The following is a 72089-nucleotide window of genomic DNA, read 5'->3' on the forward strand; positions in this document are numbered from 1 at the left end:
GTGGGTATTGATGCTCCCTTGGAGAGGGTAACTGTAAAGGCAGAGGTGAGTAATAGTACCCAGGCTGATGGTGAGGCACCACTGTCAGAGGATGCCAGACTTCCTGTGGAAGGGGAGCTGGTAAGGGTTACAAGGAGACACTTGAAGCAGGCTCATCTCTCAGACCCTACACTGCAAGGCCTGAGGCAGGTAGCTAGGAAGGCACCTGCTTCTCAAGGGAAGGGGGAATCTGTATACAGGAACAAGGGTTACTATACAGAGAGTGGACCCCTGAGGGAGGGCTAGAAGGTGAGAGAGTACAGCAGGTGGTAGTGCCTAGAGCTTACTGTCTGATGCTTTTAGCCGTAGCCCATGATATTCCCTTTGCAGGTCATGTAGGCATAAAACGTACAAAGAGGCATATTATGCAAAACTTCTATTGGCCTGGAATTTCCAGAGATGTAACAGGGTACTGCAGGACCTGCGAGCAGTGCCAAAAGGTAGGCTAGGCAGGAGACAAGGTGAGAACTCCTTTGATGCCTTTTCTTGTGATTGAGGAGCCATTTCAGAGGGTAGCTATGGATATTGTGGGTCCTCTGAGTACCCCAAGTTCCACAGAGAAAAAGTATATCCTAGTGATTGTAGATTATGCTACACGATACCCTGAGGCAGTGGCTTTGTCCTCCATTGAGGCCGAGAAGGTGTCAAATGCTTTGCTAGAGATTTTCAGCAGGATAGGTTTCCCAAAGGAAATACTGTCTGACAGAGGTGCCAATTTTATGCCAGACCTGCTGGCTTGTCTGTGGAAGTCCTGTGGGGTGAAGCACATGAAGACCACCCCCTAACCACCATAGACTAATGGTCTTGTTGACAGGTTAAACTCTACAATCAAGTCCATGTTACGGGCATTTGCAGATAAGTTTAAGAGGAAGTGGGACAAATATTTGCCCCATCTGTTGATTGCTTACAGAGAGGTTCCCCAGGAATACACAGGTTTTTCACCCTTTGAGTTGCTGTATGGGCATAGGGTGAGGGGACCTCTAGATTTAATTTGTGATGAGTGGGAAGGTGAGTGTGAGTCTCACAAGGAGTCTGTTGTGGCATATGTCCTGAACCTCTGGACAAGGCTCAGGGAATTAATGAGCTTGGCCCAATAGAACCTGGCAGAAGCCCAACAACAGAAAAAGGTGTGGTATGACATGAATGCTCAAACTAGAGAGTATGTTGTAGGGCAGCAGGTGATGGTTCTCATTTCTGTCAGACACAACAAGTTGCAAGCAGCTTGGGAGGGACCCTACAAGGTGGTAAGAAAGGTAAGTGATGTTAACTACATGGTGGAACTGCTAGGCAGATGGCAGAGGCACAAATTGTACCATGTTAACATGATGAAACCTTACCATGATAGGGAGGCCCTTGTGCTGAGCATTTGCAGTGGATTGCAGGAGGAGTCTGAGAGAGATCTTGTGACTGATCTCCTCAGTGAGGCTCAGGCTGACACCTCAGTGAAAGAGGTAGCAATGTCCCAGCAGCTATCTCCTACCCAGGTTCGAGATATCAGAGCAGTGTTGCAGGAGTTTGGGGGCATGTTCACCAGGAAACCAGGGAGCACCCACCTGGTGCAGCACCAGGTGGATACAGGACCCCAAAGGCCTATCAGGCAGTCCCCTTATAAGGGTGCCTGAGAGAGTCATACAGACTCTGAGAGAAGAGGTACAGCTGTTGGATCTAGGGGTGATTCAGGAGTCCAACAGTCCCTGGGCCTCCCCAGTGGTACTGGTGTCAAAGAAGGATGGCAGCACCAGGTTCTGTGTGGACTACAGGAAATTAAATAGTCACACAGAGTCAGATGCTTACCCCATGCCTAGGACAGATGAGGTCCGAGAGCAGCTGGGTGGGGCTAAGTATCTTACAACCATTGATCTTACCAAGGGTTACTGGCAGGTGCCCTTGACTCCCAGTGCTAGAGAGAAGTCAGCCTTTGTGACTCCTTTTGGCTTGTACGAGTTCACAAAGATGCCCTTTGGGATGAAGAATGCCCCAGTGACTTTCCAGAGGTTGGTAGATCATATCTTAGCAGGAGCAGGAGGGTTTGCCCTTGCTTACATGGATCATATTGCTATCTACAGCCTATCCTGGCAAGAGCACCTTCAGCATGTCAGGGAGGTGCTGAGTAGACTACAGAGGGCAGGGTTGACCATTAAGCTGAGCAAATGTCAGGTGGGTATGGCAGAGGTCTCCTACTTAGGACATAGAGTGGGGAGTGTTACGATAAGGACAGAACCTGCCAAAGTGGAAGCCATTCAGGCATGGCCTGCACTTCTTACCAAAAAGCAAGTGAGGGCATTCTTGGGGAGAGCAAGGTACTACAGAAAGTTTGTTCCTAATTATAGTACCATAGCTGCTCCCCTTACAGACCTGTCAAGGAAGAACAGGATAGATAAGGTACTGTGGACCCTAGCATGTGAGCAGGCATTTCAGAAGCTTAAGGAAGCTTTGGCAGGACCCCCTGTGTTAGCCAGTCCAGACTACAGCAAAGACTTTGTTGTGCAGGTGGATGCTTCAAACTATGGGGTGGGGGCTGTACTTAGCCAGATTTCTTCAGAGGGAGAAGAGCACCCAGTGGTTTATCTCAGTCATAGGCTTCAACCCAGGGAGGAATGCTATGCAGCGGTAGAAAAGGAATGTCTAGCCATAGTGTAGGTACTACAAAAACTTCAGCCTTATGTGTATGGAAGAAAATTCACTGTGATGACAGATTACAACCCTCTAACATGGTTAAACAGAGCCAGTCAGCAAAATGCCAAGTTGCTAAGATGGAGTCTGGGGTTGGAAGCATATGATATGTCAGTGCAGCACCGCAGTGGGAGTAGCAATGCCAATGCAGATGGGCTCTCAAAACAGGAAATGGGGTGAGGTACACCCAAATAAACCTGACACTCTCAAGTGATGCTTCTCAAGGGGCACTTGAAAAACTTGCTTGAGTTCCCGTGGGGGGGGGGGGGAGATGGACGAAGGCTGCCAGCCTAGTCAAATAGAATTTGATATATAATTCTGGCATTTATAAATAAATGTAAAATACAGGCATGCTTTCTTGAGTGTAAAAGAATACGATGAAATGTGGAACTGCAAAATATGTGACAACATTGCACTCTACTGGCCCAGTGAAGCATTTTGTGACCCTTTAGAATTCGGCTCCAGTGAGTCTGGATGAATGTTTCATGCCCATTGTTTTAAGGCTAAAGTTTATGACCACAATTTAGATGTGGAACGTGCTTTATTGCTCTGATTTCTGTTAGAGTATACATGTTAAATGACGTATATTGTAAGTTTCTGAGCAGGTGTTAGATTTCTAAATAATGCATTTTGTGGCCTGAGAACTCAGACCAGGTGTCAAGATGATGCAATAAGAATACTGGGAAAACCCAAGTGTCAAAATGATGTAATTTGGGAGGGCCTCAGCAGAGCTGTTGGTTAGTGTTTAAAAACTATTGTTCAGTGAGAGACAGGGAGCATTTTGATCTTGGATATCTAACTCAGCACTCTGCCTAAGCTCACATGTAAGTTTCTAGCACTGTGATTTCTTGTAGGAATAAAGCTAGTAAAGATTAATTAGGTATTTGGCTTTGAAATTAGACCTGTCCTACTGTATTATTTTAAGTTTATGTGTGATCTCTGAACTCTTAGATATCTCTGTGGTGTAGTAGTTTTGTCTTGTGTTTTATTTATTTATTATTAATTATTTTTAAAACCTTCTACCTGTGGCTGGTTTATTTAGAGATAAATTATGCTTTAGAGTACATTATATATTTATAGAGTTTACTATCTAAGCCCTTCCAGTACGCCTAGACTGATTAGTCACATTACTAATTGGATAATAGTATTGCACAGTAATAATTGGACACCTTTTTAAAGGCCTTTTAGCAGCTGATATTATTAGCTTAATGGTGGCAGGGATTACTACCGTATGGTCTGTGTAAAGGGGCACAGATGGAGAATCTGTGTCAGCCTTTCCCAGGAGTGTCTGTGAAGTTGTATAAATATTTATCTCAAAGTTTGTGTGAGTTGTATCAGCTACTTGGGCAGGGACACAAAGCACTGGTTGGACAGACAGGGTACTGGAGGTTTTAGCTTGCCCAGCTAGGCTGAGACCTGGACCCTATAGGTGTGCCAGTGGGGAGTCTTATTGAAGACCTGGTGAGCAAAGGAGCAACCAGGCCCAGACTGACTGTGATCTCTGTGTGCTCTTAAGGGAAATTGTACTTTACTGTGTGTATTAGTTATCCTTTCCTGTCTTCTAGGAGATGACCTCCCTGATGTTAGTGGTGAGGATTGAGGCTCCTTGATTGCTGGGCCAGGGCACGGTTGTTACATTGCCATCTACAGCCATTCCTGGTAAGAGCATCTTCAGCATGTTGGGCAGGTGCTGGGCAGACTGCAAAGGGCAGAGTTGACCATTAAGCCTAGTAAGTGTCAGGTGGGTATGGCAGAGGTCTCCTACCTGGGACATAGAGTGGGGAGTGGTAAGATCAGGCCAGAACCTGCCAAAGTGGAAGCCATTCAGGCATGGCCTGCTCGTGCTACCAAAAAGCAGGTGAGGGCATTCTTAAGGACAGTAGGGTACTATAGAAAGTTTGTTCCCAATTATAGTACAATAGCTGCTCCCCTCACAGGCCTGGCAAGGAAAAACAGGTCAGATAAGGTATTGTGGACCCCAGCTTGTGAGCAGGCATTCCAGAAGCTTAAAGGAGCTTTGGGAGGACCCCCTATGTTAGCCAGTCAAGATTATAGCAAAGAATTTGTTGTGCAGGTGGATGCTTCAATCCATGTGGTGGGGGCTGTACTTAACCAGGTTTCTTCAGAGGGAGAAGAGCACCCAGTGGTTTATCTCTGCTGTAGACTCCAATACAGGGAGGAATGTTATACAGCTGTAGAAAAGGAATATCTAGCCGTAGTATGGACACTGCATTGACTTCCCCTTATCTGTATGGAAGGAAATTCTCTGTAATTGCAGACCACAATCCCTCAACATGGCTACATAGAGCCAGCAAGCAAAATGACAAGTTATTAAGGTAGAGCTTATGATTGCAGGCATGTGCAGAACTGTAATGGGGTCAGCAATGCCAAGTCTGATAGAATCTCAAGACAGTGGATGGGGTAACGTATTCCTAGATAGGCTTATTTCTCTCAAGCCACATTTCTCAAGGGTCACGTGAAAAACTAGCTTGAGTCTTCAAAGGGGTAGAGGTGTGTCGATAACAGGTACTGCCAGCCATGTTAGGAGAAGTGGATGTATGACTTCTGCCAGCACAGCTAGCTAGAATTTTATAATTAGTTATATGTCATTTGTATACCAAACTGATTAGTACAGATACTTGTGCTGAACTGTATTTGTGAGGTTTGCTTGTGTTTATCAACAGTGCACCATGCTGGTATGAAAAGAAAATTATTGTAACTGAATAAATGTTTGCGTTTTAATAGAGGACACTGGGAGAGCAAAGGTTAACCAGCTAGCTTACTTTAAGAAAAATAAGGGAAATGTAAATGAGTTGTTAAATAATTAACACTTTACCCCACACTGCTAAATGGGATTGGAGACAGTAGGTCTTGGGGCAGCCATTATCTGTTAGCTTTTGTAAAGAATGAGGGAAGTGTTGTACATGTTTCTGGCTTGTAGGCACTACTATAAAAGCTCTAAATGTTTATTGCAGCAGTCTGCTAAATTCCTGTCTCAAACTTCAAAAGGGGATATTGTGAGAACCTAGGGTCAGGTGACCAGATGAAGTCATTCTGCAAGCTATCTTGGATATTATATTTTACAGGGAGTAATCTCTGAGAATGGAGTATTCTGTTTGAGAGCCTGACCAGAAATCATGCTCACATATTTCACCTTGCCTTACTCTATCAAGTAAGTTATTAGGGAATAGTAATTCTCCTAGATTCAGTCAGGAATATAGTGACGTTTAGTTTACATATTGGTTTTCGTTATTTGTCTGAGTCTGTCCATCAATGTTCTTTTTAGTATTTCCTATTATTTGAACTCTATGGTTTACTGTGAATATATATTCAGTATTTTCATACTCTTTTATTATTTATTATTAAATATATTTAAAACTTTTATTTTGGCTAGTCCTTGTAGAAAGTACTAACATTTGAGAGTTTGTTTTGTGAAAGGTAGATCATGCCTGCTCAACCCGGTTGTCTTTTTTGAGTCAGTCAACAGAGCTGTGGATGAGGTCAAAGCAGTTCATACAGCCTACATCGATCTGGCCAAGGCCTTTGATACCATTCCCCACTCAGGAATTACTGATAAACTCACCAAACTAGGCAGCGACCCCTATATCACTTGGTGGGTTACAAATTGTCTCACAGATAGAACCCATAATGTGAAAGTAGCGGACTCCAAGTCAGACTGCCGACCAGTCACAAGTGAAGTCCCACAGGGATCAGTCCTGGGTCCTCTCCTGTTTGGCATCTACTTCTCACAAGTCCAAGTCAACACGGAAGGACTCTGACTGACCAAGTTCACAGATGACTGCAAGTTGGGAGCCATTATTAACTCCCCAAGTGATGTAGACATCCTGCAGAATGGCCTCACTGACTCCAATGACTGGTGTCGAAACCATGGCCTTAAGCTTAATACCAAAAAATGCGTCATCATCTCCTTTGGGAAACACTCAGTTCCCACTAATTACCACATCGATGAGAGCCCACTGAACACAGAAGGCATTATAAGAGATCTGGAGACACAGGTTGACAGCAACCTTTCCTTCGACCACCACATTGCCACTGTGGTCAGAAAGTCCTATGTGGCACATCTCATTACCAAGGGTTTTGCATCCAGATAGAAGTTGGTCATCATCTCTCTCTACTCTTCCCTCATTAGGGCAATCGAGTATAATGCCCCATTTGGCATGTACCTCACTAGACACATGCAACAGCTGGAAAGGCCACAAAAGTACCTCACGAAGAGGATCCTAGGCCTTAAACATATGTCCTACACAGACAGACTCAAACAACTCCAGCTATTCTCTGTCTCATATCATCTACTAAGAGATGATCTCTGCTTGACTTACAAAGCCATGTCTGACTCAGCTCTGTTAGAAATGCTACATATAAAGAAATCCAAATCCCTCCACACCACACACTCCAGTGACTTCAACCTCATTACCACAATCAACAGAACGTGCTGGAGGGACAGGTTCATAACCCAGAGACTGTCCATGCTCTGGAATAGACTTCCCTTACATGTCAAGCAGAGCACCTCACTGGCCCTCTTCAAGAGAAATCCAGATGAGTGGATGGAAAATAGAAATTTCACCCTGGGGATCACTGCAGTGGCTCTGCTTGATAGAGGCACTGGGAACCAATTTCAGGCAGCATGATGCCAGGGCACTTCTATGGGCTAGGCTTGTAAAGGCTCCACAGCCATTAGCCTAGTACAGAAATATGAATCTATGGTGACACTGTGTGGGCCACTCCTGAAGACCTAGCTGTCTTGGCCAGCTATTACCAGCCTCACAGTAAGACGTTATCCTGTTCGATTCTCAGCTAGAGCATCTTCTGTGTGGAGACATGCGTGAATGGGAGTACCTTCATTGAAGGTTGTGCATCAGGGCTGGTAACTTGGCACGTAAAAGTCTACTGCCAATCATTAGCGGACCGGAGTTCCGCTGTGGCAGCCCCTAATCGGGAAAAGCCGAAAGACACAACATTAATATTAATATTACACAGTAAAATTGGACACCCTTTGTTAAGGGCCTTAGAGTAGCTAATTGTGGTGTGTCTGGTGGCAGTAGTAACTACCTTATGCTCTGGGTAGAAGGGGGCACATCAGATAAATCTGTGCCAGTCTTTCCCAGTTGTGTGTGTGAAGAATCAAATGTTGCATATCAAGTGTGTTTGTGTCAGCTACTTGGGGCTGGGACACGAAGCACTGGGTTACAGAGAGGGTGCTGGAGGAGTTAACTTGGACACTCAGCTGAGGACCTAACCCTACAGCTGTACCAGTGGGGAGTCTTATTGGGGACCTGGAGGGAGACTGATTTAGAGAAATCCAGACCCCAGCTGAGTGTGTTCCCTGTGTCCTATTAAGGGAAATTGTGCTTGATGCAGAGAGGTCTACATCTGGAAATACTGAATGTATCTGTTTCTACTCCAAATGCATGTCCCTCTCCAGTGTCAGTGGTCAGGATTCAGGCTCTGTGATTACTGGCTCACTGTGGGGATGTCACATATTGGTTGGCAGTGGTAGGACCATCACCCACCACATATTTGTTGGCAGTGGTGGGACCATTACACCTCACACCCACCACTGCCAAACTCCATACCCCTTGTTTTTATTGTTTTTTTTTTTCATGCCAGTGTCTGGAAATTTGTTTTTTTATATTCCTAGTAATGTCCTCTAGGGGCTCAGCCTCCATCTCTCAGTTGATATGAAAGCTCTGAAGGGCTTGGCACCCAAACCAGTCAAGCTGACTAATGGTTTTGGCAAGTGGAAGGTGCCCTGTAAGTTTGGAAGCTGGCCAGCTGTTATATAACTTATATATCTTAGGATACTATAGCAGTGATCATTTGAATATCTACTGTTGTTTACTTACACAACTGTACTTTCTCAGGGTTGCTGGCATTATTAAACATGCAGTAGTATCACATATTAAATTCGTCTTATCATTTGTTACAATTTTTCCATTTGAATTATCCAGATCTGCAACACTTTAGTTACTATGAAAAATACTCATCAGCACAAAATTATATGCCTAACCCGTACCCCACATACACAGCACTATGAGGAATGCAGAAGTGAAGTCAGATGCAGGGTGTCTTCTCATCTTCTTAAAAATGTAGTGTTGCTTCAATGTATAAGGGATATAGTAGTACAATGTATCCTCCACCAAAAGCTCAATGAAGGGGAGATTACCACAATTGTGTCTGTTGCTGTAGGAGTTTGTCTCTAGCTTCATATTCCGGAGCGGTTTGTTTTTCTATGTGCCTTTAAGAGACAAAAGGACACTGAACTGGTCAAAACCATTAAATAAATTAACAAAAAGACTGTCACAACAAAAGTTTGTTGCAAGAACATATGACAGAGGACAATAGAAGAGCACATTACTGTACTGGCACAGTCAGTCCCAAAGCACATTACTGTACTGGCACAGTCTGCCCTATCCCTACCCTGATGCTGAAACTGATGTACATATTACAACAGTCATATCAATGTTTTCTTATGCATTTATTACTGGGATGGCCATTAGGTTCATAGGTTCATACTAGGCTATCTGCCCTAGGGCATTTATAAGCCTAGCCAGAGTGTGTTTGGCTTTCGCCACCCATTTTAAATTAATTTTGCTGTGCCTTTTTTTGAGGTTAGTATACTGTGCCTCTGTCTAACAGTGACACAGAAGTGATACCCAGGGTAAACCTACGATCCCCCATCCACTCATCAAGATTCCTCTTGAAGAGAGTCAATGAGGGACTCTGCCTAACCTGGACTGGGATTTTATTCCAGAGTGAAGGGAGCCTCTGGGTTATGAATCTGTCCCTCCAGCATGTCCTATTTATTTCAGTGCTGAGGTTCAAGTCTCTCGAGCGCGTAGCTCGATGGGATTTGGATTTTCTGAGGTGCAGCATGTCCATTAATTCCGGGTTGGACATGGCTTTATATGTCAGGCACAGATCGCCTCTGAGCAGGCGGTATGCCACTGAGTAGAGCTGGAGTTTCTTTAACCGGGCAGCATATGGCATCTGTTTGAGCCCTTTGATCCTCTTGGTGAGGTACTTTTGGGGTCTTTCCAGTTGCTGCAGGTGTCTCGTAAGGTACATCCCAAAAGGGGCATTGTACTCAATTATGGGCCTGATGAGGGATGAGTAAAGAGGCACGATGACCTCCCCTGATCTAGATGTGAATCCCTTCATGATTAGGTGGGCTATATAAAATGTTTTTCTAACCACTTTGGCCACGTGGTTGTCAAATGAGAGATTGCTATCAACTTGGGTCCCCAGGTCCCTAATTACTTCTTCTGTACTTAATGGATTACCACCTACGTGGTAATTTGTGGGCACTTTGTTTTTGCCAAAGGGGATGACTATACACTTTTTGGCGTTTAGCTTGAGGCCATGGCTCTGGCACCAGTTGTCTGTTTCTATGAGGCCCTTTTGGAGGATGCTTGTGTCGGCTGGAGAGTCGATTATAGTGCCCAGTTTGCAGTCATCTGCGAACTTGGTCAGCCACAGTCCTTCCATGTTGGCCTGTACCTCCGAGAAATATATACCGAACAGGAGAGGTCCCAGGACTGAGCCTTGTGGGACGCCACTTGTAACTGGTTTGGAGTCTGACATGGCTCCAGCAATTCTAACCATGTGGGTTCTGTCATTGAGCCAGTTTGCAACCCATCTAGTGACATAGGGGTTTATATTTAAGCTGGTGAGCTTATCTATAATGGCCGAGTGGGGTATTGTATCGAAGGCTTTTGCGAGGTCCAGGTAGGCTGTGTGGACCACCTTCCCCTCGTCAATGGCCTTGGTGACTGTTTCAAAGAAATCAACCTGGTTTAAGAGGCAGGATCTGCCCTTAACAAAGCCGAACGGGGTAGGATCCAGTGTCTGTAGGTCCCCAGTATCTTTTTTTATGAGGTCCATGATGATCCTTTCCATAGCTTTGCAGACCAAGCTAGTCAGGATTATGGAGCAATAGTTTCCAGGATCCATTGAGGCACCACCTTTGTGGAGAGGGACCACTGTTGCTGTACGCCACTCTTTGGGTACATATCCTGTGGTAAGGCTGAGATTGAACAGTAGTTTTATGTTTGGATTTAGCTCTTCTTGGAGTTCATGTAGGATGCAGCCCGGGACACCGTCTGGTCCCATTGATGCTGTGTTTTTTGCTTTGGAGAGGGCGTCTCTTACCTGAGCATCTGAGATGTCAGGGGGGCAGCACTCTGCTGGGATAGATATTTGCCCTTTTGCTCTGAACCTGTCAGCTAGGATGTTGGCAATGTCTGTGGGTTTGGTGTATTTTTTGTCATTTTGGACTAATTCTGAGCATATCTGGGAATTCCCACCCAGGTTCCTAACATAACTAAAGAAAACCTTGTGATTATCCTTACTGTCCTGTGCAATTTTTCTCTCGAAGCTGGCCTTAGACGATTTTATGAGTGCCCGTAGTTTTTTGCTAACACTGATCAGAGATGCCTTCCCTTTTTGGGATTTTGCTCTATCATGTAGTAGTTTCCTCCTTCTATTGTATAGTTTGTTTATGGTTGGGGTCCACCAGACAGGACGTCTGCCTTTGGAGGATTGGGTCTTGGTTTTATTTGGGATTGCATGATCCATGCATTCCTGAAGGTGTTCATAGAATGCGTTTATAAAGGATTCTGTGGTCTGGGCCATATTTTCCACAGGCCTGGGGGCTTTGAAGGATTCCACCTCGGTTTTGAGGAGTGTGAAATTTGCTTTAGAGAAGTTTTTCACTGTGGTTTTCTGGGCAGGGGTGGGGTCGGGATGTGAATATCCAGTGAGATTAGTTTATGGTCTGATCTTACCAGTGAGGGATACACTTCTGGTCTGGAGCATAGAGTCCCCATGTTGGTGATGATCAGGTCCAGTATGTTTTCCCCTCTTGTGGGAGTGGTAACAAGTTGTTCCATAGCATTTGAGTTTATAAATTCTAGGAACCTTTGAGCTAGGGTGTTGGAGCTAGAGTAATGCTCCCAGTCTATGTTTGGGTAGTTGAAGTCACCCAATATAATGGTGTTTGGAGAGACCTTCATATTTTCCAGTGTTCTCAGGAAGGCCGAGTGGGGTTCCTGGGTTTGGGAGGGTGGTCTGTAGCAGGCTATAAACTGGAAGGCAGTTTTACCCACTGTTAGTTGCACATGGATAGTCTCTGATGCTTTGTGCTGTGCCACCAACCTGGAGGTGTGGGTATCTTTGACGAATATTGATACTCCCCCTCCTTTTCTGGTTTGGTCCAAGTTTTGGGGCCGAAAAGCATGGTATGAGGTATAATCTGGTAGTGCTGGGGTGCTCTCGGGAGCCTTGAACCAGGTTTCTGTTACTGCACAGATATCGATGTTCTCCATGCTAAGGAGAGTTTCGAGTGCATGCATCTTGAGGTTTAGACTTCTGGCATTGAGTAGCATTACTCTTAGTTTCTTATCCCTTGTGATACCTATGGAGGTGGGTTTGTCTTTTGAGCCTTGCCTAAAAAAGGCACTATGGGGGTAGCAAGAGCCTTTTCCAATATCCAAAAGCCCAAGGGTGACCGGTGCAAGCCATCCCTAGCGAAGCATCGTGGCATGTCGAGCATGTCATCCCAGGCTGACAGGCATTGGATCCCCTTTGAATGACACCAATACTTAAGCCAATTGTTGAAATTGATCATCTTGTCTTCATATTGTGGCATCATTCTTGGTGAGAGTAAGATGCTACTCAAGGTCAGGGTCATACCGGCCTGGGCCACATGCTCAGAGAGCTCCTCTATGCCTCTTTTCATGTAGTCCAGAGAGGTATGTCTCAGGTCATTCACACTAGCATGGACAATGACTGAGTCATATTTGTACTTGCCTTGGAATGACCTGAGTGCTTGTGTTATGTGGCGGATCCTAGCGCCCGACAGGTAGCTCACCGTGACCTTCTCCTTGTTCAGCCTGGTGAGTGGGACATCAGTGTGCCTGACGATAGAGTCACCTATTACAAGTGTATCAGGTGTGTTGTTTAGCCTTAAGGGCTGTGACAGTTCGGGACCCTGGCTTTGTGAGCTATGTGTTGCACGTGTTTTGTTCTGGGGTAGCGGTTGCTTGGGTGTTTGCTTTGGAGGTCTCTGCTACTTAGGCAGATTTTTATTTAGAGCCTCCGAGTATGTTTTTGTGTGTTTATGTGTTTGGTTTGCTGTCGTGGTAGATTTTTGTGAGACTGGAATTGTAGTGAGTGTGGTTTCCTTCTCCTCCTGACAGGTTTTGCCAGTACTGAGTTGAGAGAGCTTAGCCTCCAGTTTGGCTATATGGTTGCATCTCTCACATGTGTTGGAATTTGTTGGGAGGAGGAGAGGGTTGTCTGTGTACATGAGACAGTTGTAACATTGCCTCAAGATTCCCAGATTCACCAGCTGGACCGGAGAGGAGACTGACAACTGACCTTTGGACATGCTCGAATAGTATTGGGAACTCCTTTATAATTGAAAAAAAAAAGGGCCAGTGGGAAACAAGGTACTCAAGGGGAGTTTGTGAGGGTGTAGTGCTTTTAATTTTTTAGTGCTAACTTATATAATTGCTTTAGTGAGCAAGTGCCAGGTAACTTAAATGCAATGTGGTACAGGTAACTTAAATGCAAAAATAACAAACAGTAACTTCTTTCAAGTGAAACAAGGAAATAAGTACAGTAAGCAATGCAGATGTCACTAGGGATCCACAGAAGCACTGAAAAGCCACGTTTTAGGTGGAATTAGCATTTCAGGGAAATAACAAGCAAACAAGCATACAAACAAAGCTAGATTCAGCAGGCCTGGATCTAGTCTATGCTACAGCAAACAAGGTGTACCAATTCCAGTAAGAAACAGTTCAAATATGCAGGCACTATAAGCCTTTAACCAGAAATTCCCAGCTCAGAAGGGCAGAGTCCAGCCTCTCCTCCCACAAGAGTGCAGACCACGAACCTTCTTAATGTAAAATAACTGGCCTGAAGCCCAAGTGCTTAAACCAGAACTAATACACTTTTAGAATAACAGACACTGAGCCCTCAATCAGCAGTTCCCAACTTAGAAGGATGTAAGCTACCTGTCCTGCCACCACAGTGCAGGCCACAAACCTTCCTAATGTAAAACAACTGGTCTGAGCCCAAGTGCTTAATCCAAAAGACTTAGAATGATATAGTTCCGTTTTCAGTGGAGGTTTAGGGAGAAAAACTCCAGCAGTTTCCATTGATATCTTTTGTTGCAAAGCAGTGAGCTCAGTTTAGCACACATGCTGTGCATAATAACCATGCCCCAGTATCCCATTAAAGCCCTTCTAAGAATCATGTGCCATGCAGTTAGAACAATTGGAGACAGGTCTTCATTGCTGCACAGCCAGAGTTTGCTCTGTTAGAGGAAATGTGTTCTCTGTTGAAGTGAATACCACCGGAGCCTTATCCGGCCCATCTAGACCTCAGTGTCTGTCCCCAAGCTGGCACCCCTCAACTCTAACTTGAAAAAAAATCCAGTCCTTCACCAACCTGGTACTCCTCACCTGTGTTCTAGGAGTGCCAGGTCCAATGTCGCACTCCTCAAATTGAGTCACAAAAATGATTTTCTACAGAAGGAAGCACACACAAGGAAGTAAGCATTTCAATTCAGTCCTGACCACACACTACTTAATTCTGTAGTGGTATGGAAATGCATGGACTACTGACCAATCGGCATCTGCCATTCATGCCCGCAACACCTTGCAGCTGGGCAGTTGCTACCTTTATCTCACCCCAGCTTTGTTCCTGATAGTCCGTTAACACCCTTTATAAAAAATATGCATTACAGCATCTTTGAATCGATATACTATGCAACTTCTGTAACAGGGAAAAAGTCTTTGATACAGAGGCCTGAGACCTAATTTACATAGGCTATGTACACAGATAAAAAATGGACTTACCTGTTGCTGCAAGCTGATCAGGGATAGTTTGTGAATGGCCTGTGATGATGTGAGGTATTGCCAGCTATGCCAGGAGAGATAGGACACTGAATGTGCAACATATACCAGCATAGCTAGTGTGACGCCCGTGCCCTGGCCCAGCAATCAAGGAGCCTCAATCCTCACCACTAAAACCAGTGAGGGGTGTCTCATATAGGAGGAAAGGATAACAAATACACACAGTAAAGTTCAATTTCCCTTAAGAGCACACAGAGATCACAGTCAGTTTGGGGCTGGTCGCTCCCTTGCTCTCCAGGTCCCCAATAAGACTCCCCAGTGGCACAGCTATAGGATCCAGATCTCAGCTAAAACCTCCAGCACCCTCTCTGTCCAACCAGTGCTTCATGTTCCTGCCCGAGTAGCTGACACACACACATTTTGAGATAAGAGTTTATACAACCATACAAACACTCCTGGGAAAGGCTGGCACAGGTTCTCCAGCAGTGCCCCTATTACCCAGACTATATGGTAGTACCACCTGCCACCACCCAACTAATATTTATCAGCTACTCAAAGGCCCTTAAAAGGGTGTCCAATTTTTACTGTGCAATATTATTATCCAATTGGTAGTATAACTAAACAGTCAAGGCTTATTAGAGTGACTTGGTACAGTAATCAGTATAAATATGCAATGTACTCTAGAGCTTAAATTTATCTCTACACAAAACAGCCACAGTTAAAAGGTTTTAAAATATTTAATAAGTAAAAAACAAGACAATACTTCTTACTACACAGTGCTAGTCAAGAGGTCAGAGATCACAGAGAAATACTTAAAATAATTCAGTAGTACAGTTCTGACATCACAGAAAAACACTTAGTCTAATCTTTCTAGTTTCTAACTATTTTTAAGAGAGAATACAAGTCTAAGATAACTTACATATGAGCAAGACAGTGCTGTAAGTTGGATGGTCAAGACAAAAATGCTTATTCCTCTCTGATTCTCTCTGTTTAAATTGAAATTGCAGTTCTGATTCACATTACTCCATTCTTCATACTTTCCTGGGGTTCCCTGGCTACACGTTACATTATTCTTCACACTTCCCTAGGCTGCCAGGCTAACAGAAACTGCATTTACATCCTTAACGTCTCCTTTTGTTATCTTGCAGCTGGTCAGGAAGCAGAGCAATAAAATACATTTGCATGTATAAATCTAGCAATTTAACTCTTGGTTAAAACAGTAGAAACAATTTCTTCCATCTAAACCCTTTAGCACCATTGTCTACATCAAAGGGTCACCACATGCTTTACTTTGGTCAGCAGAATGCACTGTTGTCAATTTTTTTCCAGTTCCACATGTAACACTATTTCTTTACATTTAAGACAACAAGTCTGTAGTTTACATTAATATTTACAAATGAAAGAATTATCTGCAAAATTCTATCTGGCTAGGCTGGCTGCCTTCACAGCTAGCTGGAGTATTGTAAAGAATTATGCATCTTTTTTATACCAAACTCATTTGTACAGGTGATTGTGTTGAAAATGTTTTTGTAAAGCTGCTTGTGTTAGACAAATGTACCAATAGTGGGTCCTGCTGGACAAAAAATGTAATACACCTGTATGTTAGACTGTATTATAACTGTTGAAATTAATACTGTAACAGATGATGCTGGAAGAGAAGAGATTAATCTCATCCCACTTAACTGTGAAAAATATCCTGAAATTAAATTACTTAATTTAAGCCATAAAAGTTGTATCTCACAGGTCTCAGTGCACCCAATGACTGAACGTCTGTACTAGGAAGCCTACTGTATTATCCTTAGCAGTGAACTAATTGCTACCCTGGAAGGATGGAAGTGTTGAAATGGTTTTATGGCTTCCAGATGCTATAACACATCATAGCAAAGCTCTGTGTGTATGGTAATATATATGTGCGAGATTCTGGTTCAGTTTCTAGTAAAGGGGGCTAGTAAGGGAACCAGAAGTCAGATGTATGTGATGTCAGTCTGTAATCCAGCCTGCAATGATGTTTTAATACTAGATGAAACAGAAGTCTCAGTGCACTCTGTTTTTGAATACTGACAAAGAAGGATCTTTCATCCCACTTCATCTTGCCTTGCTTTATTAATTAAGATGGAAATAGTAATTCTTTGGATCAGTCAAGAAAATATAGTGAGATTAGTTAAATACTGTGTTTCTGTATCTGTGTGAATCTTGTCATTTTAATATTTACTATGATTGAAACACTATTGTTTATTGTAAATAGATATTTAGCATTTTCATGTTATTTTATTATTTATTATTAAATATATTTAAACTTCTTATTGTGACTGGTTCTTTAGAGAATATTTTAACCTTTGAGAGTACTTATATTTATTTAGTGACACTGTGGCCATTCCTGAAAGCCTTACTACATTGGTCAAAACACTACCATTTGTATTAGTATTAATTTCACTCAGTATGATTGGGTACCCTAGTAAGAGCCTTACAGTAGTTTGCTTTGGAGTATCTGGTGGCAGTAACTACCTTATAGTCTGGGCAGAGGGGGATAGCTAGTAAATCTGTGCCAGCCTTTCCCAGATGTGTGTGTGTTTCTGTGCAGATCACATCTCAAAGAGTGCATGTGTCAGCTATTTGGAGCAGGGACAAAGAGCACTGATTTCACAGAGAGGGTGTTGGAGGACTTGGCTTGGACACTCAGCTGAGGATTCAGCTCTACACCTGTGCCAGTGGTGCGTCTTATTGTGGCCTGGAGAGAGATAGGGAAACCCAGACCCCGGACTGTGTGTGTTCCCAGTGAGATCTTAAGGGAAATTGTGCTTTATGCAGACAGCTGCATCTAGAAATACTTTGTGTATCTGCCTTTGTTCCAAGTGAACATTCCTCACCAGTATCAGTGGTGAGGATTCAGGCTTCTTGATTACTGACCTAGAGGAGGAATGTCACATGGCCTTCCTCATGCATGTTCATGATTGTGCAAATTGGATTGCATGGTTCTCATAGTTTTATGAATACCACCCAGATATTATGTAATTTATGTAATCCTATCATACGAGTAAACATAAATGGCAAGCATGATGATAATAATTATTAATGTAGTAGTGTACTAAGCAGGACTAACTAAATAACACTGCATGCCTTACAGATCCTAACTTAAAAATAAGCAAATATTTTTAAACTTGGCTACTGCATTAAAAACAAGTACCAATATAATGAACAATATGAAACAATTAGGTAGACAACACAGTATGTCTTACAGTAGACTCCCTCTTATCTGGCCTCTCTTTAACTGGCCATCAGATATGTGCCATAGCCCTAGCAAAAGACAACAAAGACGAACAACACTTCCGCCTCCTCTGGACTAAATGATGACAGACATTTGAGTTTTAGATTACATATTCATTAGAAAAATGCATACTAACACAGTTTCTGTTATTCTAGTTGCTATATAACCTATAAATACTATTTTGTATGCTTTTTCTGATTAACCACCCATTTGTTTATCCAGCCTAAGGTCCAGTCCCAGCGAGAATGGATAAGAGGGAGTCTACTGTACCAATCTTAAAACAAAGAAAGCAGACTTGTGTCTGCTCTAACAAGCAGTTGCACAGTGCCTCATCTATAATACTTCATACACATCTGATGAAATCTGCATCTAATTTTGAGGTAGCATATCTTAGTATGTGCACTTTGCCTGGTCTACATTTGGTTATTTTTTTTAAAAAGACAAGTTTGCGATGCAATTAATAATTATCCAATACACTTAACTTATCCAAGTTTGAAATGCTAGAATTACTTTAAAAAATAATCATTATAGGTTCATAGGTTCATAGGTTCATACTAGGCTATCTGCCCAAGGGCATTTATAAGCCTAGCCCATAGTTATGTGGCTTTCGCCACCCCTTTAGTTTGAATAAAACTATGCCTATTATTTTGCTGTGCCTCTGTCAAGCAGTGACACTGAAGTAATCCCTGGGGTATATCTGCGATCTCCCATCCATTGGTCAAGATTCCTCTTGAACAAGGCCAGCGAGGTGCTCTGCCTCACATGTACCGGGATTTTGTTCCACAGCATAGGGAGTCTCTGGGTGATGAATCTGTCCCTCCAGCACATTCTATTAATAACCGTGTCAAGGTTTAAGTCTCCCGCCCTTAAACCTTGATAAATTGGTAATGGAATTATGGAAGTTTATGTTCATTATAGTTTGTTAGGGTAGTGCTGCTGCCCTAACTTTTCTTGTGCAACACGGCTTAGTACTAGTTAACTGTAAGGCTGCTGAAGATTGGACCACCTATTAATGTCACACAGTTTTCAGCATTAAACCACCTATTAATGTCACACAATTTTCAGCATTGGACCACCTATTAATGTCACACAGTTTTCAGCATTATTTGTCAACTACTGCTTTGTCAAAGTACAACATAAATAGCATTCATGGAGACTAATGACGTTTAAAGACATGCAGGTAGGTATGTGCGTGAATGGGTGTGCCTTCTTTGAAAGCTGGACATCGGGCTGGCAACTCGACACCGTAAAAATTCACTGCCAATCATTAGTGGGCTGGCGTTCCGCTGTGGCGATCCCTAACCGGGAAAAGATGAAAGACACTACTACTGTATTGCAGAGAGTGATGCTATTCCTAAAGATTCAGCATTACTGGAATTGATATGGAATTGCAGGGGGTATTCCTGTTAATAGTGGGTGCTACCCTCCCCCTGTAATACATGCAATTGGATTGCAGAGGGGGTGTTCCCCCTGTAACACATGTAATTATTCAATTATTTGCCATCTACCATTTTGTCTGTGATTCTGTGAAGCAGCATTCAGTGAATGATGTCAAAATACTGACCAACATTTCTTTGCTGTAAGGTCAGTGGAGTATAGCAATGTACCTTTTTGAATGACTAGGTATTCAAACTTTTTTCAAAATTTTACCAGTTAGCAAAGTCTCATTCTATTGTCAGTAATGAATTCTAACTTTAAACTCAACCATACAGCTTACCTCAGTTTTATTATAGTGTTAGAAAAAAATCTTTCTATATGTCTAAGTTTAGTGTTAGGGTTTTGGATAACATCACAAAAATAAACTGCTGCTGGCTTTCCTTTTGTAATTGTGCAAAGAATCAAAACAAAAACAATCGCCTGTGTTTCAGTTCTTATAAATTTCTCTAATCAACATAATTCATAAAGATGTGTGGGAATAAATGCCCCGTCTTAAAATGTGAGGTTAGAAGATTAGACTCACCTCTTTGCTAGTGACAGCTGCTACAGTGAAACCATCAGAGCCAGGAGATCAGGGAATTTATACAGCACATACGTAGACTAATAAATAATTTTGCAGTCTCACTAATAACAGCCTGCTTACTTAAAGAGGATACATCAGTCATACTGAGATTCTAGTGGGGTCTGTAAAGCATTTCTAAGGATTCTAGTGGGGTCTGTAAAGCATTACTAAGGATTCTAGTTGTGTCTGTAAAGCATTACTAAGGTTTAAGCATTGTGGTTTCAGGACAAGGCTGTACTAAGGAAAAATTCAATTGATGGTGGCTGCCAAGATTAGAGGAGAACATACTTTTACCATTGAAAATGCTTTTGTCTGCTTTTGGCCCTCACCAGCCTGAGCATACAGCCCTTCTGGGTATTGCACTGGCCCATGTGTTCTCATATATCAGCAGGAGGTAGTACCTCACATCTTCATATAGGAATCGCTTCCTGTAGTCTGCATACCTTGTAAAAAAAATAAATGAGCATCTTTTCAGGAAAATCTTTGGTTAAATTACTTGTTTAGAGCTACACAGCTTACAAGCAGAGAATGAAGCCTTCATACCCACAATTGCAAGATATTCATTTGTGTAAATTTTTCTCAAGTCTCACTGCTTTGACAGTGGAGATGACATAGATGTGAAGTCGGAGGTCACCTTTATGTCATCTGCATGCCACATACTCGATCTGGAATAGTTTTGCCATTTAGCAGTTCATACTAGATTGCTTCAGTTTAACTGGCTAAACATGCTTCTTCCTTTCCCTGTTATTATCTCCCACTAGGACGTCTGCTCTGTTACTAAGATCTGCACCATTAGTGAACACAGAAATTCTGTTTGCTTTCTGAATCCTGCTAAATGTACAGAGATACATTTGTATAACTAAGCTACAGGAATCCCACCGGACATGTTTTCCTTATGTGGAGTGTTTGCCTAACCCAACAATCTGCAATTATGAAATAGCTTTCTGTGTTGCATTATGATTCATTTAAAGTCCAAAATCCATGACTGATGCCTTTTACTAATCAATTTCCATTTTTATAGTGTTAAATTTATGATCACCCTCCCAGAATGAATTTACTATTGCCTTCCAGTACAATAAATGGTAAAGTGCATCTGTCTTTGTTGCTTTTGAAAGCTGCTTCTGTTGCAATGGCAGTGCATGCACAATATCCATTTTCATATATCATTTCTGATTGAACTGGATAACCTCCTTCCATGGACACTGTGTATTTATAGAAATCAGTCAAATTTTATTATTTTATTCAATTATTTATTTCATGATCATATGCAGCATAATGCTGTATATACACTATTTAATATAGACTCCTGCCAAAGATCATATAAGCCAAACTAGCAATTACTTCATTATGCCGTCAGGAAGCTGTGTTTACTAGAGAACAGCTCCTACTGTGGTCAGTAAGCATGTCAGAAAAAGGTCTAACTTTCTGCTTCTATAGCCAGCAAAATGAAAAGAGAACCACCGAAACATGTTTATTTTTCTACTGAATTCACAAGTACTTGATTGTACTGTGTGAATACTGTTCTTGCCTCAGTTTGAGCCTTTGAGGAAACCTGGAAACATTCACAAGACAGTAATGAATAAGGAAATGACAACAGTATGCCTTAGTTTTGTCACTCTTTTATGCCTAGTCAGCAGCTCTAAAAAAACTAGAACTTAGATACTAATACCTTTGCGTAGGCTTTTTGACCTTCAGATGTATAAACATTTGCATCTTGTATTTCATGACTCACAAAATTAAATATAATGGATGAGCAAAGATTCAGAAATTCCACAGCTGTGCAACTATGATAAACTCTTTTAATTGTAGGCCAAGGACACCCAGCTCTGCTGTGAGTTTTAACAGCACTACATGAAGAAAATTATTTATTCTGGATCAGATTTTACACTAATTATGTAACAGCAGCAATATATAATTATTTCTAATATTTCTTGTAAGTAACAAACTAGTTTAAAGTTTATATGTAGATGTTTGTTCAGTCTGAGGATTAATTATAATCAGTTTAGAAGTACTTTTGAATGTAATTTTATTTTGAACAGATGCTATATCTCTATAGCCAATAATGTTTGTGATATATTTTGGTAACCATTTGAAATGTTGGGACTCGGGAAGCCGGGTACCGTAATGTGGAGAGTGAATGACCAAAACTCCCGACTTGCATGTACTAAGTTTGTGGCTGCTATTTCCCCGAAAATTATTTTTTCTTCAAAGTATGGCAAACTCTTACAGGTTCAGGGTGTGTGTGTGTGTGTGTGTGTGTGTGTGTGTGTGTGTGTGTGTGTGTGTGTGTGTGTGTGCATGTGCATGTGAGGGGCAAGTCGACTTGCAAAAGAACAAGTTTAAGGGTGTAGAATGATGTTTGATATCCACTCTTCATAGGATCATAGGAGGTTACCAGGCTAATAGCCCTGGGGCCCTTACAAGCCTAGCCAAGAGTTTATCCCCCAAAAGAAACCTCAGTTAGCACCTGTCACCCCTGTCAATGAGGGACACAGGTGGAACCCCTAGGACAAATTTGTGGTTTCCCATCCACTCATCAAGGTTGCGCTTGAAGAGGGCCAGTGAGGTGCTCTGTTTAACATGTATGGGAAGTCTATTCCAGAGATGGGGCAGCCTCTGGGAGACAAAACTGTCTCTCCAGCAGGTTTTGTTGATGTCACATATTAGATTCAGTTCTTTTGAGTGGGTAGTGTGTGAAGAGTTAAACTTATGGATATGGAGCATCTCTAGTCGGGCAGAGTCCGAGATTGCATTGCAGGTGAGACACATCACCCCTGAGCAATCTGTACGATACCAAGCAGAGTGATAGTGATTTGAGCCTCTCTGCATAGGACAGGTGTTGGAGGCCATGGATTCTCTTTGTGAGATATTTCAGTGGCCTTTCCAGTTGGTGTAGATGTTTGGAGAGGTACATCCCAAACGGGGCATTATACTCAATTATTGGTCTAATGTAGTAGGAGTATAGAGAGTTAATAACTTCCTTTTTTCTGGATGCAATCCCTTCAGATGAAACAAGTAAAAGGCTTTTCTGACCACTGCCACTACATGATGTTCGAATGTGAGGTTGTTATCAACCTGAGTGCCCAGGTCTCTCACCACAGGCTGTGTGCTTAGGGGGTTGCCATTGATGTTGTAATCAATAGGGGTCATGTTTTTGCTGAATAGTATGATGCTACATTATTTTGCATTTAGCTTGAGGCCAAGAATTTTGCACCAGTCATTAGTTGCCATGAGACCCTCTTGCATTATGTTAACATCATTTGAGGAGTCAATGACAGCACCAACTTACAGTCGTCCACAAACTTGGTCAGCCACAGGACTTTTTTCTTTGCCTGGACCTCTGAGAAATAGATACTAAACAGTAGGGCCCTAGGACAGATTCCTGGAGAACTCCACTAGTGACAGGTCTGCTATTGGAGGTGGAGGTACCTATTTTGACTTTGAGGGTCCTGTTGGTGAGCCAGTTGGCCACCCACCTGATGAGATAGGGATTTACGCCAAGTTGTGTTAGCTTTTCAATGATACCTGAGTGTGGGATTGTGTCAACAGCCTTGGCCAAGTCAAGGTAAGCTGTGTATACTCACTTTCCCTCATCCAGGGCCTTGGTGACATTCTCAAAGAAGTCAACCAGGTTCAACAGGCAAGATCTGCCCTTGACGAATCCGAACTTGGTGGGGTCAAGTGCTTGGAGATTGCCTATGTGTTTGTTTATGAGATCCATAATAATATGCTCCATGGCTTTACAGATCACACTTGTCAAGCTAATGGAGTGATAGTTTCCAGAGTCAGTAGTTTCACCACTTTTGTTCAAGGGGTGACAATGGCAGTTCTCCACTCTGCTGGAATGAAGCCTGTACTTAGGCTGTGGTTGATTAGGCTGCTCAATGGCAAAGCCAGTTCTTGCTGGAGGTGGTGCAGAATACATCCTGGGATATTATCAGGTCCCATGGAAGCTGTGTTCTTTGCCTTGGATAGGGCCTGTAACACTTGACCTATGGAGATGTGAGGTGCAGGACAGGTATCTGGGATGTCAAAATGGCCTTTGGGGGGGGTGACAGGGGCTGAAGTTTGCACTGAACCTATCTGCTAGCAGGTTGGCTAAGTTAACAGGATCAGTGTAAGTGATATTGTTAAGTACTAATTTGGAACACACCTGGGCTTTGCCATGAAGGTGCCTGATGTAACTGAAGAAGACTTTATGGTTTCCCTTTGTTATGGAGGCTATTTTCAATTCATAATTGGTCTTGGAGGTTTTCACTAGTGATCTAATTTGCTTGCTGAGGCTAAGGAGGGAGTTTTTCAAATTTGGAATGTGTTACTTTTTACCTTTGGGCAACAGTTTCTTCCTTTTGTTGTAAAGCCTGTTGATAGAGGATGTCCACCAAACAGGTTTGTGTTTCCTTGAGGAGCAGGTTTTAGTTCTATTGGGTATGGCTGAGTCCATACAGTTGTACAGGTGCTTGTATACTGCACTGGCGTACTGTTCAGAATAGTTGTCTGCATCCTTTGAGGGGGCGGTGGTGTGAAGCTATAGATACCCTCCCTTAGGAGGTTGTAGTTAGCTTTTTAGAAATTTTTATCTTGATTTTGGCTAGAGAGGGGTTCGGGTGGGGTGGGTGGAATCCAAACTTCAAATGAAACAATTTGATGGTCTGAGCTCACCAGGGAAGAACATGCTATGGGAGTAGTGCAGCAGTCACACATGTTGGTGACAACCAAGTCCAGAATGTTATCTCCCCTTGTGGGGGATGAGACAAGCTCATCTAGTGCATTAGAATTGATGAAGTCGAGGAATCGTTGAGAGAGTGCATTAGTGCAAGAATAGTTCACCCAGTCTGTGGTGGGGTAGTTGAAGTCACCAAGGATCAAGGTGTTAGGGGGTATCTTGATGGATCATGGAGGGGGGTCTATAGCTAGCTATAACTTGGATGGATACCTGGAGTAGTTCCAGTGCATCATGCTGGCAAACCAGTCTGGAGGTGTGCCTGTCCTTAATGAAGATAGAGACTCCACCATCCTTGGTCTTCCCAGACTCATTTTGGGGTCAGAATGTGTGGAATGAGGTATAGCCTGGTAAGGCAGGGATGCTCTCTGCAGCCCTGAACCAAGTTTCTGTGACCCTATAGACATCAGCATCTTCCAGTGCAAGGGGGGCCTCCAGTGAGTGCATTTTGAGGTTAAGATTCCTAGCATTAAGCAGCATGACCTTCAGTTTGCTTTTTGATATATCTTTTATATTGGAAGGTTTGTCTTTGGGACATTGCCTAAAAAGGCACAATAGGGGAGGCGAGAGTCTTGGCCACTATCTGGAAACCCAATAGTGAAAGGTGAAGGCCATCTCTGGCAAAGCACCAAGGCCTGTCGACCATGTCATCCCTAGCAGACAGATACCAGATCCCCTTGGAATGATACCAGAAACTAAGCCAAGTCTTCTTGCATTTTTGGCCTTTTTTTCACATGTAGTAGGAACACCCTAAACTATTTATAAAAAATCTCAGGAAGTTTTAAAAAAAGTAGTAAAGAATTTATTCCAGAAATGTAAACAGTCAAGCTATTAACCTAGCAGTAGAAAAAGTAATGCAAACTAATGATAATGAGAAAGCAAAACTATTGATATTTCATGCATAACATGTATACCTTTCTTCTGGCCATGGAATTAATCATAATGAAGACAGCTGACAGTGAATGCATTGAAAAGGTATCCAAGCTTTTCTGCTTATATAATCATGGATCCATATCCTATTTTGCTTAACTTTAATAACCTATTGATTGGCTTCCTTAGCCTCCATTAAACAATTATTACTAATCTTAGCCCACTTGGTGTCTCGCCAGAGTGCTTCCTATGTGATTTATAAATATACAAAGTATGTGGCTGAAGTTGAACAGCACTGCCAACTGTCACACAAATTTCTGTGGCACAGAGGTGGGAAATGAAGGTAGTCAATAGTCAGGCATGAGGCAGTCAGCAGAATAGTCAGCTGGTCATGGTTTGCAATAACACTGATTGCACACTGTGGTACAGAGCCTGACGTAATGACAAATCTTTACAATGCACCTTCACTTTTGGCAAAGGTACCAGGGCAAGATGTTCAGTAGGTGTTTTGCAAAACCAAGTAATGGCCATGAAAAGCCAAAGCCCTTTCCTTTATGCAAGCAGAAGTGGCTTCTTGTTTTCCAGTAAAAAGTTGTGTGAAGTTGTATTTGTAATGCGTCTGTTGCCTGTGATACACTGTTCTAGACCAAGTCATGCAAACATGATGTCACCAGTAGAGTAACCAGCATAACTTTTTCATATGTATCATCTTTTTCACAAGTGAGCAGTGTTGTTTAAATCAAGTAATGTTAGACTGGTACTTTTTGAGGACACCCTCATTAGACTTTTATAAGGTTGGAAAGGGGGAAGATAAGAAATAGGTGAGAGAGAAGACAAGGGACACACAGACAGAACACATTAAGGGAATTGTTTATGATAAGGTGGGACAGGAGAGGCAGTGGAGGAAGGACCCCCATACATTCATTTTTTTTTATGAAAGAGGTTGGGGAAGAAGTAAGGCTAAAGGGTGTAGGAGAGAGGGATGGGGAAGAGTTAAGGAACGAATGCAATATGAAAGACAAACAGTATGGTGGACTGACATTAGGGGGACTAGATGTACAAATCGTAGGCAAACAGATATAAAAGGGAAGGGGGGAGGAGATCAGGGAGGCAGCAACTACCCCAGTCTACGGGGCCTCAATGATCCCCCTCTCTAATGAACTTGTAGGAGAGATTTTAATGGTGTGAGGGTGGAGGCCACTAGTGGCTTGATGGTAAGAGTTGACCAGTTCAGCAAGTCTTGTATCCAGTGAAGTACCTCCTACACCCATCTCAACTGCTGCCTCAATCAAGTCCTGAAACTCATGGCCTACCTGCTTGATGCATACCAGGGAGCCCACAGAGGTGGATTTGAAGACATCCCAGGTGGGCAGCTGAGCTGCCCCAAAGTCTTCTAGACCTGTAGAAAAGAGAGAAATAAATTGTGTGTTAATGGGAAAATTAACCATTTAATCAGAAATTCCTATTAAGCAGTGTTTCATGTTTTTCATTTATTAATGCAATGACTGGTTTCTGATAAGTATTTCAGATCATCCCCCAACTTGGCCAAGTGACTCCGTCTGACATTTTTAGTTTCACTGGACTCTGCACTTCGGCAGAAGTCCTTGAAAAGCATAGACAAACTTAAACTGTTTATAACAGGAATAACCAGAAATTATTCAAAAAGGCAGTATCAATGTTGTCTACATGTGTTAACTGGTTTACTGGAGACAGTATTTTCTGGCAAGGAGTAATGGCTAGGACAACAATATAAGCCACTTTAATTTAATGAATTACTGATTTATTCGAGCTTATACTTCACCACCACACACTCACAGCAAACACAAACAGTCATATGCATTACTATTAAAAAACACACAGGTAGTACTACCAAGAAAACTCAAGCCTACAGCTAAGAATTAATGGTTCAATGTGCTTATTACTTTTTTCTTTATACGATGGCATGTATGAGCCATATTTCACTAAAGTATCATACAAAGCAGGTAGGGGTCACTTTATCACAATATGTGATTGCGTGCAGGTTATAACATGGAGAAACATCTTCCATTCCTGAGAAGAATTATATCCTCATGGATGCTCTGAGGACATGTGGGAAATGTATTTTTGGAAAAAGTGGGACAAAGCAGGCAGGGAGATTTAGTCTGGAATCAACATTAATGCATTAAAGGGAAGGAACCATATCCTGCCACAGTGCAGAAAAGTCTCAATGACACACATAGTGGAATATGTCAGGTCTAAAGCTTAGCAGAATGAAGTTACCCATAGTGGCACTGAGTGTGGTCCTCACGTATTCCTACTTTTAATGCCAGAGGAGGAGTAGCTTCTGTCTATAAGGGGTGATGATTTGCATACAGATAAAGATGCTGACGGAATCATTAGAGGTGGTGTGGACACCACTACTTTCAAACCCATGCAACAAATGCAGTCTGACAGGTTATGCATTTGGCATGAATCATGTTCACATATCACCATTACATGTTTCATCAGCAGGTATGCCATCAATATAAAAGGTGGCACAATGTCTACAGACAATACATGGGAAATATAGTCATCCTACATACATGTAAAAATAATTTAACCTATCACATTAACCACATCTTGACATATTTCTTCACAGGGTCAGCACCAGAAACACCATCCTGTGCTTTAGCACAGCAGGTTGATTTTGATATTAGAATGGCTATTGTTGATGATACTGTAACTGTCATACTTATGATGCAGCCTAAGATAGTGGTACACTATCACCAAGTATATTGGCAGTGTCATGTACACCACAACAAGCGGATAACTCCTTAAGCAGTGACATGGGTGCTCATGCACTCAGCAAAATGAGGATATATCATTAAAGTGAGGCGAACGTAGCTCAACACATGCTTCTTGTGCACAACCTGAATCCCTTGATGAAGAGAAAACCTTTTCAGAGGTAGCAGTACCTACTATTACACCTGTAAACAGAGTTGTCAGGCAAAAGCCTATTCCACAGTTAGCTCCAGAGACGCACAAGGCCTTGGCCGCCAAGCTCCAAATCTGCCATGATGTAGTTCAAGCCCAGGCGACTACCAATGAGAGTTAGGAAAACATGATTATTATAGGGACTACAGGAGGATTTCACCAGTATATGGGAATGGTGGACACCGGGGACAATACCATAATAATTCTCTTGTACAGTATGACTGCACGCAGCAGCCATGACCACCTCCATGGGCACACTAGTAAAGGTTTAACACACACATTGGGAATGCAGGTGGATAAGGCTGGGGAATGGTTTACATTTCTGGTAGATGATTAGGCCAGATACCACATGCATTTCAAGAAAGTGGTGCAGGCATTCATGTGGATTCTCCAAAGAGAAGACAGATAAACAGACATACATTGTTACACTTCCACAACATGTGGTAGAATCTCTCAGTCAAGGTGTACATCCTACATCACAGTGGTCAGGTCAATGTCAAGAGGTACCCCTGTATTCAACAGATCCCTTCATCACAATAAGCAGACATAAAGCTCAAATGTTAGCAGTTGCTCTTGATCTTTGGGCACATCACCCACACTATCCTACGAGACATTGTGTATGGCAACTTTCAAATATAACATACATTTTGAAAATCAGTAAGAGAAAAACAGTATTCACCCAGCAGTCACTTTACACGCATTCCTATTGCAGCACTTCTTCTTAAAATCTGTAAAATGAGGGGATATTGCTAGGGGCAGTAACATTCATCACTCTGTTCTGGATACTGCAGTGAAAAAAAATATCAGTATACCCTAAATGTGTCATAACAGCCGCATTTGCACACTTAAGTCAAACCCTGTCAGTACAACTAGCACTTTGGTTCATAGGTTCATAGGTAAGTACTAGGCTATTGGACCTAGGACCTATACAAGCCTAGCCAAATGAGTTCCCTGGCTTTCACCACCCAAGAAAATGATTTTCCTGTGCCCCTGTTGAGCAGAGCCACAGCAGTGATTCCCGGGGTGAATTTCCTATTACCCATCCAATTGTCAAGATTTCTCTTAGAGGGGGCTAATGAGGAGCTTTGCTTGACATGAATGGGCAGCCTATTCCAGAGCAGGGGAAGTCTCTGTGACAGGAATCTATCCCTCCAGCATGTTCTGTTTATTGTGGTGACAAGGTTTAGGTCCCTGGAGCGTGTGGCTCGGAGAAATTGGGATTTCGTTAAGTGCAGCATGTCCATCAGGTCTGGGTTAGACATGGCTTTGTACATTAGGCAAAGGTCACCTCGGAGTAGGTGATATGTGATGGAGTAGAGCTGGAGTTTTTTGAGATGGTCAGCATATGGCATCTGTTTGAGGCCAGTAATCCTCTTAGTGAAGTATTTCTGTGGCCTTTCCAGCTGTTGCAGATGTCTTGCGAGGTACATGCCAAAAGGGGCGTTGTACTCTATGATGGGTCTAATAAGGGATGAGTAGAGAGGAACAATGATCTCTCTTTCTGGAGGGGAACCCCTTTGTGATGAGGTGTGCTATGTAGAAGGATTTCCTGACTTACTGTAGTGACGTGATTATTGAAGGAGAGGCTACTATCCACCTGTGTCCCAAGGTCTCTTATCACACTTTTGGTGTTTAGTAGGCTATCGCCTATGTGGTAGTTCATGGATATGGTATTTTTCCAAAACGGGATGACAGTGCACTTCTTGGCATTGAGCTTTAGGCCATGGCTGACACCAAGCATCAGTCTCAGTGAGGCCTCTTTGTAGAATGTCCACATCCTTAGGTGAATTGATTATGGCTCCTAGTTTGCAGTCGTCTGTGAATTTTGTTAACCAGAAACCAGCTGTATTTGCCTGGACTTCAGAGACGTAGATACCAAACAGGAGAGGACCCAGGACTGAACCCTGTGGTACTCAGCTTGTCACTGGTCTGAAGTCGAATTTGGAGTTGGCTACTTTGACTGTGTGGGTTCCCTCAGTGAGCCAGTTGGCCACCCATCTTGTGACATAGGGATTTATGCCTAGTCCAGTGAGTTTATCTATAATACCAGAGTGGGGGATGGTGTTGAAAGCTTGGTGAGTTCAAGATAGGCTGTGTGCACTACCTTACCCTCATCTACAGCTCTAGTGACTGCTTTGAAAAAGTCAGTCAGGTGTAGGAGGCATGATCTTCCCTTTACAAACCCAAACTGAGTGAGGTCCAGACTTTGGAGGTTACTTATGTTTTTGTTTATAAGCTCTAGGATGATGCATTCCATGGCCTTGCAGACCAGGCTCGTCTGGCTAATGGGGCAGTAGTTCCTGGGGTCTGTGGTGGCACCCCCTTTGTAGAGTGGGATAACTGTCGCTGTGTGCCACTCCTTAGGCACAAAGCCTGAAGTGAAGCTATGGTTGAACATGGTATTTAGGTGGGGTGCCAGTTCGTTCTGTAGTTCATGTAGAATGTAGCCGGTGGGGTACCAGTTCATTCTGTAGTTCATGCAGAATGTAGCCTGGGATGCTTTCCGGTCCCATAGATGCTGTGTTCTTGGCTTTGGAGAGTGAGGTCTTCACCTGTGTGGCCATGATTTCAGGGGGTTTGCAATCATCCGGTATGGGGATGGGCCCTTTGGGCGGTGGGGGGTGAAGTTAGCACTGAACCTGTCTGCCAGGATATTGACAATATCAGTTGGTTCAGTAAATGTAGTGCCATTGTGCTGTAGTTCAGAGCAGATCTGAGTGTTGCCATTGAGATTCTTGACATAGCTGTAGAAGGCTTTGTGGTTGTCTTTAGAATCCAAGGCGATTTTATTTTTGTAACTAGTTTTGGAGAATTTTATGAGGGATCTCAGATTCTTGCTGAGGCTGACCAGGGAGTTCCTGCTGTCATGGGATTTTACTCTTTTCTGCAACAGTTTCTTCCTTCTGTTGTAGTGCTTATTTATGGCAGGGGACCACCAGATTGGCTTCCTTTTTCTGGAGGATAGTGTCTTGGTTCTGTTGTGAATGGCACGGTCCATGCACTCGTGCATGTGCTTATACAATGCATTTGTATACGATTCAGCAGTTGTGCCACTATTTTCCATCTGTGTGGGTGTAATGACGTTTGCCATTTCTGACTTAAGAAGCATGAAGTTGGCTTTGGAGAAGTTTTTACGGTGGTTTCCTTAATGGGGAGGGGGGTGGGATATGGATGTCTAGGGTGATTAGCTTGTGGTCGGAGCTGACTAGCGAGGAGTTGACCTCTGGCATGGAGCATCTATTACCCATATTGGTAGCGACCAGGTCCAAGATGTTGCTACCCCTGGTAGGGGTATGGACAAGCTGGTCCAGGGCATTGGAATTGATGAATTCCAGAAAACATTGGGCAAATGAGTTATTACATGAGTAGTTTTCCCAGTTGATGGGGGGGGGGGGGTAGTTGAAATCTCCCAAAATTAGGGTATTGGGCTGTATCTTAATATTATCCAGTATATCGAGAAACATGGAGTAGGCATCCTGGGGCATGGCGGGAGATCTGTAACATGCTACAACCTGAATTGCAGTCTTGCCCAGTGTTAATTGTACTTGGATAATTTCAGAGGCATTATGTTGAGCAACTAGTCTGGAAGTGTGGATATCTTTTATGAATATGGACACGTCTCCTCCTTTAGTATTTCGGTCTCGGTTGGGTGGCCGAAAGGTGTGGTAAGAATTGTAGCCTGGTGATGCAGGGGTGCTCTCTGGAGCCTTAAACCAGGTCTCTGTCACTGCATAGATGTTGATGTTCTCCATCTTAAGGAGAGCCTCAAGTGTGTGCATTTTGAGGTTTAGACTTCTAGCATTGAGTAGCATTACCCTTAGATTTTGCTTGTTTATGTCTGCTGTGGTGGTGAGTTTGATGTTTGAGCCTTGCCTAAAAAAGACACTATAGGGGCAGCAAGAGCCTTAGCCAGTATCCAGAATCCCAGCAGTGACAGGTGCAGGTCATCTCTGGCAAAGCATTGTGGCCTGTCGATCATGTCATCCCAGGCAGACAGATACTGGATCCCCTTGGAATGACACCAGAATCTTAGCCTATTTTTGAAGTCAGTCATTTTGTCCTTGTACTGTGGCATCATTCTGGGCAATGACAGAATGCTACTCAGAGCTAGTGTCATACCTGCCTGGGCCACATGGTCAGAAAGCTCCTCCATGTCTCTTTTCATGTAGTCCAGGGAGGTATGTCTCAGGTCATTCACTCCAACGTGGACAATGATGGAGTCATACTTGTACTTGTTATGGAGTGACCTGAGTTAGTGCATTATATGGCATATCCTGGCACAGACAGGCAGCTGACAGTGACTTTCTCCTTGTTCAACCTGGTGAGAGGGATGTCAGTGTGCCTGACTATAGAGTCGCTGATGACTAGTGTGTTGGGTACATTGTTTTGCCTTGTGGGCTGAGGTTGAGTGGCGCACTGATTTTGTGGGCTATGTGTCATTTGGGTAGTGTTGGGGGTGGTGGTTGCTTGCATTTCAGCTTTGGAGGACTCTGTTTGGACATATTTTTATTGAGAACCTCCGCGAATGTAGGTGTGTGTTTTGTATTACTATGTGTGGGTTTGGGAGGTGCAGGTTTTGATGGACTATATGTTGAGTGTGATGTGGTGTTAACCTTCTCCTCTTGACTGTCTAGTCCAGTCTTGGATTGAGAGAGCTTGGCTTCCAGTTTAGCTATACAAGTGCATCTCTCACAGGTTGTAGTGTTGGATGGTAGGAGGAGAGGGTTGTCAGTGTACATGAGGCAATTGCTACATTGCCCCAAGCTGCCCAGATTCATCAGGTGGACAGGAGAAAACAGCAGGAGCTGACCCTTGGACATGCCCAGTTAGTGCTTATTAATTTAAGTACTGGGAACTGATTTCCTCTTGATTAGTGAGGAAAGTTGAGTGCTGCAGTAATTTGTAGATTATGTAGTGCTTGCAGTGAGAGTTGGACAAGTGCGGAGCACCAGGAACAGTTATGAGTGCTAAAACTAGAAGATTGGCTAGTTTTAAGGGAACAGGAACAATTTTGAGTGTGTCTTCATCATCATAATCATCCTTCCCTTTTCCAGTTACCTACATGAGGTCCAGGTATCACATCAACTGTCCCCATCTCTGCTGATTCAGTGTCACTCTCCTACCTCCTTTGTCAGTCATGCCTGACTGTCACAGGTCTTTTCTCACACAATCTATCTTTCTCTTCTTACCTTCTTTCTGTCTGTCCCAAATCTTCCTCACCAGATTGTCTTCTGCTTTTCTGCACATATACCTGAACCACCATAGTCTGTTCTCTTTGACCCTCTCTGCAACTAGAGCTACTTATACATCTGCTCTGAAGTCCTCCTTTCATCTGTCCCCCACTTTGCATCCTACAATCAGTCTCAGGCACTTCATCTTCAACATCTCTAGCTTCCTCGACTGCTCTGCTTTTACTGACCAGGTGTCTGCACCATATAATAGTACTGGTTACACCACTGTTTTCTACACCTTACTTTTTAGCTTCTTTGGCATTCTTATGTCAAACACCTCCCCTGATATTATTCAATTTTTACTCAATTTTCATCCCATGTACCTTCAGTTTTTCATTCCCTTCCACTGTCATTTGCTGAAGTTTTTGTTCAGAGTCTGCCTGTAATTCCACATCATCATCTGTATCCAGCAACTTTGGTGTTTGTCCCTTGGACCTGTATGCTAATATAGTCCATCACTAGTAAGAATAACAATGGGCTCAGAGATGAACCAAGATGCACACTCACTCCCACTGGGAACCCTTCTGTTAATCCAAACACTGTTCGTACTTGAGTCTTTGGGTCCTTGTACATACCCTAACTCTACCAATGTTGCTGCAGGACTGCCGATATCAGCTTTCTTGGGACATTATCATATGCTTTCTTCAAGTCTAGGAATGTCCAGCTGGGCTCTTGGACTGCAAACATTGGGCCAGTTGTCCTGCATCCTGATCTGAATCCAAAATGCTCATCTCCTGTCTTACTTTCTGCTACTCTGCATAGTTGTTAATCACTCTCTCCTAAACTTCCATCCAGTGTAGCAAGAGTTTGTTGCCATTTCAATACTGTAGGAATGATGACTGATAGCAAAGTTAAGAAAGACATACTTTCTTTTGTTGAAAAATGGAAAACATTTACTGCACAGTGTAAAATGACCACATACCACAAAGTACAGCCAACAAGTGACAAACTATCGTGTCACTAAGTGAATGCCATGGCCTGCCTCCTCCTTCCCTGCACTAGCCTGCTGCAGGTGCTATTGAGCAGGCCAAGCAGTTGCTCAATGACTGGCATCTCCTTCGGGGATTATGGACTGGTGTCATTAGCCAGTTTTTGAGTGGGTAACCTGTATCACCTGAACAACATAGGAGTGAGGGGACACATAACAGAAAAAGAATGTGATTACACAGTACTACCTATACCATTTTACAGATATTGAAATACCTTTGGGTAGAAACAGTAAAAATACCAACTAGGTAGCCATGAAAAATCCTACTAGCCAGGAAGAGGGAGAAGAGTGCACTTTTGTGTCAAATATATGAGAATTACAGGCACTGGCGAGATGCTGACCAACACAGTTGTGATGCACCCTATATTTCATACATTATCTGGCATTTGGTGGAATGGTAGCACTTCTGGTTTTGCCAGCACTTCCCCATGGCCAAGACGGGACACTACTTGGCAACACAGGTGCCATCTATCACACTAGGCACTTCAGTAGAAGACATGCATAGGGTACTGGATCAGTCTTGAAGTGCCACTGGGAAATAGATTTACTGATCTACATGTGCCAAGAGGATGTTGAAGAACTGCAGAAGTATCTTTGAAACAGAAGCCTGTGCAATACTCAACATGTCCGCATTTTGTTTCTGGAAAGTCCCAGTGACAAGTATAGCTGGGGTTATACACATCTTCGCATACTTGGTATCTACAGGTATATGAAGGCCACACATCCCTTATCTGTGGGCCATGAAAACTCAACAAAGGCTAACCCATCTGTACTTATGGGCTTTGTTAAGTGGTGAAAGGTATGACAGGGCTAGTCTGGTCAGATAAAAGTTGGTAAGTGAGGAGGTGATGAGGTGAATTAAGCTGTGGCTGCTGATGTGATATTGTGAAAACAGGATCATATGCTGCTTTTTTTTTCTTGGAAATTTGGAGCATGTTTTATTATGATAATCTCATTTGGTGGGTAGTTATAGCATGATGAAGTCAGTTTGGTAAAATATATTTCACTGATTAATGGAAAGACATTTCAGTCATTCTGAAGGCCGTTTCTTATTATGTATATTGACATTACAGTTTTGTGACCTTGGCCAAGTAATTTAGGCTTACAATATTTTGGTCCATTCAGCTGTACACATGAATGGAAACACAAACTAATAAATAACACAAAGTATTTATATCAGCATTGGAAAAGGGAGCAAATGCATGAATGTGAGCAAAGTTGCAGTAAACAAAATCCTTCCAGAGCTGTGCAAGTAAGTGAAATCAAAGAAGCTGATTCCACTGCCATTTGAGTTTCTGGGCAGACAAACTATAATAATGGGCCATTCAGGACCAAGATGTAAACAAAATGTTGCTTCTCACGTATACAAAGAACAGGTGGGTAAATAAGTGTAAAAAGACATATGTGCCTAGCAGCTACTATCCATTCCTCACTTCACAACACTCCCACACAAGATGGCACAAAAGAGTAAATGTCCATGCTGTGGTTAAATATTTTGTGACCCCTACCCCAGTAAATCAATTTATTAACCAGTGGGAACCAGGTGCAAGTAGGTTCCCACTGACTGCCAGATATTAAAGCTCATCTTGATTATTCTAAGCACTGTAACACTTAATTTCACTTTCAGCTGCTGCTATTATTTCTATGCAAGATATGCACAACCGTAGTCTCTTCCTCAGTGAATTTCTGAAAGAGATATAAGAAAATGTTAGTAGTGAGATAGATGGGTCTACTTTATTTATGCGAAAGCGTAAAACTGCAAATACATATGGATCGAACCATATGGATCGAAAGTGCAAGCCATTGAAAACTGTAAACGGAAATCTCTGTAGGTGGAGATTTCCATTTACTTCAATGTAGTGCGATCTCGGAGTTGGTATATTTAAGTAGTGGGGGGTTTGGGGGGCGCAGGGGGGCTTGCCCCCCTGCCTACATTTTTTTCTGTGTATTTTATTTCTTTATTAACTTTCGAACATTTAAGAGTTTGATGCATATGTGTCAATCTTTATGCACTCGAACTTTTGAATGTTTGAGTTAATAAAGTAGACCCAGATAGACAACTATACTGCCCGGAGGTCTGTGCAATAAGTTATATAGAGATAACAGGAATTACGTATATATTATATCTATAGCTGCTTCACCCCTTGATAAAAAAGAATAGTGGACATTACAGGAATGTCCTTGCAAATGAAAGAAAACTTATGAATATTATACTTACTGGAATAAGGGAACAATTATAGAGTGTGTGTGTTTTGGATGGATAATGTGACAAAAGTCTGTTTATTTTTGCACGTAACATGCTTGATACAGTCTTCCTTTGAAGGTAGTACACACAATGGCAGTAGTGACATTCAGGAATGCATGGGAGTCATAAAACAATTCTGAGGAGGGGAAGAAGGAAGTAATATATTTTGACAGCCTAGGGTCAGCAGCTGAAAAAATACAGGGGGTAGGGAGAAGCTATAAGACTGGGTAGGGCAGTGGTCCCTGCCTGCTTGGTTATGTTTCTGCAGCCAACATTATCAAAAGAAAAGTAGTGCAAACGTTTTTATACCTCATATGTATCTGACAAGTAAAAACAGACTGAAGTAACTGAATGAGCAGTTCTGTTTCTTTGATATCATTTATACGTAAAATTTTTATTTTTCATACTCCCACTCATACAGAAGCAGCAATATATATCAAGGGTCACAAGAATGAAAGGGAAATACTGTCCACAGTTTTGAATCTTGTTGAGGCAAATTACCAAGCTAATAACATTTGTAAAGTCATACCTCTTAACTGTCCAGATTTTGACAGAGTGACCAGATTTTTGCCTCATATTTTTGTTCTGTTCCTCATAAAATCTGTGATTTTCGTGCAAATCACAGACGATTGAAGTTGCTAAAAAATGACATACAACTGAGTTTCAGACTTTATATCCTTCAGAAAAATGCTTGCTAACAGAAATCCTGTTATTGTAACTACTTTCTAAGTTTATAAGGACAATATTTAACATCTGTCCCTACTTCTAGGCCTTCATCCCCCTTATTTTTAGGCTTTTGTCCAGATTTCTGCACTAACAGGTTAAGAGATATAGTAGGACTACATGACTAAGATTTCAAATAATAAACTGTTCTATCCAGAAGAATCCTTTGGGGAAATAAAAATGTGGGGTTCCCCTTTGAACAAGATGTGACATTCCAGTTGTGCTAATATAACTGAGAAAGGAATGAATGAATAGAAATCATTTACTGTAATATGGTAGAAAATTGATGAAGCCCAAAATGTTTGACATCTCATACCATTGTACATAAAACTGATACTCAGAATAATTTCTATTGAAATAATTTAGTGTAATATGCCAACTACTAACACAAATGTCTTATTCTGAACAAATTCTACTTGCAAGTAGCAACATTAAAGGGTCTAACAGTGGTATGATTCACAGACTAGGTAGACTGCTGTCATCTGACTAATGTCCAAAGGATGTAGAATTTTGCATTCTTGTGTGTGAGGATCAGAAAGTAAATAAGCTGGTGGCATATTTTCTGTACTTCTCATCTTTTCTGTACTTTTGCTTTTGTAATATTACACACTCAGTGTTAAGCACTTCATGTCAAATAAGTATAGACTTTACATGTGACGTGGTTCATTAGATAGTGAAGATATGACAGTCGTTCATTTTACTGATTTCTGTATATCTGCTGTTGTGGGTCAGAAATGAGGAATTGAAAATTTTAAATGCTTGCAGTATTATGTTGTTAAAAATGAAAGACTTAAACCTGAACTCCAAACACAAAAAGTGAAATGAGGAAGGACCTGGAACAAAAAACGGAGCACAGTCAGTTTATTAAATAAACTGACTGTGCTCCGTTTTTTGTACCAGGTCCTTCCTCATTTCACTTTTTGTGTTTGGAGTATTATGTTGTTACTTCTTATTACTCTCTCTCTCTCTATATATATATATATATATATATGTGTATATATATATATATATATATATATATATATATATATGTATATATATATATATATGTATGTATGTATATGTTCGTCTGTTTATTTGATTTGATAACCAGGTATGTGAAGTGGTCCTAAAACCCTTTTAGTTATGATCTGGGTCAGTGGCAAGACACTACAATGGTACATATTATATTTACCTGTTGTGTAAATACAGTCCATGCAATGACTTGTTTTAACAGTGCAGTCCTTAAGCATGGATATGTAAGGAATAATACACACCAGGGAAGGGTGTGTTGGATTACAGGATATCAATACATCATATGCAGTAGAGAAGTACCATTAGGCTATGATATAGCAGTCTGTTGTGTAATGGACACCATGCATATTTAACATTTTAATAGCTGAAGTCAGAAATAATAAGTATGTTTGATGAGGAAAAATTGCTTTCTATTTCTGTAACTGAACTTAGTGTTTTAATATCATAGTAGATTTACATCAGCTGAAGTTGGAAATTTTTTTATCCTTTGTATAATTCTGATTATGGAACAGTTAGATATATCTGGATGTTGGACTACTTGCTGATATTGTGGGGTTTGCATATTAAGTTATCTGTCGTACTGTGTTAACAGTAGCAGCAGCTGTGAGTAGGCTAATATCCCAAAGTTGACTGTAGGTGTGTCGTATGACGCTGCGGAAATACAGCAATTTCTTTGGTCAGCATTCTACTTCCATGACAAATCCTGGCATACAGCAAACCAAGTATTAGCAGTCTAGAAACATGGAGCATGTTATGGAACATGTTCAGAAGTGTAACAGTACAGCAGATGCTACCACATTTTCACAAGGTTTTTGTTACTTTCCCTCTGATAAAAAAACATAAGTCAATATGTTCAATGTGGCCAACTGGCATGGTTTGGTAATGAATATGGAATATACCCATCCAAACTCATATGATCTTATAAAATGGAAAGAGCACAATAAAAAGATAAATGAAGATGTATGAGCAGGCTAGATTCTTTTTTGGTGTTGAGAATCCAATTATTTATCATTTTATTGCTGTGAGGAGACACATGGCAAACTGCATTCACAAGTTATAGAAACACAAAGTAATCCAAGCAAAAGACAGTTTGGCCTTTCTAGTCTTCTCTTTACACATTCAGCACTGCAATATAATTTGTTTTCAGCTTATTCTTTCTTTCTGTGGAAGAAACAGGGTTGCATAGCCGGACATTTTGCTGTATCACAGTGCTTGATCCTCCTGTTAGATTCTCAGATGAGGTGCCTTTTATTCAGAATCTGTATATCCTCCCTGTGTCAGGTGTTCTTGGTTCTCTTATCTCCCAAAGACATACTGAAAGGTGAACTGATGGTTCTCCAAATTGCCTGAAGGTCATTGTTCCATTTGTGTGTGTCCATTAATCTATTGGTAATACAACCAGTATTAGTTCTTTTTGTTTTATCCTCAGAGTGCTGGGATAAGCTCTGTCTCCCATGTGCCTCTGTATTGAATTAAGTGGGTAATTAGAAAATAATTTCTCTTCTTCAGGGCAATTTTATGCCTATCCCCATGCCACCTTACACTTTCCAAGCATTGTTGCTGTCATACCTCTCAACATCTTAGCTCAAGAAATATGAATACAGCCAAAAGTAACATGGGGACACAAAAATAGGGACATATTTTAAATATTGCCCTTATGAACTTTGTTATTGTAGCAACTTTCTATCTCATGCTCGATGCTTAGAAGGTTGAGTCGATCTCTACAAATTCCACATGTTGACAGTAAATAGTGATGAGGTGAATTAAGTTGTGGCTGCTGATGTGATATTGTGTAAACTGTTACCCACTGTCTGAACTTGCCACCCTTTTAGCACTTATTCCTGTGTCCAGAACAGTAGGAATTTTCAGCGTTCGGTGCCATTTTTATGCGTATTGGTATTCGGCATGCTGACTTTTGAGGAAAGGTTGCAGTGATTTGTTGACTCGATCTTCCAAGTGTCCAGTTTTTAACAGTAAACCAGAACAGCATGTTTTGAGTTAAAATGCATTTTCTGAAGGCTATGAAGTCATTATTTTATGAATTCAGTCTTCAATAGTTTGCCAGAATACCACAAATTTTGGGCCAGATTCCAAAAGAGTTGCTGTCAGTATTAAGTCTGTTCTCATAGGTTAATAGGTTGGTACTAGGCTATCAGCCCTAGGGTCTATACAAGCCTAGCCATAACAATTCCCTGGCTATTTCTTCCCACACTATTTACTCCCCTGGACCCCTGTCTAACAGGGTGACTGACGTGATCCCCGGGGTGAATTTCCTTTCTCCCATCCAATCGTCAAGGTTCCTTTTGAAGAGGGCCAAAGAGGCACTCTGCTTGACATGTATGGGCAATCTGTTCCAGAGTCTGGGGAGTCTCTGGGTCAGGAACCTATCCCTCCAGCATGTTTTGTTTATTGTGATGACAAGGTTTAGATCCATGGAGCGTGTGGCTCTGAGGGATTGGGATTTCTTTAAGTGTAGCATGTCCAACAGCTCTGGGTTTGACATGGCCTTGTATGTTAAGTAGAGATCGCCTCTGAGTAGACGATATGTGACAGAGTATAGCTGGAGTTTTTTAAGGTGGTCAGCATAGGGCATCTGCTTTAGGCCTGTGATTCTTTTGGTGAGGTATTTCTGCGGCCTTTCCAGTTGTTGCAGATGTCTTGAGAAGTACATACCAAATGGGGCATTCTATAATGGGTCTAATGAGGGATGAGTACAGTGGGACAATGACCTCCTTTTTTCTGGATGAAAAGCCCTTAGTGATGAGGTGTGCCACATAGAAGGATTTCCTGACTGTTGTGGAGATGTGGTTATCGAAGGTAAGACCACTGTCCACCTGTGTCCCTAAGTCTCTTATCACACTTTCGGTGTTTAGTGTACTGCCACCTATATGGTAATTCACGGATACATGTTTTGTCCCAAAGGGGATAACTATACATTTCTTGGCATTGAGCTTGAGCCCATGGCTCTGGCAACAAGCATCTGTTTCTGTAAGGCCCTTTTGTAGAGTATCCACATCATTTGGGGATTCAATAATGGCTCCCAGTTTGCAGTCATCTGCAAACTTTGTTAGCCAGAGTCCCTTAGTGTTGGCCTGTACTTCAGAGAAGTAGATGCCAAACAAGAGTGGACCTAGGACTGAACCCTGAGGTACTCCACTTGTCACTTGTCTGGAGCTGGATTTGGAGCCGGCTACTTTTACAGTGTGGGTTCTATCAGTAAGCCAGTTAGCAACCCATTGGGTGACGTAGGGATTAATGCCCAGCTTAGTAAGTTTATCTATGATTCCAGAGTGGGGGATGGTGTCATAGGCCTTGGCAAGATCTAGATAGGCTGTGTGGACCACCTTACCCTTGTCCATGGCTCTGGAGACTGATTCGAAGAAGTCAATCAGGTTCAGGAGACAAGATCGGCCCTTCATGAACCCAAACTGGGTGGGGTCCAGTGTTTGAAGGTTGCCATTGTCTTTGTTTATAAGTTCCATGATAATACGCTCCATGGCCTTGCAGATAAGGTTTGTCAGACTGATAGGATGGTAGGTTCCGGGATCCAAGGTTGAAAGGTGAAAGACTTGCTGTCAGTGTGACTTACTTCATTTGAATGAGTATCTATAAACAGGATTACCCTGAGAGCTAGAACCCTACTCTTAGTGTGAGTCTTTTGGAATCACAAACTTTATGAGGAGCACACCAAAATGTAAGGCAAAAATCTGGACAGTTGAGAACCATGGTTGAAAATACCATTTTAAGCATACATATCCTGTGTGTGTGTGTGTGTGTGTGTGTGTGTGTGTGTGTGTGTGTGTGTGTGGGGGGTTACGAGGGATATGGCAAAAATATGAGAAGTCAATGATATTCTGCAAAGTTCTGTACAGTTGAAAGGCATGTGGTGCTACACTCTTTCTTATTACTAGTAAACTATATCCTTTAAATGTACAGAGCTTCTGTTTTTGATTTTCCTCATATTTTAGCCATATATCTTGTCAATGTTTATGATTTTTCTATCAGTTAGTAATGAGTTTTACTTCCAATTTAAAGAATGAAAGGACATCTAAACAATCAAAAGCACTTGTCCCTTCTCATAGAAAATTTCTTAAATTTGCTAGAAATAACATGGTATTTAAGGACTTTGTCAACACTAAACAAACAAACCTCCCCTTTTCCTTTATATTCTGTGAATATTCATTGACAATTGGAAGTTCTGTCACCAGATTTGATATAGGAGGATTTGCCCAAGCAGCAGCTGTATTAACAGTTATAGACCTGGGAGGGTCTATTTCCTTAGATAAATGTTTTGTGAGAGATCTTTGTGCTCTCTATCATAAGACAAGCTGTCCAGAGGGTCAAACAGTTTTGGAATCCAGCTGGTGAAGAAATTAACCATATATTCTGTTTCCATTTCCTCAGGCACACCAAATATTCTTAAAATATTTGTTCTTCCAGTTTTAAATCATCCACCTTATCCAGTAGCCAAATAACAAAAAATGTTTTCTTGCTCACCAAATCTTTTCTCCACGTCATTTATACTTGTCTGTTCCATCTTATATATATATATATATATATATATATATATATATATATATATATATATATATATATATATTACCTTTTTTGTAGAAAATGTCTCTTGCCCACTAGTTTTGGAAACCATCCTTTAAGTGGTCTGTGAAGACTGAGAAGCTAATAACTGCTGCACTGTTCTCTACAATCCAGTACATTAACTTTGTCAAAATCTTGTACTGACAGTTCGACAGCATGATTATTCCTATGTTTTTGCTAACTTTTTCCTTCCCTACTGTCCTTGCCAGCCAGTAACCTAATGAAGCCTGTGCTGCCTCTTCCCTGAACAATCACCTTTCCTTCCATATTTGTATCCCCCAGTTGATCATTAGCTGCCAGGTGAACCATTTATTCTTAACTGTTTTTGGTACTATAGCCTGTGGCTTGAAACATACCAGTGGCAGGTTGGTCAGGGGGAGTGGAGTGGAGAGGAGCAGCCTGCAGCATCACATGTGCTGGCCCTGTACACTAGTGAGGATTTTTGGACTGCTCTAAGTGGACAGAGCTAGTGGCATCATGCCCATCACCACATGCATCATCAGCTAGTTCCAGCCTCTCTCAGGTGCCACAGTTTTGCAGTAATCTATCCCACAATCATGGCACCAACACATCACCAGGGATGTTTTGCATCAGGGATAGAAACCTCTCCCTCCTTCCTGGAGTGGGCAAGCCAGCAAATCTGCTCTCTCACCCCTCCCCTATTTCTCCAGCACCTGAAATGGTAGTCACTTCTGGGTTGCCTGGGTCATAGTAAGGGCTCCATTCCTCTATGCCATGGAGCCTGTATCAACAACTAATTTTGATAAATGTCAACTAAGTCTGCAAATTGCCAATCTGCCAACTGCTGTTAAAACTATTGCCTTGTATCCTCTATGTCTGCTATTGTATCAATTACACTTCTAATTTTTCTTGCTACTTTCAGTTCCAGTTCCTTGTTAATAAACCTTTTATTTCTTCTCCTGTGCATTAAGCGTCCTAAAAGATTTTTCTACACAGTTTGTTTTCTCTTGTGCTGTCCCTATAATTTTTCTTAAAATATTTTTCTATGGTATATACATTCCGTCTTTTCTTGCATTGTTAAACTTTAGAGTATGTCATCTATTTTACCCTTTATACTATCTTTGGACAGGTTATTATACCATATGCAATTATTTTCTTACTGCTTCTAAATACCCTTTATCTCAGAATTGTGTCTATAAAATTCTTTTTGGCACTGCTGGTTTATGTTTTTTCTTTGTTATTGTATTATGACATTCTTTTTTATCTTCTCCCACCGATGTGCTTTGCAATTTTTTTATTATGATTTTATCAAAAATTTTTCCCCTGTTCCTCCCACAGAATATGCCCTCCACTGTTACTGTGGAATTTTCTCCAACATGTTATCTATTCTAGTTCAAAAAGTACATACATGCAATTATCCCTGTACCTGTAAGCACAATGCTTTAAGAACTTTATCATCTTCATCATTTTTCTACATGAGGTTGGATGTCACTTCAACTGTTGCCATCTCTATTGAGGTAGTGCCACTCTCCTACCCAAACCTCTCAACTGTCCCTGATTTTCAGGGACGTCCTTGATTTTGACTCAAATTTTAGCTCTGCCCCTCTTAATCCCTCCTAAAACTGGTGCCTTTTGGAGGAAAGGTGGTGAATTAAACTTAATGAATAATGGCAATAATTAAGAGTTGTACATTTCTTTTACCTCACAAAATGTACATTATTCATATTCTGTGATTCTGTGAATGTCTCAAGTTAATAGCACAAATATTTTAAAAGTGCCCCTGATTGTCAATGATTTTTTCTGGCTTTGTCCCTGATTCTGTTGAAATTTATCCCTGATTGGTTGAGAGGTATGCTCCTACCTTCTTCAACATATTGGACTGACTCTCACAGGTCAGCTCTCACATAATCCACTCATCTCTTATCTGGACATCCTTGCTTTCTTCCTGCCATGAATCTGTAATGAATTCTCATGACATCCCTCACTGTCTTCAGATGACAGTCTCTCACCAAAGTTTCTAAATAATTTCTAGTCTGTCCTTCCCTGAGTAGCAGTGGGCTTGCTATGCTGCCTTTCTACCTTGTCTTGTGGATATACAAGATGTCCAGTCTCCACCTCACCATCATGTTGTCCACTTCGGAAATCATCCTTGCAGAGAAGGTATATACAGCATAGCACTCCTTAGTTTATTTGTGGCAGGTTTGTTTTTACATTAAGCTTTTGCTCAAAGCTATACCACGTGACCAAGCATGGCCAACTGGACACAAGCTGGCAAGTAACTTATTGTTCTAGGGCTGCTGGGCTTTATGTTAGGCAGACACTTGCCAAGACAGGAACATGGGACCCATAATAAGGGTGGTAGTGGTCTTAGTGTAGGTCTTTGTAGGCTGGGTCCTCATCCCAGTTGACATAATCACTCAGAGCCATTTTTGCACCATAGAGTGGTTAGCCTTGACATGCTGCACACTCTGATGCTTCTGCTCCTATTGACTGCATTTATATTTGTCTTTGTTCCTTTTCTTCCCAAACAGGTCACAATTAAAACATCCAACCCAATCCACAATATAAGGTTTGTATTTTCCAAGTGTTTTTTTCTTCACAGTATAGCATACATCATGTATAGAATCTTTTTATTTCTATACTTAAAAATTATTTACCAAAATGACCATAGCACTCATCTCACTTTTAAACACATTCAGTTATTGTCTTTTTTCTCTGTCTTCTATTTGTATTCACTTTCTCATTTGTCATGCTTTACTTGCTTTTCTTAATCTCCAGATTTTCCTTTTCACTTTTCTTGTGTGAGTCTGACTAGAAGTGTTCTGTGGAATTACATACTTGAGTAATGTGTCACCATTCTTTCCACCTTTGAACATAAGTTTACTTCCTTTATATAGATATTTATATGTATGTCAGTACACACACACATATAAACACAGAAAAAATATCACTGGCTGTGCCTCGTGAGCCACCCTATATCTGATATATACTGGATCTTGTTTTCTCAGTATTTAATAATACTGTAGCCTCCCATCATCAAAAAGCATTTTGTTTTTGGCCTTAATTCCAAGAAAAATGTTGTGAAAACTACACTACTGCTATTGTGCCAGCTTCATTTCTGACTCATACTTGTTTAACATTGTGTAATGGAAAAAGGAAAATAATTGCTTAAGAGTTATAAACATAATGCTCCCCATAGTACAATCTGTTTTTTGTTTTCCCACTGTTCTGAAACAACCTTGCATTGTTTTCTCTCTCTCAGTGGTTCTTAAGTTTTTACTAAGCTTACAGGGAGAGAGACTTTTGAGAAGCTCAGCCACATCAACCAGTACTTTGGCCATATATTTGTGACCAATCATCCAGGCTAGTTTTAAAGGTTGCTGCAGAAGTATGCTGCTTGATGAGTAAGGGGAGCCAGTAATGGATATACATTGATTATATACCTGTTACACCAGTGGGTATTTTAATGAGGAGGTAAAGATTTAGGTCTTTCTCGAGCAGGTGTTAGTTTTACTACAGGTTTTGCGTGGTGAAGTTTAATGTTCGAGATGCTCAACTCTCAGGAGACCATAAGAGACTGAGAAGAGAGACAGAGACAAGGGTGTTAAGTCTGAGTAGCTGAAAGTCCTGAGAAATATTTGGTAAGAAAATAATGAGGTGTCTCACGTGCTGAAGGAGGCAGTACATTCAATGATAGGCTTAAAAAGGAAGGGGAAAAGTTAGACTATAATTTCTCTGGACCTTGGAGAGAATAAGTTCTGCAAGGTAGAAACTCATGTGGTGCACTGGACACTTCCCCTCAGGTCAAAGTAGAGGGCCACAAAAAAGAAAAGTTTCCCCAAACCTGAATACAAAAAAGCTCTTCCAATTGGGCTCTGAAAATGCAGTATGGCAATTCATTAAAGAAGCCATGATATCACTTGTGGCTTGTTATATGAATTCTACTCGTGTACTCACACCCTATTGGTAAGTGTAGGTTGTACCACCTAACAGCTCGTGCCTGTGAAAGTTGATCCCTTTAACTTCCTTAGTTATGGCTCTGCCCAGTTCTCTGACTGTGTTAGATTTGCCAAAGGAAACCATGTTGGCATTGAGGGTAGGCCCTTGATTAATGTCAGAATTTGTATGATCCAGCACTTGCTGAAAAACTTGAGTATCAGAATGAAATTTGATAACTGCTCCCGGTATGCAATAACTAGCAAACATGGTTTGCATAAACACCTTTGTATCAGCTTCCATGCAGTATATGCTAAAGACAGAGCCTCACAAAATACTGCTGGAGACAAAGCCCATGAAACACTGCAGGAAATTCACTTCACACTGCTATGTTCTCTGAATTTAGGGTGTAGGGGGAAGCAGGGTATTTTGCTCATTTTGTTGAAAATCATTAGTATACAGACATACTTGAAATTTCATCTATATGTTTTAATCAAAAAAGTACTTTTACTGAAGTACTGACTATTTCTGTATAGTGGGAAGTATTTCTCTAAGCTTTTCTACTTTAATCCAACACCTACCCCTTCATATGCCATAAGCATACCATTATTTATTTGCGTACTTAAGTCTTTGGAAGTCCCTTTATTGTCTTGCAGTGTGTTTCTAAACTGTATCATGTCATATTTTTTGTACCTGGAAACTTTACACACTCTTGCTTTTTGACTACCATATGAAATCCTAATTTTTTCTGCAGTCTGTCTGCATTTCACTCCTTCTTGCTGTTTCCCAGCACACAAGGTTGAATACTGATACATGCACGTCAGCAGAACAAAACATTTTGTTTATTTTGTTGTGCTGTTTGTCAAAAGTTGGATTCAAAGACATGCAGAATTAACACAATGATGAATCCAATTAAATTTTGAGCATCTTTGAATTAACCATCTGAGTTGTTAGGCAAACTGTGGAAGAGCACCCCATTGAACAGTTAGGAAGCACTCAGCTGCAAGTCTGCTTGGCTCATTTAGCAGCAAACCATGGTATGATGTAGAGTCCCCTATGTATGTCAGTTGGTGTATATGGCTACTAGCCATGTACACTTATGCTGACAGCTGAAATATTGTACAGTATAGGCTTCTCATGCTGCACAACTTCTCAGATGGTGTAGTAATCCATGTGGGTATCATGAGACAATGTTAAAATAGTCTCATGCTGACAGATGATTTTCTATTGCTCAAACACAATCTGAGGTATAAAGAAATGCACTTCATTAGAATCAAAAATATCACTCACAGATAACTTTGACATCAGGATCATCAACAACACACTGCACTATGCCCAGCATAATGCATATGATCTGTTTGTATATTTCCAGTTAACACACATAGCACCTTATGGCACTCAGACCTTTTTTAAGTCTAGCATCTTTAAGTGACTTGCCACCTAATAACAGGCAGTATTAGAAAGGGCAAGGAATTATTAACAAATGGACAATCCCTTTTTGGCACTTATAGGTCTGTCAGTTATGAAAATATGAATATGAAAATTAAGAGGTATGGTGGGAAACACTATGATGGGAGACAGAAAAATTCATTATCAATGTTCACTTCCATCATGCTATTCTGGAGATATTTCTAGTTGCTGGTTAGTTACATCGCATCAGGTGAAATCTTAGATGCTACTGAAGAAAACTGTCATTGATATTTGCACTGTAAGTTGCACACCTTGAGAGATATTCAGTATTTATATTACTAATTATACAGTTAAGCATATATTTCATATTTCTGTAAATAATTTTAACATACATTCAGAAAGGAATTTCTTGCTGTCATGGTGAAAGCTATGTGTTCTAACTGACTAGGTTGTCCAGTTTCCAATATATAATTTGTTTGTGAAAGTTTAGCAAAAATATAGTCTTTATGCACACAAGCTCAGAATTATGACTGCATTTATACTTAATGTCCGTAAAGAATGCTTCTACGGATAGCTATTAAAATTGTACAAATAGCAATATTTCTATTGTTCACAACTTTTTACATATGTTTAATCCTTTTAAAGAGATTTTTTAGAAAATATTCTGGAATACGATGTGTGTAAGCTGCTAGAGGTGTGAAATTCCATACAACACTGATGTTAATGAGCTGAGTAACTTACCTAAGCCTCAAAGATGTAATGCGGGAATAAAGTACTCTGAGCAGCACTACAATAGCACACGGAACATCAAAGTCACAGATTCTGAGACCATAAGGCAGCCATCTACCCAAACATCCTAGTAATTGGTGACTGAATTGTAATATTCATAGATTGTTACTAGCCTAATGACCCAGGGGGGTGGCCTTTCTGAGTCAGCCAAGATTTCCGAAAACAATGAGAATGCCCTGTATCCGAATAGGACAATGAGACCAAACATTTATAAGCTTCCTCTGTTAGGCCTGGTTTAAATTTTCTATTCCCCATCCACTGGTCTAGGTTGTACTTAAACTGAGTAACACATGAACTCATCTTCCCATGGATGGTAAGCCTGTTCCATAGGAGGGGCAGTTTCTGGTACATGTATCTGTCTCTTCAGCACATTCTGTTTAAATCAAGCAAAATTCAGGTCCCCAGACCATGTATTTCTAGTGAGTGGGGTTTATGGATGCTTTCTAAGCCAGGCATAGATCACCCCTCAGCAATTTATAGGTGACTGAGTAGAGGGAAAGGGCTTTAAGGAGCTCTGCATAAGGCAGGGTTGTTATGCCTTGTATTCTTTTTGTAAGGAACCTCTGAGGTTGGTCTAGTTGTAGCATATGCCTGGTCAGCTACATACCAAAGGGAGCATTGTGCTCTATGATTGTTTTGATAAGGGCAGAGTACAGTGGGTTAATGACCTCTTTGGACCTAGATGCCATATCCTTACTTATAAATTGTGCAACATAAAAGGGATTTACTTACCACTGTGACCATGTGGTGGTCAAAAGTAAGGCTGTCTATGTGCATACCCAGATACCTGACCACTGTGTTGACTCTTAGGGGCATATTATCAACGTGGTAGTTAGCCAGGATAGTGGACTTCCCAAAGGGTACAATTATGCATTTCCATTTGTTAGTCAGAGATAAACCATCTTGAAGAATGCTAGTGTCTGCAGGGGAGTCTATGATAACCCCCGGCTTGCAGTCATTTGCAGGCTTAGTCAACCATAAACCTTCAGCATTTGCTTCCATTTCAGGGAAATGGAAGTGGGCCCAGTACCGAGCCCTGGGGGACTCTGCTAGTGACTGGCCTCTTGGTAGAGGTGGCCTCACCTATTTTGATCTCCTGGGTCCTATCAGTGAGTCAGTTGGCTATCCAGTGGGTGATAAAAGGGTTTTTACCTAAATTGGAAAGCTTTTCAGTAATGCCTGAGTGGGGGTGTTGTATCAAAAGCCTTGCCCAAGTCGAAGTAAGCTGTGTGCACAGTTTAAGATAGTCTCCAAAGCACTGGATGAAGTTAAAAGTACACCAGATTTAATAAGCATGACATTCATTTAACAAAGCCAAACTGTTTGGCAAAAAAAGTCCGCACAAACTAAGAAGAAACCACAAAAAGAAGGATACTAAGGACCCAGATACACTCCGTGTAGTTTATTAAGCACTTTGGTTCCAAAATGAAGGACTTCATCAGAATAACAAAAACAATTCACAACATATCTCAAATACTATCACACTTAATTGGGGAATAATTATTGACTTTACAAACCATTTCTTAAAGCAATATTACCCATATGTTTATTGTACAATGCATTAAAAACACAAAAATGTGACCCCCTTCCACATATTTTTTACATACAATACTGTAAAAAAACATTTAACCATAAAATTAATGAAATAAAATAAATATAAAATGGAAGAATATGGCAAATATGTTACAGTGCTAAATTGGCTTTGAGCCTAAGGACTGGACTAATTGACAAGGTCTCATTTAGTCTGGGGTATGCCGTAGCATTAGTCTGGAGCTGCCATTTAAGTTCTTTAATCTCCAGATAGTCTTCTACTGGTCTCCCTCTCTGCCCCAGTTCCACATGATAGAGTATTATAAGCTTAAAATAATGATCAACCTTTGTTGAAATGTGACCCGCTAAGGCATTTTTTAACTTTTTTCTGTATGTCATGATGTTGATAAACTCTGTTTCTAAAATTGTTTTTGGTTTTTCCTATGTAGAAACATGTACATTTTTGGCATAAAAGCAAGGTAGATCACACGTTTAGTACTACAGTTATATTTTTTGTTTAATTTTATTGTCCCAAAATTCATAACTTCAACTTCACTAGCTTCTAAAATGTATTTGCACTGTGAGCAATGCCCACATTTGCTCATCTTTCCTGTTTGTTTTTGGTGTTTGTCCCTTTCCAGCATATTTTTAAGCTAAAATCCTTTTTTATAAGTAATGAGGACCTTCCTCCACTATTTTAATATAGTCAGGGTCAAAACAAAAAAAAATTCCAATTCTTTTTAATGATGGTACTAATGTCCCCAAACTGTTTGTTGTAAGTTAAAGCTAAATTGTTTCTGAATTTCCCAGTGTTATTATTGGTACTATTGTTTACTGGGATTCCAATGGTGGATCCAAGTAGTAGAATATAGTAACCTTCTAATCTTTACAAAACCTCACCAAAAATGTTGTCAAAGGAAACTAGATACCCCCTTCTAATCAACATGTTCTTAATTATATCACATTGTTTTAAAAATTCATCCCTATTTGAACCATTCGAGCCAACCAAACACATTGGCTTTTAACTAAAGATGTTTTTTGATGGAGGGGGTGCCAGCTATTAAAATGTAATAATGTATTGAAATAGGTGGGCTTCCTATAAACTGTAGAGTTAAATTCACTCATTCTATTTTTGATTATAGAAATATCTCGATAGTTCACTTGTTCTATACCCAGGGTCATAGTAAATTCTAGAAAATCTGTAGTGTCATGAATATATTAAAAAAACTCATCTTATCTTACCCCAGAACCAGTCAAAAATATAATTATATCATCCAGGTGTCGTCCATACAAGGCCCAACATTGCGAAAAACTAAAATTGACCATATATTCCCTTTCCCAGCATGCTGCCCCTATTGCCACACCCTTCCTCTGCTTGAACAATTGCTGTTCAAAGAAAATGAAATTGTTTTCAAGGACCACTTCCATAAGGGTCCTAATTGTAAGGAACCTATCATGCTTAAGCCCAGAATATTGACATAAATAGGCATAAAACCAATCAATCCCTGTTGTGTGTGGATGACTGTAAATCCTTGATGTCAATCATAACAAACAGTACTTCACTGTACATTTCATTGGATATCCTAGTCAGGAAATCCCATGAATCTTTTAAGCACCAGGGATGATCGACCATAATATATTTGAGCTGTTGGTCAATAAATGTTGCAATAGGAAACGTTTATGAGCCTTTGGTGTCCACTATAGGTCTAAATGCTGGATCACTTAAATTTTTAAAGCCAAACTGTGATGGGTCCAGCATTGCAGGTTACCTATGTCCCCATTTGTAATGTTCATAATGAGTCATTCCATGGCCTTACATACGAGGCTGGTTAGACTTATGGGCCTGTAGTTACCCAGATTAGTGGTTGGACCTCCTTTGTGCAGGGGGATGACTGTAGCCATCTTACATTCCTAGAGCACAAAACCTGACTGAAGGCTCCAGTTGAAAAATGATTGAAGTGGACAAGACACATCATGTTTCATGGTATTTATTAAACATCCTGGGATGTTATTGGAGCCCATCGATGCAGTGTTTTTGGCCTTGGAAAGTGCATTGATGACCTGTTCCCTAGTAATGGTTAGGGGAATTGTGGTATATGATATTTCTTTTGGACTATCAGGGTGGAAGGAGGGGAATTTGAGCTGAACCTGTTAGCCAAAGGTTGGCAATGGCCTCCAGTTCCAATGGCCTCCAGTTCAGTGTAGGCGATGCCACTAATGTGCAATAAGTTCTGCGTATTGTTTTGTATTTCCCCTGAAGTTAGACACACAGCTTTAGAAAGTTTTGTGGTTGCCTTTGAAAAGCTATTTCTTCTTCAGAAATAGCCTTTGAGGTATTAATTAACCCTCTTAACTGCCTGATTAGATTGGTCAAGGGGCTTTTACTATGTATGGCTTTGTTCCACCTATGCTTGGCCAAGGCACTCTGCTTTTGCTGTGTTACCAATATTGTAATTCCACCAGGGTGGCTTTTATTTTGAGTTTGTCTTATTCTTAATACAAGTGGGCACAGCTTGCTCTATACAGGTATCAATATAGCTGTACAGAGATTTTGTAAATAGCTCAGGATACGCTATGGTGTTTACTGAGTTTGGGAGGGTGCTTGGAATTTTGCCAAGGTGTAGTAGAGAGGTTAGCTTTGGAATAGTTCCTGAAGGTTTTTGGTTTCGCTGGAACCCTGGTGTGATGATAGGAGGTACTGCCAGCTATGCCAGGAGAAGTAGGGCCGTGGATGAGTAATATATGCCAGCACGTTAGCTGGAATTTTGTAAAGAATTATATGTCATTTGTATATCAAACTGATTTGCACAGATGCTTGTGTTGAAAAATGTATTTGTAAAGCTGCTTGTATTAAAATGCATTAATGTATTAAATTAATGTATTAAAATGTATCAACACTGCTGGAAAGAAAAGAAATATGCATGCATGTAGTAACTGGCTAAATGTATGCCTTGTAACTGTTGAAATGTATATGCTGTAACAGAGGATATTGGAAGAGGATAGGTTAATCTCAGTCCAGCCAACTTTAAAATATATCTGCAATTAAATTACTTTATGGGTTAAGCCATAAAGATGTTATCCCACAATTCTGAATGGAGCCAGAGATGCAATGTCTGTGCTCGGGAATAGTTTGTAGCTCCTGTATGAAGAGTGGAATGGTTTTATTGTGTTATGCCTTCCAGAGGCTTTAATAAAACTTAGCTAAAGGTTTAGTGTGTATTATAGCACATTACTGCTAAACCCTGGCAGCTTCTAATGATGGGGGATCATGCAGGAAACAGTCAGATGATCAGATGTGTGTGATGTCATTCTGTAAGCCAGAATTAATATATACATATAAGTGGGAGATTGCTCTCTGTATTGGATCTGACAACAAGTACCACTAACCCACATCATCTTGCTCCCTCTATTCAGTAAGTAGGAACAGTAATTCTCTAGATTAGTCAGATAAATATAGTGAGAATAGTTAAGTATTGTTTTTCTGTAACTGTTACTTTCCAGCTGTGTTATTTTCAATATTTCCTGGGAATGGAATTATGGTGTTTACTGTAACTAAATATTTAGTATTTTCTTGTTCTTTTATTATCAAGTATATTTAAACTTTTTATTGTGGCTGTCCTTTTTAGATAATATTTAAGCTTTGAGAGTATTTGCAAATAGTTATTTATTTATTTTTATTTTATTTTACATTTGGTGACCAGGAAAGTCTGCCTGGATTGGCAGTCCTTTTTCAGCGGACACCCGGGGAGAAAAGCTCCACATTTCAGTACAGTATTGGTACAAACATAACTAAGAAAAACATAAATAGTTACTATTTTTAAACATAATGAAAAATGAACATGCATGAAAAATATTTACATAATGAACAATGAACAAGCATGGAAACTATTTATGATAAGATGTATAGATAGATGTGTAGAGTTCTTATATTATATAAAATTATGAGGCCAGTCAACAATATGGAAATATTGCAAATGGATGTTGTATAACAATCAGTTTTTGGATAATACTGCTGCAGGAGATTTGAGATCTAGCTATGGGATTTATTTGGTGATAACTGCGGCCACTCCTGAAGACTGGCTGTTTGGTCAACATTACCATTTGTATTAATATTAATTTCACTCAGTATAATTGGGTACCTTGCAAGAGCCTTAGGTAGCTGGCTTTGTAGTACCTGGTGGCAGTGATAACTCCCTTATAGTCTGGGCAGAAGGGAACATACCTAGTAAACCTATACCATGTGTAAATCAAATCTCAATTTGTGTGTGTGTGTGTGTGTGTGTGTGTGTGTGTGTGTGTGTGTGTGTGTGTGTGTGTGTGTGTGTGTGTGTGTGTCTGAGCTACTTGGAGCAGGGATATGAAGCATTGGTTTCACAGAGAGTGGTGGAGAACTTGGCTTGGGTGTTTGCTGAGGACTCAACTCTGAAGCTGCACCATTGGGGAGTCTTACTGGGAACTTGGAGGGGAGTCAGAGTTATCCAGACCCTGGGTTGACTGTGTTCCCTGTATGCTTTTAAGGGAAATTGTACTTGATGCAGAGAGGTCTGCATCTGTAAATACTGAGTGTATCCATTTGTATTCCAAGTGAACATCCCTTTCCAGTGTTAGTGGTGAGGAATCAGGCTCCTTGATTACTGGCCCAGAGTGGGGACATCGCATATTGGTGGGCAGTGGTGTGGATATTGAACTTCTGTAGCCTCTAAGCAGTTATCAGTAAAGGTGTGCATTCTCTCAGCAGCCACAAGGTAGACATTCAGAGTTTCATTTCACAAGAGCTCTATTTATTTTTTGTTAGTTTAACTTAGTCAGGGAAAGCAGGCAAAGATATCAGCAAAGGATTATTGCAAGCTGACAAAGAGTCAGTTTGCTAAGGTGTGGGATGCCAAAGGACTGGTGTATGCCAGCCTGAATAAAGAGGAAGTGATTTCAGCCTTAGTCACAGCTCAGACCAGCAACCAGGAGGACAACCAGTTTGCTGATGGGGATTTACAGCTCTCAGAAATGGGACAGTTCACCTTTTCCTCAGAGGACTTAAAAATCCTTCTGGATTTAAAAAGACTTGAACTGGATGCCAAACATTTGGAATTAAAATCAGCAGAGAGACTGTGGCATTTGGAGGCTGAAGATAATGAGAAGCAGTGTCAACATGAGAGGGAGATTCCGACTCTTCAGCAGGGCCATGAGGTAATGGGGAAGGGAATAACCAAACCCCAGAAGCAATAAAGGTAAATAAATTCCTTCCACAATTTACAGAGGGTGATAATTTTGATAGTTGTATTCATACATTTGAAAGGGTATGCAAACAGTATAATGTTGACCAAGGGCTCTGGGTATGGTTCCTGACCCCCTTACTTCATGGTAAAGCTGTAACAGCCATTTCTAAATTGCCTGATATTGATTGTTTAAACTATGAAAAAGTAAAGAAATGTTTACGTGAATGCTTTAAGTTAATACCTGAAGCTTACAGAAAAAAAGTTGTGTGTGTGATTATATTGCTGAGGTAAGCGCTTACTTCCATAGGTAGATGAGTGGGTGCCTGATCACCAAGCCCTTAGCACTTTGCCTGAGGACATGAGAATCTAGTTGGCAGACCAGAGAATGTAACTCTACAGATGAGTTGGAGAAGAAAGGGGATCTCTACCTAGCAAGCAGGGCATCACTGCACAGGAAGGGGATATCCAGTGCTCCACATGGATATAAGGGAACCCATGGTGGGCAGCATAAACTACCCCAGAGTCCACCAATAACAGGGGAAGCCACTAGTTCAGATACATGGCTGGGATCAAAGGTTAAATGTTTTAAATGTAACCAGTGGGGCCATGTATCATATAGATGTCCATAGAGGCAAGGTGGAGAACAAAAGGTGGGGGAGATAGCAAGTGGGAACACTATACACAACTAATGTAAACTGAACAAAATTAAAAAGCAGGCAGTTACAAAGAATGAGACTTGTTAACTTTAATACAGGTGTTAGCACTTTCATCCAGTATATCTGGCTTCATCAGACATTTTAAAAACAGTCATATCACCCCTTTTAGATGGATAAATTGCATCATTAATCAATATTCAAAGATGCATAGTCCATCAATAATACCAACAGCAGCAACCCCACCAACCATATGTCAAAAACTAGCCTATATGATTTGCATCAAAAGCATAAGATAATTAAACAATTAAAATAACTAAACTGAATCAATTTGCCCCTATACAAACATTATAAAACTTATATATACTCAATTAAATAATCTAACTGTATGCAAGCCATTAAAATGCTACAAAAATTCATCTATCATAAGCTTTCATTTTTAGAACACCAGAAATAGAAAAGCCATTAAGCCTAGGGAGTGCTGAAGCATTAAGGTAAATCTGCCACCATTATTCTTTCTGTTCCAAAAATATATTCCAAGGGCCCCCCTAGTGTTTATTTTAACGTGTTCTAACACAACAAAGCAAAATTCATGGTCCTTGAACTCACTGATATGTTTAAAAAGGGCATTTGTAGACTTTGATCTCATAACCGTGTTCATAAATACACTGCCTAAGCTTACGTTTGGTTTTGCCTACGTACAATGCAGGGTAATGTTTACACTTAGCAGCATAAACCACTCCCTTGGTGTAACAACTATACTGACCAAAGATGACAAATCTGTTTATTACCTAAGGCAAGCTGATTACAGTTACCACATTTAGCCATTTTACCTACATAACTGCCATTATCTGAAGTTAGGGTATCATATCAATCTTTAAAGTTCCTGGTCCTTCTATATAATATTTTGGGACAAGGACCCAATATTTTACTCACATCTATATCCAGTGTAATTAAAGCCCAATTCTTGTGGATAATCCCAGAACCCCCCTGGCTATCATTAAAGTGGTAATAAATGCGTTAGCATCAACCTTCCCTTTTTGCGATGAAAATATGGTGTTATGAATAGAAATAGACCCTTCCTCAACATGTCCAACCATTCTACCAGCTAATTGCATTACAGACAATCTGGCAATTGGGTTACAATCAAGGTGAGAGCCCATATAGAATGGAACATCAGATAACTTATCCAAACCTGGCGTTTGCTCACACAAACAGGAGACAGCATAGCACTTGTAGGTGCCCGCAAGAGGGGTTCATATAGGTCAGACACTCTTGAGGATAACCTCAGATGTTATATACTCCACTAAATCACTAGGATAAACTCTATCAAGGAACATCTGCCTATAAAATTGCACGCCTGTATAAACGCGTCCAGTATCTTTAACATCCTAGCGGTTCTCACCATCTGACCCTTGATAACTGCTTTAACATGAAAGGGGTGGTTACTTGTAAAGTGCAAAAATTTTAGAATACATTTTCTTCCTATAAACACATGACTTTAAACATCTCTGTAGATCTTTGATTAGTAAAATTTCCAAATATGCTATACTCGACACGACAACCTGATACGAAAATTCCAAAAACTCTGTAGTTCCATTGAGATAATTTATAAAAGCTGGTATAATGTCTTTTGGGCCAGTCCATGCTATCAGTATATCTAAAAAATGGACATACAACTTAATGTGGGCAAAAATTGACGTATTAAAAAGATGGACTCCCAAATTGCCATTACTGTATTGGCATACAGTGGCCCAGGAGGGGACCTCATGGCTACCCCTTTTAGCTGTTTAAAATAATGCCCATAATAAATAAATTATTGCACAGGACCAGTTCCAGTAAATGTGAAAAAGCATTAATCTTGTCTTGACCCACAGGTAAAAGATTGGCATAAAATTCCATAAATCATTCAATTCCAGTGTTATGTGGAATACATGTAAAGAGATCTTTGATGTCCACTGTTAAAAAAAGTATCTTCAATAAATGACCCCAACTGATTGCATTTAAAAAGAAAGTCCAATGGGTCATGGCAGAGGTAGTCGATGGTAAATAATTTGTTTTAGCTGGTAATCAACATACTTTGCTATATAATAAGTCTTGGAATTACCAGCATCAGTTAATCGAGCGCAGGTATAGGTCATTGAAATCCTTGTGAATTTTATGTTAAATTAGGTACATGATGTCTAAAAGAATGACTTAGTAAATGACTAATGTCCAATTCAAATATTTATTTAAAACCTTTTAAGGTAGAATGTAACTCAGGGTTAAATGTACTAGCCGCTCTGAGATTAGAATCAGTCATTACTACAAATTGCAAACCCATTAAATATAACAGAAGTTTAATTTCCTCATAAATAGTTTGAAATCAGTAATTACTTTCATAATATCAGCACATCTGGTAGGAATAAATGTTATACCTTTGCTGAACAAGTCAGCATGGGCATGAGTAAACTCATAGCTGCTATAATTATAAACATTAAAGTCACCAGTAATGTTTTGGATCAACTTGTAGAACTTATGATTGTAAACAAGACCTACCAGTTCTGCCAATGCTTCCTGTTGGAGTAGGTTTGGTTTTGTTGGGAATAACACTATGCCAGTGGCAAGTCATCTGGAGACAACAGGGGTACCAACTATCACAAGAGATTATATCTATCTTAGTGGATGCAAAACAGGTCACTGTTAAGAGACACAGCCTCTGACATAACCATTGTGAAGGCTGCAGTTGTTAAAGAGGAGCAGTACCTTCTTGTGCAGTCCACTCCTGTCAGAGGTTTAGGAGGGACCCCATTCCAAATGCCTTTGGCTAGGAATCAGCTTGACTGGGAGGGTGGAAAAGGAAGCAAGCAAGTAGGTGTGTTTGAGGATATCTTTGCAGATGTCTTTGATATGGAATGATTTTGATAATGCAGTACCTTGTATGCAATCATTACATGGAGTCAGGCTTGGAGACAGACATGTGGGTCTGTTAGCTTGGGGGAGACCCAGACAAACATCACACCTGAAGACAGGGCTGGTGGTATGGCTATTTCTGGGAGGGAGCTACTCTGTAGCAGTGATCCTGAAGGTGAGCCACAACTGCTGGTAGGTACTGATGTTCTCATGGACAGAGTGACTTGCAAGGGCAGAGGTGAGTGGTAGTACCCAGGCTGACAGTGAGGCACCACTGTCAAAGAATACCAGACTTCCTGTGGAAGGGGAGTTGGGAAGAGTCACAAAAGTAGAGCTGAGACAGGTTCAGGTCTCAGGCCCTACACTAAGAGACTTGAGGGAGGTAGCTAGGGAGTCACCTGATTCTCAAGGAAAAGGGGAGTCTGTATACTGAAACAAAGGGTTACTGTATAGAGAGTGGACCCCAAATGGAGGGCTAGAGGGTGAGGTAATGCAGCAGTTGGTAGCACCTAGAGCCTACTGTCTGGCCCTTCTAGCCATAGACCATGACATTCCTTTTGCAGGTCATTTGGGCATAAAGCATACCAAGAGATGTATTATGCAGAATGTTTATTGGCCTGGGATTGCAAGGAATGTAACAGGGTACTGCAGGACCTGTGAGCAGTGCCAAAATGTAGGCAAGGCAGGAGACAAGGTCAAAGCTCCTTTGATGTCTTTGCTTGTGACTGTGGAGCTATTTCAGAGGGTAGCTATGGATATCATAGGGCCTCTGAGTACCCCAAGTTCCACAGATAAGCATATCTTAGTAGTAGTAGATTATGCTACTAGAGACCCCGAGGTAGTGGCTCTATTCTTCATCTTAGCAAAGAAGGTGGCAAATGCTTTGCTAGAGATTTTCAACAGAGTAGGTTTTTCCAAAAGAAATACTGACTGACAGAGGTGCCAATTTTATATCAGACCTGCTGGCTTGTCTGTGGAAGAACTGTGGAGTGAAGCACCTAAAGACCACCCCCATCATCCCCAGACTAATGGTCTTGTGGAGAAGTTAAGCTCTACACTAAAGACCATGCTATGGGCATTTGCAAACCAGTTTGAGAGTGAGACAAATATTTGCCCCATCTTCTGTTTGCTTACAGAGAGGTACCCCAGGAACCCACAGTTTTTTCACCCTCTGAGTTGCTGTGTAGGCATATGGGGAGGAGACCTTTAGAGATGATTTATGATGAGAGGGAGGGTGAATGTGTATCACACAATGGGTCTGCTGTGGCATATGTCCTAAACCTCAGGACAAGTGTTGGGGAGCTTGGCTTGGCTTAGGAGAACCTGGCAGGAGTCCAGCAACAGAAAAAGGTCTGGTATGATAGGAATACTCAAGCCAGAGAGTATGCTGTGGCACAGCAAGTGATGGTTCCCATTCCTGTCAGACACAATAAGCTGCATGCAGCCTGGGAGGGAACCATCAAAGTGGTAAGGAAGGCCACTGATGTTAACTACATAGTAGACCTGCTAGGCAGGAGCACAAATTGTACTATGTTAATGTGATGAAACATTACCATGATAGGAGGCCCTTGTGCTAAGTATTTGTAATAGGAGGCAGGAGGAGCTTGAGGGGGGTCTATGGCTACATCAAGCCAACCGGCAAACTGCCAAGTTGCTAAGGTGTAGCCTAGGTTTGCAGGAATTTGATATGACAGTGTAGCACTGTAGTGGGGTCAGCTATGCCAGTGCATATGGGATCTCAAGACAGGGTATGAGGTAAGGTGTTCCTAGACAGGCTGATTCCTCTCAAGCAACATTTCTCAAGGGGCACTTAAACTAGCTTGAGTTTTCAAAGGGGGAGAGATGTGATGATAGGAGGTACTGACAGCTATGCCAGACGTAGGGTAGTGGATGTGTAACTGGGAAACTCCCAGATCTGCTCAGAACTGGTGGTCAAGGACACCACATACACAAACCCTGTAGATATAGCCAACCTGCTGGCAGACAGATTCAGTGAAAACTTCACTCCTCTGTCCCCCCATCAGTAAAACAGGACATCCCCTGTACCTGCCCCCTCCCCTTATCTCTAAGAAGCAATTCATCACTGACCTCTCAAAGGCAAAAAGTACAGCCTCCATGGGACCCAATAATATCCCAGGCTGCATCCTACATGAACTCGGGCAGAAACTTGCCCAGCACCATTAGGCACCCTATTCAATCAAAGCCTGAGTAAGGACTTCATTCCAGCCAAGTGGAGGACAGCTACTGTCATCCCTTTGCACAAAGGTGGAGCATCCACTGATCCAGGAAATTATAGACCCATCAGCCTAAATAGCCTGATCTGCAAAGCCATGGAGTGAATTTTCATGGACATCATTAACAAGGACATTGGCAACCTCCAGACATGTGATCCCACACAGTTTGGTTTTGTCAAGGGGAGGTCATGCCTGTTAAATTTGGTCGACTTCTCTGAGACAGTTACCAAAGGTCATAGATGAGGGTACGATGGTGCACACCACCTACCTTGACCTGGCCAAGGCCTTTGATACTATTCCCCACTTAGATATAATAAATACTCCCTCAACTAGGCATCAATCCATATGTTACCAGATGGGTAGCAAACTGGCTCACTGATAGTACCCACCTAGTCAAAATAGGGGAACCCACCTCAAGTAGTAGACCCGTAACAAGCGGTGTACCCCAAGGATCAGTCTTGGGGCCTCTGCTGTTTGGGATATACTTATTTGAGGTGCAGACCAAATCTAGTGGGCGATGGTTGACCAAGATTGCAGATGATTGCAAACTGGGTGCTGTCATAGATTCCCCTAGTGATGTGGACATCCTCCAAGAGGTTCTCATCCAAACAAATGACTGGTGCCAGAAACATGGCCTCAAACTGAATGCCAAAAAATGCATCATCATTCCTTTTGGGGAGAATGACGTTCCCATAAATTATCACATTGATAATAAGGCACTAAGCACACAATCAGTCGTAAGGGACTTGGGGAACCCAAGTTGATAGCAAACTGACTTTTGACCACCATATTGCCTTTGTTGTACAGAAAGGTTTCAACATGGCCCACCTCATTATTAAGGGTATCTCATCCAGGGACAAGGTGGTCATAACATCCATGTATTCCTCCCTTGTAAGACTGATTATTGAATACAATGCCCCTTTTGGCATGTACCTCACAAAGCACATGCAGCAGCTGGAGAGGCCAGAGATTCCTCACCCAGATTATCCAGGGCCTCAAACATCTACCCTACACAGATAGGCTAAAAGCCCTGTCCCTCTACCCAGTCTCCTACAGACTCCTGAGAGATGACCTCTGTCTGGCATACAAAGCAATCTCAGACCCTGCCCTGATGGGACTGCTGCATATCCACAAGTCAAGCTCCACTCGAGTAACCCAAAAGCAAGACCTCAACCTGGTCTGTAACATCAATAGGACTTGGTGGGACAGATTTGTGTTCCAGAGACTCCCCGTTTTGTGGAATAGACTCCCTCTCCACGTAAAGCAGAGTACCTCATTAAAACTTTTTAAGCGCAACCTGGATAACTGGATGGGGAACAGAAAATACACCACTGGGATTCCAGCTATGTCCCTGCTGGACAGTGGCTAGGGTGCTGACTTGTTGGTATATGGGCTAAATTCTTGGCTAGGCTTGTAAGGGCCTCAGGGCCAATATCCTAGTAACTTCCTATGATCCTATATACCAGCACAGCTAGCTGGAATTTTGTAAAGAATTATATTATTTTCTATATCTAACTGATTTGTACAGATGCTTGTGTTGAAACATGTATTTGTAAAGCTGCTTGTGTTAAAATGTACTAACAGTGTGCCCTGCTGGAAAGAAATATACATGCATGTAGTAACTGACTAAGTGTATACCTTGTAATTGTTGAAATGTATATGTTGTAACAGATAATAGTGGAAGAGAAGGTTAATCTCAGTCCAGCCAACTTTAAAACATATTTGAAATGAAATTACTTTATGGATTAAGCCATGAAGATGTTATCCCACAGTTCTGAATGGAGCCAGAGATGCAAGGACTATGCTAGAGAATAGTTTGTTGCTCCTGTAGGAAGACTGGAATGATTTTATTGTTTTATGGCTTACAGATTCTTAATAAAACTTAGCTAAAGGTCTAGTGTGTATTCTAGCACATATGTGCTAAACCCTAGCAGCTTCTAATGATGGGGGATAGTGTGGGAAACAGTCAGATGACCAAATGTGTGTGATGTCATTCTGTAAGCCAGAAATAATATTTAGATATTTGTGGGAGATTGCTCTCACTATTCTGTAGTCTGTCTTAGATCTAACAACAAGGACCACTCACCCACATCATCTTGCCTTGCTCTATTCAGTAAGCAGGAACAGTAATTCTCTAGATCAGTCAGGAAAATATAGTAAGAATAGTTAAGTATTATTTTTCTATAACTGTGTGACTCTTTTCAGCTGTGTTATTTTCAATATTTCATGTGACTGGAACTCTGGTATTTACTATAAATAGATATTTAGTATTTTGTTTTTATTTATTATTAAATATATTTAAACCTTTCATTGTGGGTGGTCCTTTTTGAAAAATATTTAAACTTTTAGAATATTTGCATATATTTATTGGTAATAACTATGGCCACTCCTGAACCCTGGCTGTTTTTTCAACATTACCATTTGTATTAATGTTAAGTTCACTCAGTATAATTGGGTACCCTTGCAAGAGCCTTGGTAGCTGTTTTTGTAGTGCCTGGTGGCAGTGATAACTACCTTATAGTCTGGGCAGAAGGAGGCATAGCTAGTCAACCTGTGTCAGACTTTCCCAGGGGTGTGTGTGTGTGTGTGTGTGTGTGTGTGTGTGTGTGTGTGTGTGTGTGTGTGTGTGTGTGTGTGTGTGTGTGCGTGCAAATCAAATCTCAAAGTGTGTGTGTCAGCTACTTGGAGCAGGGACACGAAGCACTGGTTTCACAGGGAGTGATGGAGGACTTGGCTTGGGCACACATCTGATTGGGGACCTGGAGGGAAACAGAAATCTAGACTCCAGCTTAACTGTGTTCCCTGTGTGCTCTTAAGGGAAATTGTAGTTGATGCAGAGAGGCCTGCATCTGGAAATACTGAGTATATCCATTTGTATTCCAGATGAACATCCCTCTTCAGTGTCAGTGGTGAGGATTCAGGCTCCTTGATTACTGGCCCAGAGTGGGGACATCACAACAGATTGTTTATTTATTGTTTCCAGTAATACTCCCTTATGGTCAGATCTGACAAGTGAAAACATTACATTGGTTGAGGAACATCACCCTCCCCCCATCTTTGTGACTACAAGGTCAAGGATGTTTGTACCACTGGTGGGAGAATTGTCCAACTGTTCCATAATGTTGGTATTAACAAAGATTAGGAATGACTGGGCTTGTGCATTAGAAGTGATGCTGGATTCCCAATCTATAGAGGAGTAGTTGAGATCCCTCATGAACATTACATTGGGTTGGAAGGGGGAGGGACTAGTGCATCGAGATAGGTAGGAGGGATTTTATGAGACATTCATTGGGGACCTGAGGGCTGCAAGGATATAGTATGAGATCCTGTTTATGGTGAGTTGCACATGTACGAGTTCCAGTGGGTCATGCGTTTCAACTAGTATGGATATGAAGTTAGTTTTAATATAGACTAAGACTCCATTAGTTCCCTCCTGTGCAGTTGCTAGTCTAAAGGTGTGGAAGGCATTATAACTTTGCATTGCTGGGGTACTCTGATTGAGTGCATTACTGCACAGATGTCTACATTCTCCAGGAAAAGGAATGCTTGTAGTGAGTGGAGTTTCTTCCTATGATTTCTTGAATTGAGCAGTACCACCTTCAAATATTCCTTCATAGGTTTAGTTATGTCAGTAGGTTTATCGGTTTGGCATTGCCTAAAAAAGGCACTATGGGGTGAAAAGGGTCTTTGCCAATATTAGAAAGCCTAGAGAGGATAAGTGCAGACCATTCCTGGTAAAGCAGCATGGTCTGTCAACCATGTTCTCTCAGGCATCAAATATTGTACCCCTTTGAACTGACACCAGAAACCAAGCCAATTGTTAAACTCAATCATTTTCTGTTGGTAATGTGCCATTACCCTCTGAGAAGGTTGCGTGCTGCTCAGTGCCAGAGTCATAGCTGCCTCAGACACATAATTAATGAGCTTGATCATGTTTCATTTCATATAGTCAAGGGAGGTACATCTTAGGTCATTAACACCCACATGGACTATGACATAGTCATACTGGTACTTATGGTTCAAAGACCTAAGTGCCTGTTTGACTTGATGGAGCCTAGCTCCAGAAAAGCAGTTAACTGTGACTCTCTCCATACTCAGTCTGGTGAGGGGGATATTGGTGTACCTCGCTACAGAATCGCCATTGACCAAGAAATTTGGTTGTTTGCTAGTTTGTCTTAAGGGCATAGCAGTAGAGGCATTGAATACATTGTTACTATTTGTAGCTGTGGTTGGTGTTTTAATGGCATGTTTGATTGTACTGTGCAGGAGGTCTTAGTGTTTTAAGAAGGTAAGTGCCTCAGCACAAGTAGTTCTATGTGTAGGGTCTTTACCCTGTGCAGTAGGTGTGGTGCAAGTGTCACTGGCAACTTCTGTAGAATTCGTTTTGGTTGTATGAGAGAGCTTTGCCTCCAGCATTAAAGTGTATTCACAGCTCTCAATTAAGAATAAGTGGGTTGTCAGTGTACATGAGGCAATTGCTACAATGCCTAAGAATACCCATCTCAGACTGGCAAAAGAGAAGGTCAGGAGGAGCATATCCATGGCTACTGATCTACTAGGGCAGGCGTCTGCAACCTTCACTATCAAAAGAGCCATTTTTGGCCCTTCTCCCACCAAATAAAATTCATCAAGAGCCACAAAACCTATTTGACCCTGAAAATGAAGATAACACAGCGTAGAAAGTTTTATATGTAGTTATTATACTAAATATAAAATAACTAAGTTTATAAGAGCAATATTTAAAATTTGTCCCTATTTTTGTTTGTGTGTGTGTGTGTGTGTGTGTGTGTGTGTGTGTGTGTGTGTGTGTGTGTGTGTGTGTATATATATAAATATATATATATATATAAATATATATATACATGAGTGCGTGCCATCTCTCTCGACCTCTTAGAACAGGAAATCTGAACAAAACCATAAATAATGGTGCACAAAGGCCCAAACAATAGGGACACTTTTTAAAATATTGCTCTTGCAAACTTAGAAAGTTGATAGAAGAACAGATTTTGCATTAGCATTAATTTTCTGAAGGGTATGAAGTCTGAAACTCAAATGTCTATCTATTTTATCTGACTTCAGCCCTCAATGATTTTCCAGAAAAGAACAATTTCATGAGAAACAGACCAAAAATATGAGGCAAAAGTCAGGACATTCTGCAAAAATCTGTACAGCTGAGTGTTAACTGTGTGTGTGTGTGTGTGTGTGTGTGTGTGTGTGTGTGTGTGTGTGTGTGTGTGTGTGTGTGTGTGTGTGTGTGTGTTGTGCGCTAGAGTGGCCATTATTTTTCAAAACTACAGGGTGCCACTGCAGAGGGGTGTAAGAGCTGCATGCGGCTCCAGAGCTGCAGGTTGCAGACCCCTGTACTAGGGTGTAGTGAGGGTTACTGATCTACTAGGGAGTAGTGAGGGAAATTTAAATATTGAATAGATCAGTAAGACATAGACCTTGATGAGCAACACCCAGCTATGTGCACACTAGATGCTCTAGTAGTTAAATCTGTCTAGACAGTAATGCTATAAGAGTGCAGACCACAAACCTTTCTAATGTAAAATAACTGGGTTGGAGCCCAAGTGCTTCAAGCAAAACAGACATCTTTAGAATAACAGACACAATAATCCTTTAACCAGCAATTTCCAACACAGAAGGGTGTAAGCTACCTCTCCTGCCACAAAAGTGTAGACCACAATCATTCCTTATGTAAGATAACTAATTTGAAGCCCAAGTGCTTAAATCAAAACTAAGAGGCTTAGAATAACAGTTACAATGTAATCAGGCTACTAAGAAGCAGTAATAAATGCAGCAGATTAAATGTAACTCAATACTTTAAGAACATGCAGCAAAACCTTAAGTAGGAAGAAGTACAAATGTAGTAAAAGCAACTGAATAAAGTGCAGTTTTTGGTTTAGTAAGTGGGGAGGGAGGGAGGGAGGAAACAGAAGATGATTCAAGTTTAAAAAACTAAGGGGGAGGGCCTTCCCAGCTGATCTCAGTGTTCAGTAGAATGAGCTGATGACATAGGACTGGGAGGAGTGTCCGAAATAAGATTTATAGTAGAAGCAGGCAACTCAAAAGCCACCAAATTTAAAAGTAAAACAGTAACAGGACAGGTGTTGGGAAAAAGCAAAAGCAGAGATCAGCAATAGTCATGCAGAGAACAGCAAGTCAAACAAACACTACAGCTAAATAAAGATGGCATACAATTTTACCAAACTGAGCAAGGAAAGAGTGATGGTTATTTTCTTGTCTAGTGCCAGGATCTGCCGGATCACATATGCACTCAAAAACAGGTACAGGTATGACTGTCATAGTATGAATGAATGTCAAATCTCATTTGGCTGCTGGCACTCGTTTTTGTGGTTTTCAGTCTGTGAAGGTGTTTATTTGCTTTTTGGTAGTGACTGTCATAGAACATGTGAGTGTCAATGATGTGAGCTGTACCTTGAGATATACCTCCTTATAAAGAGACATGGACTTCTCAGACTGTGAATCCCAGGCAGGTATGCATCTAGCATTGAGCAGCATTATACCTCCTGTAAGAATGATGCTGCAACATCAGCAAAATAACTGACTTTACTTGGTTTATTTTTGTGCCATTTCAAGGTGGCCCAATATTTCTCAGCCTGGAAGTACTAACGGCCTCTGGCTGACTAACTTTGCAGATGAGTGCAAGTTAGGAACAGTCGTTGAATTCCCAAATGACCTAACCATCCAGTAAGATGGTTCAATTCAAATAATTGGTGTCAAAATCATGGTCTGAAACTAAATGCCAAAAATGCATTATTGTATCCTTTCAGAAGTCATCTACCCCAGGGAACTACCATATTGACAATATGTCCCCAAGAGTTGACCATTTCTGGATTTGACAACTTATGTGGATAGTGAACTAACTTTCTTACAATAGACATCTTAGTCAAATGTCCTATATTGCACAGCTTATAAACAAATGGATTGTCTCAAGATCTAGGGATGTCATTGTCCCCCTTCACTCAGGCCTCATTAGTCCAATCATTTAATATAATGCCCCTTTGGCATGTGTCTATCCAGACTCATGCAACAAATGGAACTCCCACAGAGGTATCTTACTAAAAAGATACAAGGCCTAAACAGCATGCCCTTCAAGGACCACCTCATAGCCCTGTCACTATATTCATTACCCTTTAGACTGTAAGACATGACCTGCTTCTGGCATACAAGGTATCCTCCAACACATTACTGATGGATTTACTGCACATCAGCAAGTCAAATGGCATCAGAAATACTTGGTCTAAGAATCTAAACCTCTTATGCAACAACAGCAGAACATTTTTGAGGGACAGGTATATTTCAGAGGATATAGCTGCTACAGAACAAACTACATTCCCCATTAAACAAAGTTCATCCCAGTACATTTTCAAGTGTAACTGAGATCTGCAGATGGGAAACAAAAAAATTCACCCCAGGACTGCTCTCTCTATTACTAATGGACAGATAATAGAAGATAGATGTCTGTGTAGTGCCTAAAAATAATTTTTTAAAAGTCAAAAGTACTGCATCACGGGGTCCTGACAATATCCCTGGTTTTATCTTGAATGGCAAAAAGCAAATAACACTGTTCAACTTCAGCCTGAACACAGGCCTTGTATCAAGTGAGTGGAGAACAGCAATGTCATCCCCTAGGCAAGGGAGGACCCTCAACCGATCTGGGCAGTTAAGTCTGACCAGCCTCATGTGTAAAGCAGTGGAAGGGATTTTCATGGAAGGACATAACACTGGATCTGTCTCAGTTCACATTCATTAATGGCAGGTCATGCTTAATCAACCTTGTGGACTACTTGAAAAGAATCACCAAGGCAAAGGATGAAAGTACACTACCTACCTTGAGTAAAGAATAATGCTTAGGATGTACAAAGTGCTTGTTTATTTCATAAACAGCACTGGGAGACTGCCTACTTAAATTTTCAGATCAGTCTCCAAGAATAAAGAAAACCTTAAATCTGATGTTATTTTTTGGAAGGGCAACAGAGAAATGCTTATTGAGTTTGAAAATTTTCTAAAAACGACATCTAGTTTTTTGAATTTCACTTTTAAGATATTTGACAACAATTGTGAGTATTTAGATATTTTATTCTATAAAAACATAGGTAAGTTAGAATCAAGTATTTGTAGGAAAAAAACTCATTCCAATTCTTTTTTACATTTTGATAGTTGCCATCCCTATTACCAGAAAAAGAATTTAGTAAAGGGACAGATGGTCAGATTTTCTAGAATTATTAGTGAAGACATTAATTTTTACAATGAGATTAAAATATTATCAGATATGTTTCTGGATAGAGGTTATCCATTAGAATTAATTGTTAAAGTTAGTGAAGAGATTTATATTAAAAGACATCAAATATACAAACCTATATTAAAGTACAGTTTTGACAACAGTATATCTAGGACTAATAACACTACTAGAAATGACACCTTTATTATACCATTTAATGATATATCACCTAGGATAGTTAATATAGTACATGAGACCTGGATAAGTATTCTCCAGAATAATGGTGACCTTATTGATAATTTAGGGACTGGGCCCAAGGTCACTTATAGTAGGAGGATGAATCTTAAAGAACATTTTGAGGCAGTTAATAATAAGAATATGTTCAACACATCTTCGATGAGCAAATGTGGGGCATGCCATACTTGTAAATTTATTAATGATGGACCATATGTTGTGGTACAAAATTTTGGCAAAACAATTAGATGCCCAGGTCATTGTAATTGCAACACAAAAATGGTGGTGTACCTAGCTATATGTTCATCATGCCCAGCCTTCTATGTTGGCAAAACGATAAGGAAACTTTGAGAAAGGATAGTGGAACATGTTAGAGACATTAAAAACAGAAAATACTAGTTCCTTTATATGCATAGTCTAAGATGCCAGAATTTTAAGAGATTTTTATTCTTTGTTATTGACAGAATTGTATACTACAATAATAACAAAGGTGGTGATGACAACACCTTACTTGAGGCTAAAGAATGTTTATGGCAATTACGGCTAAATGCAAGTTCTAGCCCTGGTATTAACGAACATATTTCTATATCAAGTATACTAAAGTACAAGTCTCAATTTATTTGATCTTGTATGTATTAGGTTAACATCTGATAATTTAATGTTTTAAATATTTTGTATAACAATATGAATTTTAATGTTAGGAAATTTTTCAATGAATGATTTTATGCTGGATTGTATAACAATTATTTATTTTTAATAATTATTTAGATTTATACTATTATCTAGATATTTATATATGTATTTTTACTTTTATTTATTGGTATTACATATACATAGTTTTTGACAAGAAGGTTTTATTACATTTACAAATTAACAAGTTTGCACAAGTCCTGGCTGTTTATGTTCATTTTTGATGTAAATATTGCTGATTGTACCTTTTAAACGAAGAATTTTTAGCTGCATAGGTAATAATTTGTTTAATTGTTTAATTGTTCAATTATCTAATTTACATAAGGATTTAAAAAGAGGTTCAACACAAGGATTGTCGGTACTCTGAAGATGCCCTGATGTGTGTGGGTGAAAGCGCTTAGTACAATTTTGGTTAAATAAATAAATAAATCGGTGGTCTGCAGTTGTTCCTGGTTCGCCTTTTTTGTTTTATTAAATCTGATGTTGTTAATCCTCGTTCATTCCTTACGTCTGGGTAGTCAGTTCCGACCTCAGAACTGAGCCGGCCATCTTCCAAGTTCACGCCAGCCACAAACTCTCGAGCTAAACTCTTACCCAGAATTCCCCTCTCTCTGTTACCTCAGATTTCATTTTCCGCATCGCCATTCAGTCATGTCAAGCCATTGCTCTTGAGCTAAGTTACTTTTCTTGATTTATTACCTTGTAAATTTACCTTTCTTCAAGGAAATGTATTTGTATAGTTGTCTTTTACCCTATCGCATCTAGCGACTCTGTTTTTTACATGTTTACCCTCTTTCTTACCTTGCTGGTATCTGTTTTACCATTGTTGGTAATCTTTCCCCTCGTACCTTCGGGTATTCTTTGTACCATAGCTGGTACTCTACTTTCCCTTTTTCTTTCCCTTCTATCTGTTTTTTCTCTCAACTATCATGGCAGAAAAGAAAGGATGTCCAGGCTTTAAGAGGCATACTAGTTGTAGCCACAAATGACCTACTTCAGATGCACATGCCTTATGTGTGTACTGCTTGGGTGAACCTCACTTAACTATCAACTCACCTTGTGGGATTTGTAAAAATCTTTCATCGGACCCTCTTAGAGAGGAAAA

This window comes from Protopterus annectens, chromosome 4.part0, assembly GCF_019279795.1.
Source record: "Protopterus annectens isolate FY-2018-M chromosome 4.part0, PAN1.0, whole genome shotgun sequence".
Taxonomy (NCBI): Eukaryota; Metazoa; Chordata; order Ceratodontiformes; family Protopteridae; genus Protopterus; species Protopterus annectens.